Source organism: Xiphophorus maculatus, chromosome 22, assembly GCF_002775205.1.
Source record: "Xiphophorus maculatus strain JP 163 A chromosome 22, X_maculatus-5.0-male, whole genome shotgun sequence".
Taxonomy (NCBI): domain Eukaryota; kingdom Metazoa; phylum Chordata; class Actinopteri; order Cyprinodontiformes; family Poeciliidae; genus Xiphophorus; species Xiphophorus maculatus.
In genome coordinates, this window is record NC_036464.1 from 8770744 (window position 1) to 8831691 (window position 60948).

Sequence of the window (60948 nt, forward strand, 5' to 3'; positions counted from 1 at the left end):
TGTGTTTATGCTTATCTTGCTGCCATATTTACTCCTTATGCTTTCTGTGCTTCCCAGGTTAAACCTGCTGCTAGCTTCCACATCATCCCGGATCAAACCAACAAACTGGTCCTTCACCACGGATATCTTCGGATTTCAATTCTTTCAATGCTTGCCCACTACAGCTCTGTAAGCCTCAACTTTCATCTTTCATCCTACACACTCTGTTCAAGTAACCATCTGAATTTCTCAGGCCATCAGTTACTCACAGAAAAGCTTCCTGGAATCGCTCTTCCTCAACATCAGCTGTCCATCTCAGAACCACAAGCCTGAAACTTAGTCATTGTAAATAAGCTTCATCACCTCTTTTCATTCTGCGTCCAGTATCTGATTCTGCATGTGGGTTAGGAAATTATCAGAAAACATGACAATACTTCCATGAAAAAAAATTTGAAACCTCTTTCTTCTGTATGACAATAAATACAACCAAACTTTTCTGTTTTAGGTCAGTTAGAATTACCAAAATATTTCCACGTGATCAATCCCATCTATATCCACTTGTCTTTGCACCATGACTGGTGACTTCTAGCTAATTGGGCAAAAGGCATGACAAAATAATCAACATATTTCTTTAGATATTATTTTATTACAAATCTTCTGACTTTTGGTCAGAAGATAGTGAAACTAAAGTGAAACTGTTTGGTCATAATGGCCATTGTCACATTTGGAGCAAAAAGGGGGACACATGTAATTCTTAGAATCTAATATTAACTCTAATGTATGGTGGTGGCCGAATTATGTTGGGAAGGTGTTTTACTGCAGGAGGGACTGGTGCAATTTACAAAAAAGATTATGTGAAAATGTTGAAGCAAATTCTTAAGACCAAAGGAATCACCAGTCTAATTAAAGTTTGGACACAAAAGAGACAAGACATATCATCAAATTTGTAACAAAGTGGCTTACAAATGAGAAAGTCAGTGATTTGACTTTGTGGCCATCATAAAGTGGTGATCTCTGTGGCAAATTCAGCCATCTAGATGGCCTACAAACCTAACTCAGTTACAGTAGTTCTGTCAAGAGGAATCTGTCAAAATTCCACCAAACTAGATTTGTTTTCTTTATTGGTTTTTACTAAGAACCATCTGCATATTTAAGGTTGTTCCATTCTAAAGTCACATATAAAAAGTATTCTTTAAATCCTATATAGAACAGTAGCAACCAGGATATTAAAATGAGGTCAGTTGGGCCTGATGAAGAAATTACATGATTTAATGGCACCCCGGGGGAAGTTTAAATATAGCTCAGCAGCACAACTTGCTTTCATGGCATAGCAAGAGTTCATTCATGCACAACTGCCCACATCGCTGATGAACCAGCAACTTAGATGCTGTAAAAAATGGTCATTCACATAATATAAATATGCAATATTTGCTCTTTTATTTTTTTTTAATAGGCAGTGTTGGTGAGAAGAGTTAAGTGGATTGTGTGTGTCTGACTTTTATGTCCTCTGCACTGCCACAAGATGGCAGGACAACCTCCTGTCTGTCAAAAGCTACTTATCAAATGGGTGAGGCATTCTGTTGTCAGCAAAGAATGTTTGCTTTTTTTATACAACCTCCAGATAGATTTTCTTTATAAATAATATGCAAAGGCTGTAGCACAGGGAGTTTGAGTCTATTAAAACATTTAAAGTCATCAAATATGGAATATTAATTGTTTTACATGATACTCTGAGAAATGGAAACTCCACACTGGAATAATCTCTACCTGTTGAACTCCACCAGCTCTCTTACTGAGCTTTCAAGATAGATTAACACACTATAAATCATATAATAATCTTAAATATAGAGAACATAAAAAGCAACAGCAAACTGATTTAGTTTAATATGCATTTTCTCTGCCTAGATCAATCAACTGAAAATAACAGCACTCGTAGCTGTCAGACAAAATACTTAAACTTATGTTTCAGTCATGTAACATTGAAATTGTAAGTTAAAGTTACTTCTGTTGCTTTAATGAACCTTAGGATTAAAGAAAACATCCATAATGAAGAGTGCTGTCCAGATTGTTGCAGTTAATGAAGGCTGACAGATGTAGGCTACATCTGGTCCCATGAGAGGGAAGCAATTGTGTAACGAAGGAAAGCAAGAACCAGCTGCTCCTGCTGCTGCTGTGGGGTCTGCTCAAGACTCCAAACTAAGCTAACAATGGCTAAAAGCTGCAGATATCACTAATATCTTGTTGACACAGATTGTAACACTTAATCCATACCAACTGATCTATTTATATAGATGAGCTGCCTCAGTAAAGTTGCACTACCTAACATGTCAGTTAGCTTTACTAGTATTTGCTAAATTAGAAATGAGTCTTAAATGACCACAGCAGCTTCTTCCACATGTCAGTGTCTCCTAAAGAACTCACACCAAACTTTAACTGTAATTTCTTAAGGCTTTCTGTCAACAATGACTTTATTCTTCCCATTGTTTTATAAAGACCAGGTTTCTAAAATGCAAACTATTAGTTTTATATCAGCAGTGTCTCCCACTTCTAAAGTAACCATGGGCCTCTTGGATGCTTCTCTGACTGATGCTGTCCTTATCAGTTCAGGTGGACAGGTGTAGGAGACTCAGCAAACATGTAGTCCTCTGATGGACAGGCATATTGTTTGCAATATTATTTGACTTCTGAAGTGCATTTTATTTTATTTAAGGGCATATAGGAGTAACAGGAGCCAAATTAAAATTTATGCCACACAAGTAAGGGCATACTTGAATTAATCATTTCTCTTTAGTGATTTATAACATAACAAAATATGCAAACATACTTTTCCAAGGCAATGCATACAATCCCAGAGCAGTAATATTTTCAAACAGAACATAATACAGTGACTATAAATGATATTCTGATTCTATTAGCTTTCAAATGGTTAGGGACAGAAGAGGTGGGATAAAGGAGGAAGTTATGTTTATCAAATAGTAAATAGCTGTGAATAAATGAGCTTTTAACCAACACAACAGTGATAAACAATTTGTGTTGAAATTACATGGAGATGGGAGATATTAGACAGAGACACAGAGCGGCCCAAAGAAAAGTTAGCAGAGCCTGTGTGGCAGATACTGCCATCAGAGCATTTCTATTCATGCAGCATGAAGTTCAGACATGCAGCTGCATTCCAAACAAGTTCCTCTGAGCGCTATCTTCACGTCTGTCTGCTTCTGAGAATCTGACTTGCTCTTCAGAAGCAATAAGCCAGCTGAAAAGCTTGGAAAAAAAATGCGCCAGCCTGTTTAGTCATGCACATGCTTCAGTTTACTTTGGAAAGCCACAAGGTACACCACAGGAGCGGTTAGCACCATTTTACTAATGAACACCGCTCTCTTTATCCTAAAGGAAAAATACTCAAAGTGCGGATGGACTATCACCAAGCAAACAGATAAGACTTTAGAAGGCTATTTTTTATGTACTTTATAAGAGTAAACAGTAGGTTTGATTTATGACACACAAGTATATGATTCACCACAAAGCCTTCCTGCCGTGGAAACCAATAGCAACACTTGTTACAGCTGTAAAACTAGAACGTTTTGCTCAGCAAAAACATTAACAGCCAGTTTAAGGGTGTAAAATGTTGTCATTAGGCTGAGCTGGACTTTGACACAGAAACAGTTGGTGTTCGGAGTGCTATTCGGCACTGTAAACATAACTACCAGCACTATTGCAGCATCTGTCCCTCTAACCTCTAAACTTCCCATTATATTCTGATAACGTCGTTGTGCTGCTTTATATCAGATCAAATGTGAACAGTCTGATTTCTTTTTTTTTTTGCCTGAAGTGTCGACATCAGTCATTGCTTTGTTATAAGTAAGCAAAGCACATTGCAATAAGGTTGTTATACTCAATGACCAAACCCAAACATAAAACAGGAAACAACACATACACAGTCTTACAAATTACTCAAACAGAACCTGGTTTGGGGCCACTCTTCCTGCCGAACATCATCACCAACAACAGCTTTCAACACACATTTGGTGGAGAGGGGGCAACATTTAATCAGCTGAGCTTAAAAGAGAATCTTGTATATTGGTTGCAATTGTTTGCCGAGATTAATTTACAAACAAACCTAACTTAAAAACAAAAGAACAATTAAGTTTGAAGCATGACATTATAGCTATGTTAACACAATAATCAACCAATGCAGATTAGTCTTTGCACTTTTACAATGCAAACTCACTAGTTTGCTTCTTAAAATCACAATTTTAAGGAGCATTTTAATAACTCTACATGTTTTCTTTTTTTAGATTTATTGTTCGTGTTAAAATTCAAGTATTTATGGGAGGCCACTGATAATTCAGGAGTCTTAGGAAAGAGCTTAGTTTGCTTGTGCCTTCAGTCAGTTCTGAAAGTGTTTGTCATGTTTCTTTTACCACCAACTTCATATCATTTAGTTGTCTTTTACTACAGCAACAGCAGCATTTCACGTGTGGAGTACAATTTCACAAGCAAGACTACTTTGAACGCCTGAAGTGAAACTATAACAAGCAAAAATATTTAGCACCAAAGTCAGTTACATACACTTGTGAATCAGATCTGAAGGCATCTTACTGTTTCACATTCCTGTACAGATATAGTTTCATTCAGAAAAGTATTGGGATGCATTTCACAAGTTATTCTGTGTTCTTTTAAACATTTTTTATTGTAGGTACATTAAAAGCCAAAGTATTCATACGTCACATTTTGTCACACTACAAGAAACCTCAACCTTATGCAATAGATGAACACAAACTAATACATAATTGTGAAGAGGAAGAAAAAGGAAGTATGGTTTTATTGTTTTTCGTTATATACTTTTTAAGTGAGTGACATTCATTCATTCAATTGGCATTTATCCCTATCTAAAATCCAGTGCAAGGAGTTGCCTTTAAAAGACACCTACTTAGTAAAAAGAGTCCGACTGTGTATAATTTATCCGTTCTGTGAAAGCCTCAGAGGTTTGTTAAGTGGACATTAGTGAATAATCATGAGGATCGTTGAAGCACAACAGACAGGTCAAGGATGACGTTGTGAAGAAGCTTAAAGCAGTTAAAACAAGCTTTGATCATCTCACAGAGCTCTGTTCAATTCATTTGGAAATGGAAATAGGATCAATGCTATGAGAAATCAGAGAAGCAGCCATGGTAACTCTGGAGGAGCTGCTGACATTCTCCATGCATTTTTTTCCTCTCTTTCTTTCCTTCTTTTTTTCAGTTTTTAATTATATACCACTTATTACTTCTGTTGTTAGTAATGTTTGTGGCATTACCAGATAAAATGCAAAACAAGTTTAAAGGGTATGAATACTTTTACAATGGAATGCATAATTTAAGTATATGTATATTAGTACATATAATAAAAATACTATAACATACAAGAGCTTTTCTTTTAAAGTATTACATTCATGATACCCAAAACAGTAGGTTTAATTATAGTAAAAACATTTTATTTCCATTTTGTCAACGTTTTATTATTGAGTGAAATACTTAAAAAAAAAATCTGTATTCCATAATTTAAAAATAAATGAGGGTGATGTAAGTGCCACCCCTGTTTAGGTTTTAATAACCAGAAGTTCCCTTTTTCGCTATATCGAAAGAGAAAACATTGATAAAGCAAGGGTGACACTTTCTGCAGAAGCTTTCAGACAACAGCAAAAAAAAAAAAAAAAAAAAAAAAAAAAAAAGAGGCTGAACCGAAACAACTGAAGGAGGAAGTCACCTTTGGCAGTTTAGTAATCAGCACGTTGGTTTGTCATTCAACGTAACAGACCCATTCCGCTGCTAAACATGGCAAGAACGTCTGACGCAGACTTAAAGCCTCCTTTGAGCCAGAACGGACTGAAATGTGACGATCTGAAGAAAACCAGCTGTCACAGCAAAAGAGAGGTTTGTCTGTTTATGCTTCACTGATGAGAGTTGCTTATTATGGGGTAACTTTTTCTCCTTACCTTGCGGGTCCGCCTTCTTAGGTGCGGCACGGTGTTCAGCACCTGATCGTATACTGGTTAGTTAGCTACCGGCGGTTATGGTTGGGCTTCTTACCTGAGATAAACTTTGTGACGTAGCCCACAGTGTGCCATTCTTTATGTCAGTTCTACTTAAAAAGAAAAAAACAATTAAACTTTACGTGAAGAAAAAACGTATAATTAATTCGTCATTTGTACCATTATATCTGTTCAACATAACTATTTATAAATAAGCTACATATGCAGCCTATATTACGCTGTTAGGTCTCTGTCTTGTGAAACAGCTATGAATTTGATATGGGATTTTTCAAGATTTTATTTCCGTATTACTTTTGTTTATTATCAAGATATTTACATACACTGTTTAAAATAACACATATTTTTTTTCTGTTTCTGTCTAACAATAAGTCAATTCAATTCTAAAATACTTTTTGAATCATATTGAACGGTGATGCTGTGGGCCTGAAGGATCTCCAGTAGCAGTCAGTCTTGCAACAAATCTGAGGAAGCATCTGACTATTGCTGTATGAGAATCTCATTACTTTCATGACATGCTAACAGACAAATATAGAAGCAACAGCATGTTCCACAGTAGCGTGTCCTGGATGGCACTGCTAATCCACCTCATTTGTTTTTCCCTGTCCTCTTTAAATTTCTGTCAGTCCATGCAGTTAGAAAGCCAGGCAGAGAGACAATGTACTGTAGTTCAAGATATGATCCTTGCATATTATGATCAATGTTTTCACTGGCAAATATTGTTATTAAATGAGTCTATTAGATGTTTCAACCACTGCTATCTGTAGGATATTTTAGAAATAGTTTAGTTTTTAGTAATGAGCAGAACAACTAGATGGATGCTTGATTTTGTTGTTTAACAAAGTAACCAACATGACATTAAGGTTGATATTATCTCTATAAGATGTTGTTTTAATTAAGAATTTAAACTAAGCATTGTAAACTGAAACACTGTATTGAAAAATATACTTTTCAGAAGCCTCTCACGCTTTAGGCTTCCACTACCCACTGAGATGGGGCTGATTATTCATAGCATTTTTGTTTGCAGTAAAAGCAATGACAACCAACCTTGTTTTCCCTTGTTATTCACCATATAGCTAGATTTTCTTATCTGTTCCACATTTCTATAGCTATATATTTTTGATATAACATGGCTGTCTCAGTCCATTGAAACCAAAGGCTTTTTTAAAAAAAATATACAAAAGAAGTAAAGACAAAAGACTCCACCCTGAAATGATTCCTCTTTTCCCTTACATTCATTGTGTTTTTACAGAGGGTGCAGTTCTTATACTTCCTCAAAAAGTCCTCTTTACTTTCTTTTTGTATCTTCCTCTAAATATGAAAGTTTTCAGTGCTTGAATTGAGACTCAGGAGAGACGTTAGACTACAACAGTTGATGGGTAACTAATAAGTGAGTGCAAAACTTCATAGTGCTCTAGCTGATGTCATTGTCAAGAGTTGTATATCAAAACAAATAAGATTACGTACAACTTGGTTCAAAACAGCAGTACAACATTACTTAGCAGACCAATCCCTCTTCTTTTAATAAAAGCGTAGAATAAGTTTTGCAACAATTCAAAGACATACATGAGTATAAACTATCCAAAAGAAACCCCTGCAAAGTCAAGCTAGTTGTGATATGGCAATTTTTTCACACTACAGATCATACTACAGAACAGTTTGAACATATGAAAATACTTGAAGAGGTAATTTTGCCTTAATTATTTCAAAGACCAAATTCCTTCAAAGTGGGTGTTTTATGCAGTCATCAGTTCCCTTTTCTTACTATAGATTTATATTTTGACCATTAAAAACAACAAATATTTTCTACCTTGAAGCAAATATTCACCTGTCTTCTGTTTCCAAAATAAAAGCAGTAATTGTTTGAGCAAATTAAGCACTGAATCTCTGGTTCAAAAACCAGCCCATTTATCTTGTTGAAAAGAATGAAAGAAAAATATCTTGGGGTTGTTTATTGTAATGTTGGCATTATAAATTCTTGATACTACAGCCCACGAAAGCAGAAAGAAAGCTGCATTTGAGAGAACATTGCAACTAGTTTCACAATAATCAATCAAGGGATTGGCTCACAGACTTGATGATACACACCTAATAAAGGCCTTGTATCTCTCTTACTCACAGTATTATTTTTTGTTATTGTTATTTCAAGCTGTTGTGTAACATTTTGACAGACATTTACAGCAACTATTAGTGGTTTTGTAACTGCACAAATTTTGTGACTATAAACAGCACCTTCCAAAGTGGCGGAAAACAAACACATTGAGATATAATTGTTTCTAACAAAGTCCCAGGTGGCACTGTTGGAAACAGATACCCCTAGAAATAAAATACCTTTGTTAATCAACATGATGTGACACATAGACCCTATGGCACTGGCTCAAAGTTAATGGAGATGCGTGTTCATCTTTGTAAGTCAGCAAATGGCTAGAGCTACAACCAAACTTTATCGTCCATGAAGTCAGGGCAATATTTTTTAAGATTTGATCAAGTGGATGTGACAAAAAGGAGCTGTGCATGTCCTTCCATGGGTGCTTGTCATTAGGGAGCCTGGACTTTGGAATGTAATTCTTTTGGTACGTTAGAGATCATTTACAACAAACCAGAGAGTATTTCAGAAACACATAACTAGCAGCTTATCTCCAGGCAGAAGAAATACTCTTTATAGCACCTCTAATATAGATTTAGGGAACAGCTTGAATATAAGTGCTGTTATGGAGACTTTTCGTAACCTATTATCTCTAAGATGGAGCACCTTAGGGGAGTTTTTCCACCAAACCTGTTCCAGTCATAAACCAATGCCGGTGCTGGCATGCCATCAGATGAATTTTTTGACTTCTTTTTCCTTTCTTATATTCTTTTTATTTTTTCCACCCTGACTTTTGAAACACAGGTGCCTGCCAAATATGAGATTGAAGAGTAATAGAGCAAACTGCTGGGACGATGGGAAGGAATGGGGCATCAAGGGGGAGACTTTAGGAAATTAATCTTTTTCTAGAGCAAATTTGTTTCTTCTGTATTTCTTCACACATTTTTAGTTAAATATGTCACGATTATTTATAAAAACTGCGTCAGATTTTTTGGGTGCCCTCCTGGCCACTTTTGTGCCATATGCACAATGTGTTATGCATGTGGGAGGAGCAATGGTACTGCTCAGAACCTACTGTTAGCTAGGCCAGGGCGAAGAACTGCCCTCATCAGGGATTCGAATAAAATGTGGCTACATTTTATTTTATTCTAATATCCTTGAGTTATTTCTGCATTTAACCTTCGTAGTGAAAAGTTCAACGGAATGAAACACAAATGTCAGCATGAGTAAGGGTTGAGATTAGTATTAACTGGCTATCACTTATCTTTTTATTGCTTAGTTTGAGGTCACCCGTCAGTAAATTGAAGTAGGTCATTGCAACACATAGAACCGCCCTTCAAAGCCATTGTTTTCCACTAAATCTATAAAATTGATTTTTAATTCAGTTCTGAATCACTGCAGGTTTTATACCACCATGCGACATTAATAAATACCACTTTTAAAAAAAAATACATTTGTCTTTACAGAACTGCCTATGGATGCTGAGCAGACATTACTTGGCGTTATAAAGATATCAGCTTGCAAGGATACTGGGAAAACATTGTATTTGATGTTGTTAAACTATCCCTTTTCTGTGTTTCTTTACACATACTTGTAATGTAATGGAGATGAAAGCATTTATTTACTGACAGAGATTCATTCAATGCCGTAAAGTCATGATTCTAAGTTTACTCTCTGGCCTTTAAAAAAATGTATGTATGTTTGTGTGTATGTTTTTGGTTGTTTTTGTTACCTCTTTTAGATCCCAAGCATGATACCAAGGTCATCTTAGGTACTCGTTCCCATTTTGAAGTGTGACCAATAGAAAAATATCCCTGCAGTGTAGTTATTTTTGCAGAAACTTTACCTTAGCCATGATTAGTTTTTGCTTTGTGCATTTTAGGAGCTTGTAAAAAGCATGTAGGGCATGTAAGTCAAGAAACTGCAAAGTGGCCTGATGAGATGAGCACAACAGCAACCTGAGGCTGTATAAATTATCTGGCTTTCATTGGCATTCTGTCCTGTATTTGCATTCCTGCAAAGGGACCAAGGGTGTAGCTCCCTTCGCTGTACAAATAATCTGATTGTATGTCGATGAGTAGATAATAAAGGTTAGTCACGTGAATAGTTTCTTACAGTATGACACTAGTCAATAGTTTCAGGTTTTTCCTGAAAAGTCACTCATAGGGGAGAGTTTTCTAAAACTACTCATGTTGAACTAAATCATCTTAGTTCTCTGTCACATGAAATATTAGAATACATTTCTGACTGTGGGCACACAAAGATCCCCAAAGCTGAGTCTTGCAAAATTAGTCTCATAATTACAGGTTTTAGTGTCTGTTTCATCCAGGTTAATTGAAATACTAACCACAATTATTTTTTACATTAAGCTGAACTGCATTTGTTACCATAAATGTTACTACATTTTGTTATGTTCCCGTCTGGAATGCAAGCGCTCATGTTGCTCTCTCGTTAAATAGAAAAATGTCCCACAGACCGGCGTCAGCTCCAGGCAGTTCAGCCATGACACGTTTGAACAGCCACCCATGTATGTGGCGGTGATGACATACCTGGGTTATGGGATTGTCACCCTGTTTGGTTACCTCAGAGACTTCCTCAGAGCTGTGGGCCTGGAGAAGTGCCATGTTGCTCAGGAAAGAGAGGAACAGAAGGTAGGTACAACATAAAAAACATGCAGTCGGCACACTCCTAGGCATTTTGTATGATTAGACACATACCACACACCCAAGCTTGCAGACACCATCAATACGTTTTGTTTTCCCCAATTATTTCCATTTTTCCTTAAGCAGTGCCTCTTCTTTCTTCCCTTGTGTTTCTCCTCACTTCTGTATAACGTTGCCATGGGTGAAATGGAACACCAAAGAGAATATGTGTTGAAGATCTAATTAAATCTCACAGGATTCAAGCTCTTTGTTACTTTATTTCAGATTTCATGCTATGTCTCTTCAGTGAAGGTTAAATTAGAAAATACTTCAAGATGTTTTGTGATTTATGGGTTGGCAGGCACAATAAAGTGTTATCTTAATAGAGTAGTCAGCCAAAAAGTCATGATTTTACTTTATTAAGGATGTTGAGGATATTCTCGAATAATCTTGATGAAAAATCTTACCTTTGTTAGTGGATTAAGGTGAGTAATTATTCAAATTTAATAACATTACATTATAAAGGCTCTGATTATCATATAAGTACCAGAACTTCTAAAAAGCAAATTGTTAAAACTTACAATTTGCCTTGAAAAAAAAAAATAACCTGGTACTGACTCACTGTGAAGTTAATTAATTTGTTTTTATTGCCAGGATTTCACTCCCCTTTACCAAGATTTTGAAAATTTTTACACTCGAAACCTATACATGCGAGTACGGGACAACTGGAACCGTCCCATATGCAGTCTCCCAGGCCCTATCTTTGACTTGATAGAAAGGGTGTCTGATGACTACAACTGGACATTCAGGTATTGTAACCCAACCATTTCTAATTATAACTTTTATCACCTCAGCTGTGTTGCATGTGGAGTAGAACAGCTGCAGAAAAGAGCACACAACTCTAAAATGCACATATTGAGGTTTCTAGGAGACTGAGGAAATTTGGGTTCTTCAGGCTTTGAAATTTATTCATCATACTGTCAAAGCTTGTAATATAATTTTTGTATATAATTTTTAAAGTGCTGCAGTAAAATGAATGCTTCGCAGTGCACTGCATCTGTACAGAAATCCCCCACAAGGAACCTTCTCTTACTGCTGGTAAAAACATGGATCCCACTTCCCCCTCTAAACAAGGCTGAAGCTGATGGTGCAAAAATCTCTCACATTTATAGGGAAAGCCTGCATAGTGTGAGGAAACATAATGAGACAAATGTAACACCTTTCTTGGAGTAACTGCAATATTATGGCCATGCAAGCAGCAGGTGAAGAAGACATCAGTAGGATGTATATTAAACTTAGATTACGACAGAGAACAAAAATTTGAAAGCAATGCTACTTGCAGTGTGACGCCTTTCTTAAAAACCAGTGTGAGTGCTATGGATTTTCAGAAGTATTAATGCGCGATCAACCTTTGCTTTCATTGATTAGAATTGTTTTTTTTCCAGTTTCTGGTTAAGTTTTCACTGATAACTCATTGCCTTTTTGAATTGTTCTATAAATTATGCCAAAATCCAGTGAATTTACAAAATTCTCAAATATCCTGGAAACTTTATCTAGTGAGATGAAAGGATAACTTATTAAATATGGGGCAATCTCTGCAGATGTTTACATCAACACTGAATGACTTAGGCAGTAGGTGAACAATATGTTCCTGCATACAATGCTCTGTATGCAGGATTATGTTGTGAATAGAAACATTGTGATTCATACCCAGATGAGTTCAGAGTGTGCATCTCCAAACCAACAAGACTTGCTGGAAGAATCTACAGATAATTTCCTAGGCCTAACCTAAGGGATATCCTGTTTTCTGAAATCACCTGCCACAAAGTACTTCTAGGACTCTTGCACAACATGTGTTTTATATTTTTTTGACTACATATAACCACTATCATGTCAGGTGTTCTCTCTTTGCTTGTCAGTGTATAGTCTTTAAGTTAAGTGTGCATCCATGTCTTTATTATTTAGTAAGTTCTCCTAAATTGACTTACATGTAGATTTTTGCTCCAAATGTGTCACACCAAGGATATCAGCAAATATACCATATGCAGATATGGTTTTGAGTTTCTGGACCACAATTGATATTCCTTGGCACTGCGCAGAAGGGTCAGGGAATGTGTTATGAAAAAGAAAATGAGCAGAGCCACAGGGAAGGAAAGTGATATTATGAATCTGTGAAGAGGTACGCGTGGATTACATGTTTAAAGAGGTTTAATGTGACTTTAAGAAGAAGATATGGGGAAGCCTGCTCGACTTTTGTGGAGAAGTGTGGTGAATTGGTAAAATGGTATGAAGCAGAGTGGAAAAAGTAGGTCGGCTGATAAACTCCTTCTGTTCTTTGAAAGAAGAACTTTAACTACTTTTAAACTGGACAGGTGAACTTGGGCTTTGTTTCCTATCACTTTCTCATTGTATTCACATGCATAAGAGATCCAGTTTTATCTGCACACTTGTTCTCCAAAATGCATCATAATAATATATAAATTCACTGCCTTTTAGTTTAAAGTATAATTGTTTGTATTCCATTTCTTGCTACTGGCTATGTTTAGTTATTGTGCAGTTTATTTTGAGATTATTTATGTTTGTGTGTGTGCGTGCATGGGGTGGGGGGGGGGGGGGTGCGTGTGCATACCAGAAAAACAATGACACACTAACTGAGACAAACATAAATCTTCACAGGTTTACTGGGAAGACAATACATAACGTCATCAACATGGGCTCATACAACTACCTCGGTTTCGCAGAGAACAACGAAGATTTCCTGAAAACTGTGGCAGATAAGTTGCGGCACTACGGGGCTGGTGTCTGCAGCACAAGACAGGAAATTGGTAAGTTTGCGGTCAATGTTTGACAGAAAAAAGAAATTGTTTTCCACGTGTCGCTTAGAGCTCAGTTTCACAAAGCTTTTCATTCTATTTGAAGTAATGTCCACTGTACAAATCATAGTAGGAAAGGTGTTTATTTTATGTGATGGGGGAATTGACTTTTGTGCATTTTCTGTTGTAAATGCCTGTCATATTGCTTCATGTATTGTTTTCTAATATTTTTGATGATTATGGCTTACTGCTAATGACAACCCAAATATTACTTTTTTCTGAAAGTTTGGATGTGGCATAAAATTATTAGTAATACAGAAATGTTATATTTGGAAAAGGTGTGCTAGAATGTGCACTCCTGGACCAGAGACAATGTCAGAATCTTTTCACCTGGACTAAAGTGAAAAATGACATGACTGCTCCTAAGGGGACTTTCATTAACTCTCAAGTCAGCACAGCAGTCTGCCAGGAAATTTCTAGAGCACTTCATGCTGCTGCTCTGTCCCCTTTTCAGATGAAAGTAAATTTTACCATTCATTTGGGAATCAAGACCCCAGAGTATTGAGGAAGAATAGAGAGGCAAAAAAAATCCAAGTTGCTTGAGCTACTTGATGCACAACATATCAAATCACAGTTATTGCAATATCTATGCATACAATACGGCAATCACAAAGGATTGCCAGATGCATTGATAGAACAATAAAGTTCATGTGTCATGCATGCAAACCCTACATGCTAATAACATATCTGGCCTCCTAGATAGAGTTTCATTGGCTGAGATACTAAAACTCATGAAGAGTGGTGGGGACATTGTGATGAAGGGAATGAAAGAAAAGTGTCAGGAAAATGTGGGTTAATTATCAATATTACCGTTTCTAACGTCAGCAGTTATGTCACAATGAGCTGTTTTCCTGACAATGCTGACTGTGTTTATCAGATTTAAAACCAGTAGAGCCATTTGTCGGGATATATTAGAGCACTTCATGCTTCCTTCTGCTGACCAGCTGAATGAAGACATTTATTTCATTTTCCAGCATGACCCAACACCTTCCCATACTTGATGTACCACATCTTGTTTTAGCTTAGTCAGTTTTTTTCTGTCCCATCTGGCCGTGTAGCATTCATAATTGAACCCACAGAAGTGCAAGATTTACTTTCATAAGTGGAGCATTGTAGTTTTCACTATAATGCATCACTAGTTATATTTAAATGAAATACCTCAATTAGACATTGCTTTTGGCTTATTAAAAGTAAAAGATGGCCAATAACAACAAATAACAAATGCATATATAACAACAACGTCACTGAAAAGTATGCTGTACTAATTAATACAGTATGTATGTAGTGGTAACCGTAGCCCAATGTGAAATGTATCTGTAAACACCTGAATCCAAACACCTGTCAGTGTGTGTGCGCGCTTATTTAGACCCAATGGCAGAAATTGCTCTTACAAGCAACATAGTTCGAGTCATAAAAGTTTATTTTACAGCATAAAGTAATGGTCTGAGCGGAAGTCCAGAAGGTGTCCTAGGAAGAGCAGCGGCCGTATTTGAAAAGGTCCGTCAGGTTTAGCCGAAGGTGTGTAATGAAATTTCCAAGGAACACTAAAGGAAGTTATTGTTTGTTCTGTGGTGCATGGTGGGCTTGTGGTAAATCTGTCCCAGCAGAGACATGAGGGATTGTATCGCTGAAAAAGGGGAAGCCCAGCATAAAAGTGATGCAAGAGGGGAGTAGAATTGCCAATCAGTGCTGACAGAATAAGCATTTGTTCTCTTGTGCTTAATGAGCTTGATTTACAAATGAGCTATCAGAGACCACCATGAACAGCTAAACAGCTAAGTAAGAAGAGGAGGAACTGTCACAATGCTGAGCTTAACATCCACTTCCTCAATTAGCCTATAAACCTACTTAATCTAAGCCAAGAAGATCTTCAGAGACACCAGACACAACTATTCAGATGACAAGGCCGCTATCAAAGCAACCTGAGTCTCTTTAATTCCTCATCAGAGGCACAAGCTCCATGCCACACCGCACTGATGCAGTAATTCCTACAAATTAACTGGTACGAATGTTTAAAAATCAAAAGGAGGCCCAACCAAGTATGGAGTACATATGCTTTAGATACTTTTCAGTGGGCTGATATTTTTATGTTAAATAGTCGAAATTAACAGAAATAAATGCTTGACTGTATCACGCTGTGTGCCATTGATATACCCCATATGAGTTTCACTTTTTAAAATGGAATACTAAAATTATCTTTTTGTTAATATTTTAATTTACTTAGAAGCACCTGTATATTTCCCCTGAGTTATACTGTCAGTATGTTTAATTATCTGTCAGTAACTGTATTGTTGTATGAATTATTCAGCTTTTGTTCAATTATGTGGAGTGATAATCAGCAGAGATACATTTTGGTCCACAGAGGAGCCATGGAAGACATGCTATTGTGGATGAGCTATCAGAATTAAAAACCCTCAGGACTTTAAACAGGATGCAAATGCGATATACATACACGGACATGTTATAATAACAAGGATCAGAAAGTGGGATCTAATGAATTTTAAATGGTGTCTTATCTTTTGATCTTGAACCCATCTTCTGATCAGATGCAAGTGGCAGCCTGAAGCTCATTTTAGACATATCTATCTTGCAGCTTGGAACTCTAATGACTAGCAATCAGCTGAGTGTTTCTGTCAAAACATTCGATGAGTGAACATCATGGATCTCATTGGTGAAGTTTTCTTCAGAAAAGCACCTTTTCCTCTCTCTTTATTGATGTTTTTAGAGTATGAAACCTCTGCTGCCAGGTAGTCATGCATCGGCTGAGAGCGGGCTTACAAAGTGGGGCGGGCACACAAGAGTCTGTGTATGTGGGAGTGTGGTTCGTGATATCAGCAGTCTGACAGTGAAAAACAACAAGCAATGTTTGTCAGTTCACCACTCCCCTATCCCCTCAACCCCCAAACAATCCATTATTCATTTCCTTGATTTATTTATATGTTTATTTCTCTTTCCAAATTGGACTGTTTTAGTCTGGGTTTCTAATGGGCACTTCAGCTGTCTTGAGTGAGCGGGTTATGCAAAAACAAGCATTTGTCTCATGAGACCATATATGAAGTAAATATTTAAAAACCCTGGTGTCTCTTTAAGAGCTGTCATGATGCCATCACAGCCATAGCAATTTGTAACCGGCTGAAAAACCTAGGTCTTTTAGAGGCTAGTAGTACACAGTTTAAAAAAACAAACTTAAAAGGATATATATTTTAAAATGACCACCATTCACTCTGATGATCTAATTTCCATTTAACATTTAGATTCAACATGTTTGTTTTAAATGATCTCCTGTCTTCAGATTAATTGCAGTTTAACTTGAAGTCTTGATCAACCTGTAATTATTGGCACAAAATGTGATATTCATTTAAGCAAATTTTAATGAAATAACAGAACATTCTAATGTGTGCTTGAGGGGTGTACAGGGAGTATCTCTAAAGAGTAAAGTTGGACACAAAGTGCAATAAAGGCAAACCAAACATTCATAAGCTGACATTACTGGGTTGGTTCTCTTTTTCTTGCAATCATTGACTTACTGTTTGTCAAATATTCTCACCTAGCAACCATTTAAATTAATCACTTATTACTAATAAGGGAATTATTAGGTCTCAAACACATATATTTTTGGCACAATTGGTACAAATGTTTAAAAAAACCAATTAAAATTAATTTATCTTTTAGTACAGTGGCATAATCTCACACAGAAATTTGTTTTAACTATTGCACATTTATAGCTTCACAGTCAAATAAAATTGCAATATCAATGTGTACCCCAAAATACATTCATTCAATGTAGAGAAATTCTGGCTATACACTTAATAGTTATGTGCCTTTTGAAGTACATTCAACTTAAGCATTTTGTATTTATCTATTTTGAAATTGTGTCAATTTCTAAAACAAATTAGGTATATTTGAAAAAGCTGCGTATTCTGCTCAGCCATCTGAAAGATTATAGAAGAAGTGCTCTCTTATTGGCACTTGAATAATTTAGATTATCAACGTTTGAGTCATCTGTGATTTTGTAAACATACTGTATTATTTCTTAACGTGGAATTTTTAACCCCCATTAAATAATTTTAGTTAAATTAAAAGTTGTATTTTTCTCCTTTTTTAGTTAGAGACCATGTTTAGATGTTTAGATTTTTTACTCTTAATGTGCCAATAGATGAGGCAAGCATTGTATTTGTGAAATATATGCAAAGTGTACCTATGCAATAGAGCATCGTATCATTGAATACACTGTTGAAATAATTTATATTTAAATAATTAGCTCTTTTTAGGCTTGTAAATGCTTTAGAGAAAGCTTGGGTCCTATGTAAGTAATGAAGAAAACAGACAGGAAGGATTTATATTTATAGTTCCAATATTTAGTGTTTTCACTAAATATTATGATGATCTTGCTAACACAGGCAAAGGAAGACTTAAAAACGATGTAGGCGTTATCTCATTTCATCTAACCAAAGCAGGATGAGCTACATCAAATCACTCTCTTTTACCTGAAGAGTATCTAGATCTAAAGGCAGCTTCTGAAGGTTAAAATATCAATAAGAAGGCTGGGCGCACCTATGAAGACACTGCCAGGGGAAATGTTCCTTAAAGAGCGCAAATGCCAGTGCAGTCTGATTAAAAACGCTACACGTGCCAGCAGGGCCTGTGTGCTCAAGCAGTTGAGGAAATGTAAGAATCGATCTAGCTAACTCATCATCCTGATAGAAAGCACTGAACGGGAGTCACTATAAAGTCAGAGCTGGTTCACTTCATTACAGTTTTATGCCCATCACTCAGATTTCCATTTTCCTGGCCTGCTTAAAACATCTGTCTGCTTAAGTATTTAATGCCCGCCCTCTGTTGTAATGACCCATATTGACTTTGACTGTAATGATTAGTATGCAATGTATATGCAATGAAGGCTCCGTTTTCATATGACAGGTCACGTCGGAAAATTTTGTGTTATTACTATTCATCAGATTTTATATTCCCTCTGCAGAAAGTCAGCTGTGTTATTACTTGTTAATGCAAATGTAACAACACATGCTGAGTGTAATAGAATGGATTTCATGTTTTAGAGATTTATATTATGCATGCAGAATATACGGTGCTTTGCAGAAGCATTTACATTCCTTAGATTTATTCATGTTTTAGCACATAAATACTACAAGCTTGAATGTACTTTATTGGAGTTTCCATGCAGACCAATACAAAGGGCTTCATAATTATGGAGTGGGGAAAAAAAGGATGAAGTTCTTGCTGTAGATTTAGATTTTTATACTTGTTGTTCTGCTAGAATTCAAACCTCCAACACAGTTTTGGGTCGTCTGCAGCCTCTAGCAGGTTTTCCTCCTGTTAGGCCCTGTATTTAGCACCATCCATCTTCCGAAAGGTTATATTCTGGTCTCATCTGGTCAGAGATTACACTTTCACATGTCTACTGTTATATCTACATGGCTAGGGGCAAACTGCAGATGCGTCTGACTTTCTTCTTCTCTCCTCTCTTTCATAAAGGCCAGGTTTGTGGAGTCTGCAACTAAAATTGGTCTTGTCAGCAGATTCTCCCACCTGATCTCTAAACCCCCGCAGCTCCTCCAGAGTTACCTTAGGCTACTTGACTGCTTCTCTATCAGGTCATCCGTCTCCAACTCAAGTCCTCAAGAGCTACTATTCTGCAACTTTTAAGAGCATCTCTGCTTCAGCACACCTGAATGAAATAAATGGCTCGTTATCAGCTCTCTGCAGAGCTGAAGGAGGTGCTGACAAGGGAGTTCGGTCATTTGATTCAGGAGTGGAGAAGAGAAATAGTAGCAGGATAGTAGTTCTCAAGGACTGGAGCTGCAGACCCTTGGTTTTGGTGAATGACCATGTCATGGTAGCTTTGCAGTTTTGCCATTTCCACAGCATCGATAAAAGTTCTTTTTTACATGTTCAAAAACTTGGGATATTGTTTTATAACCGGCTGCTGTGTTCCTTGGTCTTCATGATGCTGTTTCTTGACTGATGTTGTCTAACAAACCTATGAGGCCTTCGCATACCAGATGGTTTTATACGGAGAGGAAATAATACACATTTCTATTTATGAATTAAGTAACATTTGCAGGCAGTGGCAATGGGTTTTATTTGTGGTTATCAGTAAAGGGGCCTGAATCCATACGCACACCACAATTTTTAGATTTTTCATTTTCCTTCAACTGCTTAATTATTCACTACTTTGTGTTGGTCTGTCACATAAAATCTGATTAAAATCCATTCAGGTTTGTGGTTGTAAAGTGGACAAATAAAAAAAAGTTCAAGGGATATGAAAGTCCAGTTTATAAAGAGTGCTGCATCTTGACACTGAAACTTTAATTGTTCTTTTTAACAGATGGCCACGAAGGCAGACACCAAAACAAAAAAAATCTTATTTTGTTCACAAAATGAAAGAAACACAATGTCAGATGGCACATTAGCACAAAAATGAATTCTGGTCCCCACCTGCCATATTGGTTTATCACCAACTGTTTCAGCCTCAGATTGTGCAACAGAATCTTTTTAGACCTTGTGGGACCTGCTCTGTTATTACCTTGGATGAAAAAAAAGATCAGGGGAACTAAATTCCAAGTTTGTCACATCATAGATCTATAATAATTGAATTTAATCTCTAGAGGGTGAGTGCTGATCCAGAGGTTTGTGTCTTATGCTTTCTATGTCTGTCAGAATGTTAGATTGGATGACCAGAAAAAAGATCAACAAGAACCTAAAGGAATAAATCACTCTCCAATGATAGCAACATCCACAAACAGGGTTTCTTGTAGCCATGATCTTTTCCTTTTGGTCACTACCCAGAGGTCGTGACCATAATTAATTGTAGCAGTGCAAACACCATGCCAATCTACCTCTCAATCACGAATGTAGCAACAAATGACAAACAGAAAAATGTGGGAAAGGTTGACTGATCCCAACTGAGACCGCAGTTGCAATATTTAACAATAATCTGAATATTGCATAATGTTCTGAGATGCAGACCTCATCCAAGGTGAAAGACTGTTTTTTTGTGATTTCCATCTTGCAGGTAACCTGAAGATTCATGAGGAGCTGGAACAACTTGTGGCCGATTTCATTGGGGTCGAGTCCTCCATGATTTTCGGGATGGGCTTTGCAACAAACTCAATGAACATCCCAGCACTTGTGGGAAAGGTACGCGATTCTCCACACGTTTCCCCACTCGCTGAATGAAGGAAATCCGATAAACAGCAATAAAGGTGCAATTTGCAAAGCACAGTAGATATTAATATAATTAGTTGAGCTTTTGTTTCCTTCTTGCTTATGCTCTAAATTATTAAAAGAAAACCTAAGTCAACCGCTAAATATTCCTGACCATCTCACTTAATTAAAGTTTTAATTAAACCTTGCAGTAGCCAGAATAAGAAGGTTTTGGGCATACATGACTGCTTCCAGGCAAGCAGACAAGCAAGGGCAGTTTTTATGAGCACTACTTAAGGGTCTGACTACCCATAATCTGGCCTCTTGGCACACCCGCCTGCTTCAAGTGGAGCTGACAGAAACCAGCGGCAACTTGAAGCAGGAGTAGCTGCGATTCAACTGGACAGGAAGAAAAGTAGGGTTGACGGTTTAAGTGATGAGAACAGGCTCGTTTTATGCAGCTGAAGAGGTCCAGCAGCCCCTTTAGGCTGCAGCGCTGATGCTAACCCGGTAACGTCTGGGGGTCAGCCCTCACTGCCAGCTCCGTCCTACAGGGACAAGGTGAGCTCGAACAGGCCTCTCTGAGCAGGCGGAGCCACATTAGAGTGACAGCTGTTGGTGGACCAGCTTGACCCCAGGCCATGCTGAGCGTATCTGTCACCGTGCTGGTGTCAACATGACCACCCCCCAGACCCCCCTTTACAAGATTATTCCGATTAATGCAGTCAATTGCTCTGAGCTTCAGTGCTATATATGCTAATGCTCTGGAGAGAATTTCATGGGACAACTGAATTCATTTGCATGCTGATTTTTATAGCATATGAAGCATCACACTGTCCAAGTAAAAATTATAACAGATGAGCTGGTAAAAATTTTATCAAACATCAAAAGGAGGGGACATTTGTAGACGATTTCTATCCTTTCTGTGTCAGGACATAAAAAGATTGTGATTAAGACATAAATGGGGGAAGGAGAAGAGGAATGAGTTGACGGGTAATTGGCCATGTGAATCCTTTTTATTTGAAAAAGCACATTTGCATAACGGGATTGCTTTTTTATGCTAAAACACATAAAAACCAAGAAATCTCCTAAGGAACAGATGCATTACGTTGTTCACATGGTTGCAATTTTCACCCATAAATAGTTGGCGGTTAACTGCTGTTTGTTTTATGCAACTAAATGAGCAACTCATCCTGCTCTTATCAATAATCAGTCATTAAAATCAGGTTTACAATGAAATTTTTTAAGATATGTTATTCCAGTTAAATTTTCATATTGTGAAAAGTTAACTGGAAGTGAAAAGTCTTTTTTTGTGTGTAAGTTGTAGCTTTTTGCTGATTTCCAGGGTTGTTTGATAGTAAGCGATGAGCTCAACCACACGTCTCTAATTTTGGGAGCCAGACTGTCAGGAGCTACAATCCGGGTGTTCAAACACAACAGTAAGTTCATCGGCTTTCTCTTTTTACATTTTTCACAATTCATAAGAGGTGAGATCCAAATTGCAATTTAAGACTCGTACCTTGTGTGTTTATCACTGAGAGCAAACTTACTTTGATTTGAACCATTTCTACGTCAGAATAAAGCTTGAGCTTCTCCTTGCAGCGCTGCAAACTGCGTCTTGGTTATTTTCTGCTGTTCCCTAATTTCTTTTTCACAGGATTTGCAGATTTAGAGAATAGTATTATATTTGCATTTCATATTAGTATGTTTGGAGCTATGAAGAGGTTTTACCAACCAGCACAAATATCACCATTTATATGCATTGAGCTCCAAAACTGAACTGTTGAACACTTAAACCTTTCTATATACAGTGATCTTAAAATCACAAAGGTCACTATATATTATTGTTGTTAATATTTTAAGGAACAACACAAAGTGGTACATTATTTTGAAGTGGAGGAAAAAATATGCATGGTTTTCAAACTTTCTAGCAAATTAAAGTCTAAAGAGTGTGATTTATATTAATATGTACCACCAACTGAGTCAATACTCTGCAGACTCCAGAGTAGATACTGAAAGTTTTGCCCTTTCAGTCTCTAGGCCATTCTAATACATGAATATACTTGGGGGGGTTTTAGGATGGATAGAAGCTCAATCCTTCCTCCTATTAAGTTTGAGCAGCACCTCTGTCCCTGCTAAAGAAAAACATCCTCATGTTGGATGCAAATGAAATTTTAATGATTTGGTCTCAACCAGGAAACTTAATTCCAGACGTTTGCTGTTTCCCCTACATTGCACATAGCACCTGGAAGCGTTCTGTCCATCATCAGTCCCATCTCTGCCTGTCTCAACTTCCCTCACAGTCTCCATAGCCATCCCACTTTCCCTCTTTCTAAGATCAAACCTGGATCTAACTAACCGCTTGTTACTGTATGTGCATGGTGATATCTTGGTAGGGTTCCAGCTGTTCTATGCTTTTTCCATTTTCACATTATAGATTCAACAATGCTCCATTAGATGTCCAAAGCTTTGGAAATTCTGCTTTAAAGTTCTGCCCAACTTTCCCCCTGACCTGTCAGCTGTGTTCCTTTGTCTTCATGATGTTTGTTCACTTGAGTTGTCTAATGAACCTCTGAGGCTTTCACAGACCACCTGCATTTATACCAAGATTAACGTGCACACGGGTGGACTCTTGAATTACTAATTAGGTGACCTCTGAGGGCAAGCTCGTTAGGAGTAAAATGAGCGGAATACAAAATACACCACACACTTTTGATGTTTTCACCATGCATCATTTTTCTTCCACTTTGCACTGAGCTGCTACTTTGTGTTTGTCTGTCAGATAAAATATACTGCTCAAAAAAATAAAGGGAACACTTAAACAACACAATATAACTCCAAGTACATCAAACTTCTGTGAAATCAAACTGTCCACTTAGGAAGCAACACTGATTGACAATCAATTTCACCTGCTGTTGTGCAAATGGAACTTTGTACAGAACAAAGTATTCAATGAGAATATTTCTTTCATTCAGATCTAGGATGTGTTATTTGAGTGTTCCCTTTATTTTTTTTTGAGCAGTGTACATTGAACATTTTTGGTTAACCATGACTAAATGCATAAAGATTCATGGGGTTTGAATATTTGGCAAGACATTGTATCTGTTTAGTTATGATGTTTTACGTAAAGTTTGTTTTCCTAGAAAAAATAGACTGTATACTGGAATCCCATCTATCTCAGGAACACCACCAACAGAACACCTCAAATGGGCTATTGGTTTAGCAGCAAATGCATCCTGACAGGTGCAAGCTCAGTCAGTTATAGTTCCACCTATCAGACCCCCCGAGGCCTGTCTAAAGGCAAAGCAGCCTCAGGCACCTGAACAGTAGACCGCTTCTTGCCAAAAAACCTTCAGCAGCAGACACTCAAGCCCTGATTTAGCTGAATTTCTTCTAAAATGGCTATAAAGTCATAAAACTATAGCCATGGTTTTACAATGTCAGTTATTGGTGCAAGTCCTGGCAATGTGCAATTGCATGTTCACAGCAGCTGAAATGTTTATGATTTGCATTTTAGCAGAGCAGGATTTACAACAATAGAGAAAAACTGGTTTGCACAGTCCAAGTTTGCATATCAGAAGGCATGATGACATTTCTCCATTTTTTTTGTTGTTGTTATTTTTCTTAATGATTTGCTGCATGTATTTATCTTTGCTTATTGAAAATAAGCTTTAGATTCATTTGGCTTAATGCAGCTTAAACCAAAAGTGATTACTGTAAAATATTATTGCAGCAATTTACAGATATTTGCTTGTTTGTTTACATGTTCTGTAAAGAAGAAGATAAGCATCTAGTCACACAACGTCACATATCAGGTCATAGCTTATCCTAAATCAGAGTGATGCTGTAAAATAATCTCTTGTCTGGTCTCCTCTACGTGGATTTTGAGTTGCGCCGGATGCATTCTGTCCTGTTGAGCTTCAGGAGGGGATATTAGCAGCAGCAGAGCATCTGCTGTCTCCTAAATGAACCTGTCCACGTGGAGGCAGTAATATCGATCATCTAGACAGACTGTTGGCTGTGGCAGGGGCTTTTTTTCTGCAGATCATGGCTGGACTGAAGTTAGATTTTAAATATAAAAATTCAGGAGAATTACAACTGGTCGATACTGCCATCTGGTGGATTGTCACTGGAGATTGTTAAAACATCCCCATATGGAAAGAGGAAATTTTGGGAAATCACTCCCATGATGAGCAAAAATTTCTGTCACGATTCATATTAATTCAAAGAAATATTTGTCCTAGTATACTTTTATATGTGTGTAATTATGACAGATATTTCACATCTGGAAGAGTGTCGGTAGTTGTATTAGTTGATAGGAATGTTTCGGTGTGTACCCCGAGTCTTGCTCCATGGAAATAGACACCAGCCCCACTGTGACCCTGCATGGATGATAGATGGATAGTATGTTGAATGTGTTTCTGTCATACAGTAATGCTCTTTGTATTCTTAAAACTACTTTAGAAGTGGTCTTTACAGCAATGTACAATTGTATTATTGCTTTACTTAAATTTATTGGTACATGTCTTGCAAGAGTATTACCCCACAACTAATCTACAGTTTACAACCACAAACCTGAATGTAAATTTATAAAGATTTTATGTGATAGAAAAACATAAAGCGGCACATCGTGTTGCACTAGAAGGAATCATGCATGGTTTTAAATGGCTTCTACGTGGATGGAACACGCAGAAGCTTCTAAAAAACAACCTTTAACCACAATTACAGCTATGACCTTTTAACTTGTTTAACAGTGGGAGTGGTGCCACAGGATGTGCAGTGTTAGTTTTCTGTCACAACGTGAGTTTTTAGAGTTTCCGAGTAAAAAGTTCAGTTTTGATCTCATCAAAGCTGATGAGTATTCACACCGCCTCCGGAAGGGTGTGAATACTTTTGCTATGCACTGTATGAACCGTCCTAATACTTTACACTTTATTGGGCAGATTTTGTAATATTATTATTATTTTTTTCTTTTTATTTACCTTGTCTTAATTGTTCTTTGCCTGCGTGTGTGTGTGTGCTTTAGACATGCACAGTCTGGAGAAGCTTCTAAGAGAGGCTGTTTGCTCAGGGCAGCCTCGGACCCACAGACCCTGGAAGAAGATCCTCATTATGGTGGAGGGCATCTACAGGTCAGCTCCGACTAAACCGCCTTCAGGTTCTTCCATAGGATATTGTTGTGGTGTATTATTTCAATATATTATAACTAAAAGACATTTCTTGAGTTCGATGGTTTCTAATTTTAATCTTTTTAAGCGAGAGTTTTGCTCTCCCAGGATTTGGTAAAGATCTTTATTTGTAACCTGAGGTGAGCCTGTGCTTAGATGCCCCTGAATGCTCTCTTTCTCTGTTGCCTCCCTTCCTGCTGTTTGAATAATTGATTGTGCTGTGTGCTGGCAGGTGGATGGGAGTGTGTGTGTCGCTGGGTAGGGTGTGATTACCGGGAAAAAGGGAAAAGGTATTGTGTGTCTCTCCTGGCGGTGAGCTATCCCAAGTCTTAGTGACCCTCTCTATCTGCTCATTACCTCTAATTCAAGGCCAAATGGAGCCACTGAGATTGACTTGGCTGAGTCCCCAGCTCCAGCTGTTTATTACTGGCAGTATTTTCTCATTTTTACCTCATGTTGCCCTTATCTGTCAGCATCCTTCACATTTTTTGCTAACAAAGTGGAAAACCTAAAACAAGGAAGCAGTCCATCCCAAAAAAACTCGATTTATTTTCACTTTATTATGCTGCCTTGATCAATGTGTACAGTGTGAGTCACACGAGAGCAAAATGCTGTCCTTCGTACAGCTCTGAAAGAACTAGAGCTCCATCTTTCACCTCCCTGGAACATCAAAAGGCCTGGATAAGGAGACTTTAGCTCTATCCCTGTCTCGCCTTTGATGTCCACAACGCTCCTGGTTCAGCTCTGTCTTCTATCATTTGGGCTGCAGGCTCAGCCAAAGAAAGTATGGCAGGTCAAGGATTTTTACAATTCTCCAGCTATATAATTACTTATTCTGTCTATTTGTAGCTTTAAAAGGTTTCCATCAGAGGGGAGGAAGAAGTGGGGGAAAAGATGATAGGAGAAAGTAAAAATGCCAGGAGAAAGATTCTTGAGAAACTGTAGAAAGTCAAACTATATACACGTCTGCTCAAATGTTTCCATCCACTCATCATGGGCATGAGCATCTTATTAAGCTGAATATTTTAAGGAATTATTTGAGCCGTTCTTTTTCCCAGATGCCGTGATTATACAATTCACAACATTTATTCTAATCCTCAACTGGTCAGATTATACTAACATTCTTAATTATATATACACCCCCTTCAAATACTTAAATAAAGGTCCCTTAGAAAGAAATTACAGCTGCCAACAATAAGCTTCTGGTTCAGTTCTGGCTGAATATTTTACGATTCTTCTCTTTATAAATGGTGTAGTTCATTTAAATTGTTTTTTTTTTGGTGCATGGTTCGAACCTGGAATTTAAGCGTAGTCCACCATAAACTGAAATTGAGACTATTCCAAGAACTTCCAGGACAAAACGAGTTATGATGGCTGTTGAAGATCATTGACCTCTTGAAAGACCGACTTTTGTCCAAGTCGAGGATGGCCAATCCCATATTTGGTAGAATTTATTGAGATAACAGTAATAAAAGTATTTACCCATTTTGGAGCAGGAGACTTTTTCTCGCCCAGCACCTTCTCAGTGGACAGTGATGTGCTGATAAATCACAAAACTGATTTTACTATGGATAGTGACACTGGTGTTCCAGTTGCTTCCAAGTTATATTTGGCTTGAGTTCTGGTCATTTCTGGGTTGTTCTTGGAACATCTGAACCATTTTCCTGTCATCTGAGGATGACATTTTGGGTCAGACTGATACTCAGAGACACATACTGTAGATGTTCCATCAAGACGAAGATCACTAACACACTTCCATACTAGGTTTGAACTAATCAGCTTTCTCATGTGACATTTCATCAAAAATCAGAGCTGGTGCTATGGATATCAACAATTTTACCACTTCTGACAAAAACAGTAGCCAAATAATCATCCAAAAACATAAGCAGAACCTTGATGATGGGAGATTTCACCAAATACTTTTGAGGGTTTATGTGTGAAATATCTCTACTTTCTGAGGCTGAGAGTTTTTTTTTTTATGGGGCTGTTGTGACCTTTTTGCTGTGGCCTGCTGGGGCAACAGGCTGAGGGCAGCAGATGCCAACAGGCTCTACTCACTGGTCCATAAGATCAGTGATGTGGTGGGAGTGGAGTTGGACGCTCTGATGGCAGTGACACAAAGTAGGATGCTGTCAAAGCTGCGTGCCATTTTGGGCCATTTTGGACCCACTCCACAACACACTGATGAAACACAGGAGCACATTTAGTGGAAGACTGATTCCACCAAAATTTGCTACAGAGCGCCACAGGAAGTCATTCCTACCTGTGGTACGGAGAACTCTACAGCTCCTCCGTAACTGTTTGACACTTTCTATGGGGAATCTGTGCAAATTTGTAACACTTACGTGTGTTTTTAAAATAATCTCTGCATAATTAAAATATGTGAATTATAATGCTGACTTATGTATATTATTATAATGTATGTTATATCGGTTTTGCTCTTATTTTTTATATTATATTCTTTTCATGCTCCTGTAATGGGTGCAGTTGCAAAACATGAATTGCCACTGGGGTTCATATTCTGATTCTGATGTATTTATGTGTGGATTACAGAAAATCCACAATAAATTCAAACGTGCGCAAGTCTTTGTTTTTGAAAGTCATTGGAGTTATTTGTTGTATGATAGATATAGGTCTTTATTCCTGTCCCAATCAGCAATTGATTGTACAGCAAGTCACATCAAGAGCAACAGAAACAACGCACCAACAATTATTATTCAGCTAGACGGCACTAAATGCCCCTGCTTTAACCAGTTTGAGCTAAAAATAAAAATGTGTTGATCAAAAGAATATAGGTGCTGCTATGACTACAAAAATGAACAATAAATAAACCAGTCAATACATAATATTTTAAAAAAATCTAAAAAGTAATTTAAAACTTCACACAGAAAAATAAATGGTCTGAATGCATACTTGCATACCCCCAGTTACTTGAGTGTATGCAAACATCTCATCTGAACTCTAATATAAGACTTCAGAGTCCAGTTGGATTTTTTTCACAGAACACTAATTATTTGGTTTCTAAAGTTTACACCTGGTTGAATTCCTGTTTTCTCTTTCTGTGAATCTCTCCTATCAGCATGGAGGGCTCAGTTGTGCGACTGCCTGAAATCATCGCCCTGAAGAAGAAGTATAAAGCCTATTTGTACCTGGATGAAGCCCACAGTATTGGCGCGGTGGGGCCTTCGGGGAGGGGAGTCACCGAGCTGTTTAATGTGAACCCTGCTGATGTGGACGTGATGATGGGGACTTTCACGAAGAGCTTCGGGGCAGCTGGAGGCTACATCGCAGGAAGAAAGGTTACTGTTGAGCTCTGTTCCACCTTCCTCTGCTCATTTCATCCATCCTCACCATTTCAGCTGTTTATGGTCCACCTATGAAAAAGAGAGAGCTTGGAAACAGTGCAGTAAACATGCTATTATTCACACAAGCAGAAATTAGACTGGTTGCTAATCCATTTGGATGCAAATAGGGTCAGGATAGATTTTACGATGTAGATGAGATTAATCACACTGAAACAATTCCAATAGCCATTGGTTCTCATTACGGAGAATCAGATAGCTTAGCCCACACTTTCTTGAATTTATTTAACACCACTAATCTGGCTTCAAAGCCTGATAAAGTAAGTCATGTAAATTATTTAGAATTTTTAAGAATTATTTGCAGCAGGTATTCAAAACAGATGGGAGTGAATAATACAAACTCCATAACAACGACTTTTTTGTAGGCCTCATGTGTTCAACAAATGTTCAATAAGCTGCAACTCAGAGCCTTTTTAATCCGCTTTTACTCTATTAAAAAGTACACTTTAGTACATAACCACAGTGGTTTCGAGGCTGTTGATTAGAAAGCAAGGAAACAGGCTTGTTGTTGGAATTAAGCTCTTAAAAATGGACACTTCCTTTCCCTGCCTTATGTTAGCTCAGTCCTGCTCTGCCTTAATAAGAAGGTAAAGCTGGCAGAGGGCCAGCCCCTTCTTGTGGCACGCATCGGAACTGCGCTCCAGATTTAACAGGATGATTTTTAACAAGCATGATGATGTTTGAAGTATGAACGTACTGCCTGGTTTGACAGCTGGCTGTTGTAAACTCTTGAAAGGGAAAAAGGCAGGAAAAGAGAGAGAAAGCATATTTGTTGTTGTGGTGAAGTGCCCCAAATCCTGTGTTAAGTGGATACGGGTTGACCAAGAAAAGGCTCTGCACATGTGTTCTGGAAAACAGTCATCTTTTAGCTGTTTTATGAGAGAACCAAAAATAAATACACCCCAAGCTCCTTATAATTCACTTCAACAGTGTGTTTAGAAAGCATTGTTCAATTACCCTTTTGGCAAAACCTGATCCATACTCAGAAAGGATAAGTCGCTAAATACACAGGGCTTTTATGTCACATTAAATGTTTTAGAATAGAAAATTAATTTTAATATTAGACAGATATAACACTGCATGTAATTTTCATGGGAAAAGCGATCCAAACCAATCCTGCAACTCAGTTCTTTTAGGAAAGAACTCCCTTTCCATTCAAATTCTCATTTAGCAAATACTGCAGGGCTGAGAGTTATTTAGGTAGAGCTGCATGATGATGCAGTTGGTAGCACTGCTCCCTGGGTTTGAATCCCATGTTCTCCTTGTGCGTTCTCCTACAGTCCAAAAAAATAAATGTGAGAGCAATTGATTCTCTAAATTGTCCTTAGGTTGGAGTGTATGTGTGTATATTTGTCCTTTTTATCTCCATGTTGCCCCGTGATAAACTGGTGACCATTCCAGGGTTTATCCTGACCCTCATTCAATCACTGCTAAAGATGAATCATTTTGTGAAAAGTGTATTTATTCAGGTCAGATAGACATATTTTACCAGATACTCTTGTGAGCCTAAATTAATTGTAAAGTGTGCTGAGAAAAACTCTTTAAAAAAAATCTGTTATCTACAGTTTACAGAGCAATTCAGAAATTAATATATTTCCTAAAAACATCAGATTTAAAAGCACACATTCTTGTGTGCACACTAGAATTGAATTAAATTCTAGAATTCTAGCAAACTAGAATTGTATTTATTTAATCCAGGTTGCTGTATGTAATTTGTAAAATGTGATGTGGGATTAATCGTGTGCATATCATATGTTAATATTTATTTTGTATGAATGTTTTTGTATTTTATCAATTGTACCCCAGAAAGATTAGTAACCACTTTGGTTACTAATAAATTACACTAATAAATAAACAAAACAAACAAGCAGGCACCCAGAACCCTGCAAGGACAAGCAAGTATAGAAAATTAATGGATGTAATTCATGAAGGTCTATAATAACTAATATTAATACTGAGCAATCATTGATTCCTTTTAGATGTGATTTTCTTCCATAATCTTTAGTAAACTGAGCTGGTAAATACTGAAATATTAAATTTCCTACAAATATTAACCACAAATATTAAAATAAATTGTCTTTTTTTATTAAGATGGAGTTCAAAACATCTTAGAAAGGTGCAATTCCTTCTTCAATTTATTTTATTAATATGTGATAGAGTTAGCATGACTTTGATAACTAGTGAGGCTGGTTCAGTTATGGACATTAAAGTGGTTTAAAGTGGCTGAAAAGTCGCTGCACGTGCACAAGGAGCTCTGGCAATGTTCCCACTCTGTGGTTTTTTGAATAAGTATGCCACACCATTACTGTGACCGCTGTATGGCTTCGGAAACACCCTGAGTTGTCACTGGTTGCCCCCAGGCATGAGATGGATTTCAGACATGTTCTCCTAACTGGCTTATCTTGGTTGCGCTAAAATCCTCTGGGACCACAAAGCTGTGAAAATCTCCTGCCTTAAACAAAAACAGATGTCAGGTTGTTCCAGAGCTCCTATCTTTCGTTTGAACATTTCCACTGAAATCCCCCTTCCCTCCATGTGTGTGAGGAAACCTCAGCCACCACCGCCGCTGCCGCCCAGTGGGGACAGATGGTGGTGAGTGGAAATGGTGGCCAGACATCATCTCCGGCTGTGTGTCATCACTTCGCAGCCGCTGAGCAGGGGCCCGTCACGGCTGCAGGCCCGCACCCAACCTCTTCTCGCTCCAGGGGCCTCAACCAAATCAGTTCCCTGAAATTCTGCTTCTTCCCCTGTCAGCCACTGGCAGAATTAATCTCCTGCTGACATTTCAGAATAATGAGCCTGACAATCCTCATTCAGGCTCATTTTGTCATCGGTTCCTTCTCAGTTTAGGAGCTGGAGAGGGGGAAAGGTTCCAGAGCCGTGTTAGAGTAGGTGCCAAGTTCCTCCTAGTGACAAAGGAAGGATCTGATGTATTTTAATTACTTTTCAGAAGTTGAGTAGATTTGAGCTCTCTCTAGTGGCTAAAAGGTAGAACTACAAGTAATCTGACTCCACAACTGAAAGTTTATGTATGTACTGTATTTGGGACTAAAATACACACTTTTCCTAGTGCTAAAATGTGATTGCTTGTGTGCCATTGCAGGAACTGGTGGAGTACCTGCGCAGTCATTCTCACAGTGCAGTATACGCCTCAGCCATGTCCCCTGCAATAACAGAGCAGGTCATGCGTGCCATGAAGTGCATCATGGGAAAAGATGGAACCACAGAAGGTAAGAATATGAGAGTATTAGACCTTTCTTTACTAGTGAATCAAACCCAAAAATTTAGCTCCGTCCATATTCCCTTTATCTCTGGTCAGCCTTCCTGTCTCTTCTGAAAAACAGCATCCCCACTAGATGATGCTGCTATCACCGTGTTTTACCATGTCAGTTAGGTGTGTTTAGGGTTTTGTGGTGTTAGACTTCTACATCCTAGCTCTTTCCCTTTCATATGAAAACTACAATACTTGTTTGGCTTCCCTTCAAATGCAACTTTGTTATTGTCACAATGCCATGAGGGCGAAAAATATGGTGTGCACAATTAATAGTTGCCCTGTCAGCAGGTTATCACACTTAAACAAGTTTTCAGTTGTACTTTACTGTTTCTTTTTCAAATGGCTTTAACCGTACTCCATGAGATACTCAAAGCTTGGGAATATTGTTTTGTAATCTAGCCATGTTTTAAACGTCTCCTCAGCTTTCTGTCTGCTGTGTTCCCTCTTCTTAATTATATTGTTTATTATCTAATGTTCTCAAACAAACCTCTAAGACCTTCACAGAGCAGCTGTATTTAAGAATAGTGACCACACATGCATGACACACTTTAAAGGTTTTCATCTAAAAACATTTTAAAGCCACACTTTTCCTTCCATTTGTCAATTCTCCATTATTTTGTCGGTCTGTGGTTGACAATCCTAATAAAAAACAGTGAAGTTTTTTGGCTGTAACATGGAGGATGAGTCATGTTTTTTTTGTAAGAAACTGTAAATGTTAACCTTTCATCAATATTGCTTGATATTTATTCAGCAATTCTTAGAAGGAAAGAAGAGTCTAGATTGTGTAATTTAGTTGTGAATTTGCATATTACCGAAAGAAAAGTATATTAGTAAAAGTTTAGCTTTTTGGGGGCCCTCATAGCTGTCCACAAAGATCTCACTTCTTCTTCTTCTTCTTCTTCTTCTTCTTCTTCTTCTTCTTCTTCTTCTTCTCATTTGCAATTATGCGTTTTTCTGTGCAACAAACAGCAAGCCAGATCAGGAGGTCACTATCAGCGTTTGCATTAGGAGTTGGACCTGCAGGAAAACACTAACAGCTGCTTTGTCAGAAAATGTGGAAGCAATTACACGGGTCTGCCATGGCAGGGAATGAGGGATCAAGCAGTCTATGAGCATTTTCATTTAAGTGTTGTGATGAATTCTGAAAAGTTGCTGCCTCAATTGAAATAGACACAAGAATAGGGAAGAGACTAGTTAAAGTAAGTACCTTCTGTGTAGATGTTCTCCTGAAGAGACATTAAAAGGAAGAAATACTGACAGTAATGGTAAATGAGTGACATTTAAAGGGCCCTAAGCATATGTCTTGTAGGGAAAACAGGCAGTCGTGACGTAAACTGTGTGGGACATTAAAACAAAAATGATAGAGTGCTGTAATGGGTTAATCGCTTTAGCAACAAAAGCCGAGTAAGCTGTGGTTGAGGTATACTGTGGGTTCATACAAAGATGAGCAACTTTTATCTGGCTCTGAATCAGACATGCCTTGCCTCTGACGTAGCTGTTGTGGAGAAATCAGTCTTGACCTGTCTTATTGAGGGGAGGGAGGGAGCTCAGCGCTGCAGCTACAGCGTCCAACACAACCCCGACTCCAAACCAGTTCAGCAGGGGGGCAGTGGCTTATTTGGGGGGAGGCTAAATGAATCTACGTATCAATAATACCATTACTCAAGTAAAAGAAAAAGGTACAGTGCAGTAATCAGTACTACACACTTTTGAACATAGATAACATCAGTAGCCTATAGGATACTTGTTAACCAGCTTAACATGCTGTATTGGTATTAGCTAGTCATCTTTTAGCTAACATTACCTGCATCCAACAGCATTATTCAACTCAATTGGTAAGTTTGGGGGGAACACTGTGCAAAGTTCTTTGTGTTTTGCTGGTTTGCTTCTGTGAGTGTAACACAAAAAACTCTGCACAGAAGGTTTCAGTTATTGCCGCACAGGTGTAAACCCAGCGTGAGCATCTTAGCATTCATGTTGCTTTTAAAGGCGGCCTCGGAAAAACACGTCACGACTTGTTAACAATGGATAACGACTGAAAAAAGGGACAGAGAGCACATATATAGAAAGTGCAGAAGCCCCTACTGTATCAAATCAACAGGAGTAACAGAAAGTTGGCCACTCTAAGGTAAAAACAAAGAACAGCTTCCAGTCCAGGGGGGCATATCTGATTCTGTGGGTGGGAAATGCCCGCCCATGCCGCCGGGCCTGGTCCACCATACAATGAAACACCTCCAATAGTTCTTCCTACTCCTTCTTCTTCATCTTTTCCTTTCCTGTTAGGCTTTGCTTTAGTCACATGTTCTTATATGATTTCTGTGTCTTGCAGCAGGCTTTTGACTTCCCTGGCCTCTATCTTACCAGAGAGGAGCAATTTACAAAATGAGGCCCGTGCTTTTTGGCAGATGTCCGAACGCTATGTTTTCTCTCTCTCCTCTCCACCCCTCTCTCTTTCTCTCTTGTTTTGCTGAGATAAGGGGATTTAAAGTGCTTCTCTTACATCTCTTTGAAAGAACTGCCAATCTGTTCCCAGGTAATCAGAGGGAAACAGAGCTGGGATCCAAGGCCGGCTCATGCCAAGCCCTGCTACAGCCACAGAGCAGCAGGCTCCCCAGCGATTCACATTGTTCAGGAACACAGGGAGGGGGTCAGCAGAGCAGACCGCCTCTGCTTCCTTTGATGTGATTTCTAATATAGTCATCTTGAAATCCTGTGCATGTGATACTTACGCATTGTTTATATTCAGTCTCAGTCATGGCTAAGCTCCACTGGCAGTCAATAATTTTGTGCGAAATCCATCATAACTAATTTGTGAGCCCTCATTCTGGCAACAAGCGTGTGTGTAAACCCTGCTGTCAGGCAGACAAAACTGAACCATCTGCTGCTGCTGCAGCCCAGTTGTGATCATGGCAAATTTATGGGGAAGGGTAGAGGGTTCACAAACAGTCTAAAATAGTGTGTAACTCAATTTCAGTGTTTTCCAGGTCTGGATAAATATGGAGAAAAAAAAAGTGCTGAAAAAAATATTCATATTTTCAGACTTTCTTCCCAATCCTACCAACTGTGTCGTTCCTTACACCTTTCTTTTCCTTTTCTCTGATACTTCATCATGTCTTCACCCCCTCCAACCCCCAAGTTCCTCCTTCTTCCCTCTTCCTTGTCTTATTCCTTGTGTCACTTCTTCCCCTCAGGTCATTCCTTTCTTTCATTTCTTTTTTATGTATTTCATTTATATCTTTTTTTTTTACCATCAATCCTCAGTCCTATCCTTCCTTACTGTCCTTTGTTGAAGCTTCCTTCATTCATCTCTTGTTTCTTTCCTTCCTTTTCAGTTTTGTATTGTTTTTTCCTGCCTTGTTTCCTTCTGTCCTCATGTCCCACTTCCTCTATGTTTCTTGCTTCTTTGTGTCCAACCTGATTTTCGTGTTTGTTTCTTCCTTCCTTGTGTTTTTCCTTGGAGCTGCTGCCACTGCAAGGAAGACACACTTAACGCTGTTCCCCACTGGGGAAACTGGAAGTGTTCAGGGAAAAAATCAGTGAGTTGTTGCATTACTCATGTACATCTGGTGATGTCCTTGTTTTAATTGGAGGCATCAGACGGATCCGCCAGTTGGCAGAAAACACCAGATACTTCAGGGCCAAGCTGAAGGATATGGGCTTCATCATCTATGGCGATGATGACTCCCCTGTGGTTCCAGTGCTGCTCTACATGCCAGGCAAAGTGGTGTAAGTACCCCTAAACTCTCACCTATACACGTAGCATAATCTGGTTATTCACAAAGTTCAACATTTAATCTAAAGCTAAGATTAAACTTGAAAACTGTCCGCTACTTCAATAATTACCTAACACCTTTTGATGTATAGACAGTTCTTTGTGATCTTCATATTAAGTACATTTCAGCAACGATTTGTGATTCATTGTGCAGCTCTAGCATGCCATGAATGTGAAACTGCTCTTTGCAAAACTGAAATGGCAGACACATTTCTTCTATGTGATGCATCTCTACATACCAGTATATTATGAGACTGGTATTATTGATATTAATACCTAATCGGTTACCACATTTCTTTTATTGCTACCTAGGGCATTTGCTCGTGAAATGCTGAAGAGGAAAATAGGAGTTGTAGTGGTTGGCTTTCCCGCTACCCCGATCACAGAGGCCCGAGCTCGTTTCTGTTTGTCTGCTTCGCACACCAGAGAGATATTGGACGAGGTAAACACACAGAGAAATCCACCAACAGTGGCTGTTTCATTTTAAACTGTGAATAAAGGTTTAGAAAAGGTTCTGAAACCTTGTTTTCTTCAGGTGCTGCAACAAATGAACGAAGTAGGAGACCTTCTCTGTCTGAAGTTTTCACGGAGGAAACGCTCCGCTTTTCCTGACGCCTGCAAAGGCGGACAGCTGATGTGACGTATCGCACCTTGACTTCACAGTGTCGAAACTAAGTGTCTCTCCCGGTGCAGACTCATTAACACATATCTTAGGGTAACACCCATAATTTATGCACAGAAGAGGGGACAAATGTTTGGCAGCTGCTTTTTAGATGTTGTTGCAAGCCACTGATTCAACAGAAGAGCAGTTTTTGCTCCTTTGAATTAAATTTATTTGTTAACACGTTTGTTTTTGAGCACTTGCAGAAAATCACTGCAGAAGCACGGCAGGGACCAGTTTAGCCTAAAGGAATGTGGAAAATATTCTGTGTTAGCATTTGTCCACGTAAAAGGCTCTCAGATCAGTTTATTTTGAGAATTAAGAGCGTTTTAAAACATATTTAAACAACTGTGTCAATATGTCTTTAAATTAATGTTTGGAACTTTTTCTCTTAATGTATTTTTTATTAAATATATTTTGTTCCTTATACATTATTGTCAATTTTAAAAATGCTGTCACTGATAATTATTCAAGAATAAATTATTTTACTTACTATTTATTTTGTATTATTTTAAGCAACACAATGCTTTTTTAAAAAGGGATCATAGCTGATGCTAGTATATTCACTATGATCCATGTCTTCAACAGTGAGATGTCAAAAAATTATGAAAAGAAAATAAGCAAGTAAGCTTAAAGTTGTTGTAAAGATGTTAAGTTTGAAACATCAAACATGGGTATTAGCACATAACACAACAGCTAACCAAGAAGAAAATAGTGAACACAAAGTGTGCAGCTTTAATTTAAGTTCAGAAGGTGAAGATTTATATGAATTTATCTTGTGAGAAAGAGAACATTGGTTGAAATGTTTGTTTGTAGATTAAAAACCTGACTAATGGGATCCCTACCCATTTTCTAAGGTAGGTAGTACCTTATCCCTAAAAGTACTTTGTGTCACTTTTGTGACAAAATTGTAATTTTAAAATCTTAACAGGTGTTGCAGTTTCTGCACCAGTTCTGACCAGCATTATTTCTCTGACATACCTGTTGTTTTGAGCACTCCCTACTAACACCGGAATATTTTGTATAAGCAAACTATGCAACGATTGTGTATAACACAATAGTAGTGGATAGAAGCAGCTGAAAGTCTGCTTTCCACAGAGCTGTCCGTATTTTCATTTATGAGCTTTTGCTTCACTACAGCTTTGAAGTTGTAGAAACATTTTTTTTGCACACGTCTCATCATTTAAAGTGTGTCTACAGTTAGTTTTCTCTCAGTAGTATGTCTTGTGGCTGTAAAAAGTAACTTCAGGGCTACACATGTAGTGGATTCAGAGAAGTTAAGAAACTTCAGCAGCTGCAGTCAAATGCCCCCTCATTCCTTGGTCTCACTTCCCTTTAGAAACTAAGATAAAAACATGTTGCTGTCGCTGTTAATTTTCATTGCTACAAATGAAAAAAGAACATTTGAAGAGAGTGTTTATTAATTGAAATTAATATTGCAGTTTCAGACAACATGCCATAGTGTATTTCTGATTTAGATGGGCATAATTTCAAATGTTCTGTTTATGTCTGAACCAGGTGTTAATTGCAATTTATAGGTGTTTTATACTTTCAGAGTTTGAAGGTTTTCTGGCTCTAAAAGTGAATATTAGGCCATATATTGTTACTGTTTGGCTGCTACGTTATTTTCCCTGCCGATTTCTTTATTTTTGAAAAGAAAAAGTGGCCATTGAAAGCTTGGTGAATCATAAAGTTGATTGATTACCCACCTGACATGTGTGTTGAAGCCTTGAGCCTCTATGCAGTAGCTTTTAAAACATCCTAATCCATGATTATTTTCAGTACTCACAACCATACTGAAATGTTGTTTTAAAAAGTCTCAGCATGACACAACTTTCATTTCCACTCTAAATGATAGTCCTGCTGCAAATAATATATCAGGTTGCAATTACCTCTTTGACATATAGTTGAATCCCAGCGAATAAAAAAGGTGCTGCAGCATGTTTTGTGGTGAGACTGCATATATTCGCCGAATCCAAACAGTTTAATTGTCGGTGTTTTAAAGACCACTGTGCTCATGCACACGCAGGCTGCTCAACAGTTGCGAAGGTAAGCATGCAGAGTATGCGGCACCTGGGCCAACAGAAACCTAACCTACCAATTAGTGCTGAACCCTGAATTCTCGTGGCATGGGGTAATCATTTGATTAAGACAGGAAGGATTATAAATGGATGATATATGTGTGTTTTCACAATGTGTCAGGCTGGGTCTAGTTTGAGCTTGTTTTTCTTCAGAACGAGACACTGTGCTCTTATCTCCATAAACAACATAATAATGTTTTACAATTTCGCATAAAGATACGATGCGGAGCTCTCAGGATAGCATTGTAGAACTACTTTAAACATGGAAGGAATTAAAAAAAAAAAAGACAAACAGGGAGGAAAGAAACTCTGCTCTTTGCTTGATCGCTTTGTTCTGTAAGTCAATACTTCACATATGGCTCCTGCAGCCAGAAACAATAAGGAACAGCTTCTTTAATCATCAAATCTGTGACGCCAGGGTAATGCACCGTTCCATCGAGATCTGGGGGAGAAGCTGAAAGGTGGCCTGATACGAAGCATTAGGATGCACTAATGTCTTCCGGATGGGTGCCATTAAGCTTCTCAAAGTTTTGTATTCGAAGAGGAAATATAAGAATTTAAGCTCAAAGGGAATATTATATTTGTGGATTTTTGTTTCAGGCGCTTTTCTGACAGCTTAAAATGTTTGCACGTTGCACATATAACCTTGAACTTGAAATAAAAAAGGGTAGCATTACATAATACACCCTGTACTTTCCCTGGACTTAGAGGTTTCCATTCCAGAACTTATAGAAAATGTTTAGGGAACATACTTGATACATTTCAAAACTTACTTTCAGAACTTGAAACTTTCATAAGACTTATTACTGTCCTGGAACCTACCACATACTTTTCTCAAACTTGGAGGTTATTTGTCATGTATGTTTATTCAGTTTACTGATAACTTTACCAGAAATGACCAGGTATTTTCTTGGATCATATAGGGTACTTCCTAGAACTTTAGTAATCAATGAGTTCCAGGAATTTTATTTTAAAATACATTGTAAGTTCGAGAAAAGCATCTGGTTGGCTCTGTGAAAGTAATCAGTAACATCCATGAAAGCATTGATGAGTGCCTGAAAGAAACATCTAAGTTCTGGGAAAATAACCACTAAGTAACAGGAACGTACCTGACAAGTTAAAAAAAAAAAGAGACCTTTAAGTTTTTGGAAAATACCTTGTAAATTCCAGGTATTAATCGTATAATAAAATTTCCAAGACACTAAAAGTTTTAAAAAGTAATCTCCAAGTTTAAGGAAAGTCACTGTAAAGTTTTGTGAAAGTATAAGCTGTAACATGTAGTACTATCGGAGACTCTCAGCTCAAATTATTAATCATTAGAAGAAAATTTGGACTTTTTATGTGATAACACAGCTACCTAAAACACTATTTTACATTACATCACTGGCTTTGCTTTCCCTTTTTTTATTATTTCAACAAGATTTAAATTTGTTACATTTAAATTTACTTTTTACCTCTGAGGAATGAGCTCCAAGCAGGTACTCAAACAAAGTGACAGGTAATGCCAAGGCAACAAGTTTCAGCATCAGCAGAAGAGTGGCACATGGTTTGTCCTGACATTAAAACATCAGCGAAGCCACACTACGGGTGTCAAGGCCTGCCTGCACCAGCCTCTTTTGAACTTCACATCCTAATTCACTGCACTTATTGCAATGGCATGTAGCTGCTGTTCTGAAGGGGGATCCTCTGCTACGCCTTTGATGTCCACCACTGTGTCCAAGGCAGGCGAACCTGCTCTCTGTTTTCCATTTAGTCTGATATTTTTCTACTTTGGGAGAGGAGTTTTGAAGTGAAGCAGACAAAAGGACACATTTGCATGTTTTGGACATCTGTTCTCTGCTTTGAGAAAGAAAGACTGAAGGTTGTATTAAGGATCTAAATCTGGAAACTCTAAACTAAGATATGGATTTAATGGCATGATCAAACACAATAAAGTGATGCGATAAAAGATTCATGCTTTTATTTTATATTATTGTTTTGGGTTGGGGTTTTTTTTCAAAATAAGGAGCTATTTCTCAGTATTATTATGGTTTGTTGATCTTGTTCTCTATTTAATAGTTCAAACCATGACAGATAATAAAGAGTAAGTTATTTTAATCTTGAAAATGTATGTGTATTTATTCACATATTAACATGTTTACAGCGTCCCCATTCATTCTGGAAAAGTGTTTCAAATAAATATGGAAAAAGAAAATGGAGAATGGAAAAATAATTATATTACTGTACTTCATTACCTATCCCACTGTATAACAATTGCATCAGTACATCCATTCAATCATCCTCACTGCATCTGATATTCCATCCATATACGTACTTGTCCACTCATCCATCTGTCTATCTATTCAACAACTTACTTTTTTATTACATCTACCCATCCATCTAATAATCTTGTCCTTCATCCACTGTTTAAACTTCCTTCTATTATTTATTTGTGTTTATCTGTCTGTCCATTCGTCATCTTATTCGTCTACTTATTTTATCAATTCATGCATCCATGTTTCAGTTGAACCATCCTCATATTTGTCCATTCGTGCTTATTTATCTGTCGTTCTATTCATCCAGTTTTTGTGTAGGACCGCCCCTGCATGTTTGCTACCAGGAGTTTTGTTCCACCTCTCGTATCTCATGGTGAATAAGTTCAGGGAAACGGTTTAAAGTGCGTCTTCCTCTCCGTGCAGGATCAGTGAATTGAGGCAGCAGCATCCCTGCTAGGTGCATGCTTTAACACGGTGGGCTGTCCATTCAAGGGGTCAGTGACGCTCTCGCACTGGCTAAAATCACATTACGCACCATTTGTCTTGCTTAAGCGAAGTGTCACCACTGTTTTCCGCTGCAGCTGCGCACGCGTTAAGCTGAGGTGTAAACCTCCTGGTGCGAACTTAGATGCGCCTACAGGTCCTTTGATTTGGCCCAATAAATTTCAGCTAAGGTGTATAGGGAATAATATTTCACCTTGCAAATCTACAGAAAGTGGTGTTTAAAAGCGCATTTTGGTAATTTTAATTCTAGGACTGAAAAGCAAATCGGAGTGGGCGAGCGCTCCTCTTGATCTTTCACCAGAATAAGTGGAAATTAAAGCCAGCTGCACCTCAGTTTGATGAGGAGGGTTCAAAGGGATGAAAGAGTTAATCAGAGGGGAGGGCGCGGGCACATGGAGGGAGGTGTGTGTGTGTGTGGGGGGGGTGCCTTGGTATAAAACCAGCTCCAGATCGCACAACAACACCAGCGTGCGTCTGCCCTATTTCCTCCCGCAGGTTTCTTCAACTCTGTGAGGTTAATGCTGACCCTGACTTGGAAGATCTCTCGTTTTTCCTCGGTTCTACCTGTGCCGTTAGCCCAAAGGTATTCTCGCTGGACTATGCCGCGCAGAATGCGGACTGTGCAGAAAGTTGCGCAAAGCGGATGAAGTGGGGAAGTGAGGAAAACCTGTGGCATGAGGTTGAAAATGCGGCGAGGAAACGCAGCTGCGAGTTTTCTGAGTTTGGAGATCTGACAAGAGCGGAAAGTACTAATGCTCCATGCTGGATCAACACCACAGCTACTCACTACAGGCTGGAGTAGTCTCTGAACTCAGCCAAGTGTTTACTCATTCAGCCTAAATAAGATTATATGATTAGAAAGCCAAGGAGAATTGGTTTAGAAAAAAACCTGGATCCAATTCCATCTCCAGTTCCTCGCATTCTCTGACTGCTTGTCCACCTTTTCGATCGGTTTCCTCCCCGGTTTTTTTTTTCCCTTTTCTTTTTCTTTTGCACCTCTGATTCCCGAAGTGGCTCCGAAGTGGTGTTGCGGCTCCTCGTCCCCGGCGGATCCGGAGATTGGAGTCTCTGCACCGGTGGGAGTCGGAGGCGGAGCTGGTGCTCCGGCCACACCGCGGGCTCCAAAGAGCGGCCGCGTCAAGAGGATGGTGCGGCTGGCGGCAGAGCTCCTGCTGCTGCTGGGACTTCTCCTCCTTACCTTACACATCACGGTGCTGCGGAGCAACCCGCTGCCTCAAGGAAATGCTACTGTGAGCCTGGATCAGGATACAACACTTACGGAGGTGAGTAAGGAAATCTGCTGCCACGAAGTAGAAACTTAATGGTGTTAAGTTTAATGGTGTTAGGTAGGTGGGTAGGGTAGGTGTTGTCCAGGTAACAGAGCCGACTACAAGTCTACAGGGGGCTTTGACCAGGACTTGATTTGGGGGTCCAGTGGTTTCTCACCACAAAGCCACTTGCAACTCTTGAACTGCCCATGCTTGATCTTTATTTCTGCAGGCTCACTATGCCAGTTTTCAGTGGAGCACATCCTCTAAATGCAGGACCATGAAAAGTTTTTTTTGCGTTTCTGCATTCTGGTCATAAAAGTTTTAGATTGTCAGCCATTAGTATCAGACAAGGGTTCAGTTTTCAAATGATGAAACCAGTTGTTATGCCACCCTTGATTGCAACATATGTTATGAGGCCTTTGTGACACCTGGCAGTGAGTCTTTGACATCACTAGAGGAACAGATCTGATTCAGCCACTTTGGATGGTTTCAGTGCCATCCTACAACCTCTTAATTAACTGACTTTAACGAGCCCACTCCAAAATCTGTTTCTTCTATTAGTTTTTTTTCCCCTGGACTTGCTAGTGTGGTTTGGACAATTGTCCAGCTGCATAACCTGCTTTTTTGCTGGAGTTTTCAGGTCAAAAACTGATTATCAGAACGAATGCAACGAGATTCCTTGGGATTCATTGCAAGCAATATTAATAACTATTAATATTGTTGCAATATTGCAACAATATTTATATTGCAGCAGCTGTCAGGATCATCCAGATCTTGACAGCTGCAAAGTAGCCCCACACCATCACACTTCCACTACTGTGTTTTGTTGACAGTATGATGTTTTTTACATGTTGTTTTGGGTTCTTGATTTATTTCTGGAGGGATTTTGGTATTGTGCCTTTACTTCAGGGAAGGTTCATCACACTTCCATGTTTTTTGTATTGGAGAATATTGACTCCCTCTGGTATTCACTGGAATCCCAAATCCTTCAAAAATGTTTTTGTAAGCTTTTCCAGACTGATCAAATCAATGCTTTTTATTCTTACCTGTACTTGAATTCTTTTGATCAGGCTGTGACATCTGTTTTTTATTTTATTTTTTTAGATCTGCTAGTCTACTTCCTGTTGTTGGACAGGTTCTGTTTAGGTGATTTCTTGATTGTACAAGTCTGGTAGTAAAACTGCTATGGAGCGGCTAATAAAATTAAACTCTGTGTTCCAAAAAATATAGTTAGTCACAATAAATTAATTGTCAAATAATGATTTGATTGTTTGACCGCTACATTTTAGGGCCAAGTTAGTTTGCATAGCTTAAATAAATAAATCCTTAACTTAAATAATTACTCATAAAACTACATGTTTAACTCTGGAAAACTACATGTTTAACTCTGGAAAAATTTCTGTGACTAAAAAAACTAATATCTGAAGATGTAGTTCAGAAAACGCATATCAAAGATAATCGGAGTTTATGATCAATTATGACTTATTAAACTTCAAAGACTTCTCTTAATGTTTACAACTGATACATTTGTCAAATAGTTTCAATAAATAAGAAAAACTGTTATTCATCACTCTAAAACTGTCTGAGGCAATTTAATGGTAGTCGTTATTTCTAAAGACATCAGAAGTTTTGAGTTCTCATTTGAGTCCTAATCTAAGTGCTCTTTGGGGCCCTCTGGTGGCTTTTATTATTATTATTATTATTATTATTATTATTATTATTATTATTATTATTATTATTATTATTATTATTATTATTATTATATTATTACTTATAAACCTTGATTCCACCGGGAAAATCCCAATGAGATCAAAATCTTTGTTTCAAGAGAATCCTTGCCAAACAAGAGAGTGCGGGCCTGGTGACTTTGACCAGCTGCTTAGTTTGCTTATGCTTCTGGCTGGCTCTGTGAGGTTAATTAAAGCCTTCACTTACTGAGGAAGACTCTTGGAGTCTCTGGGGATTGGTGCATTCTTCCAAAAGGGAACCCCCAGGAATGATGGTGTGCCAGGAGAGGGGTAGAAAATGATCCGGGGTCAGAGATCAGCACCCTTGCCCCACAACAGACACACCTCCTATTGTCTGGGAGTTAAATGCTAGCTGCAGGCACTTCTGTCATCAAGGGCTCCTCACTGTCATCCAAACCCTTACTTGATAAGGCAGAGGATCAGGCCTGAGCCCCTGATGGTGCCCCATTTCCTGTTAAGATTCCCTGATGTGTGTTTGGACAGCACTTTGTCATAAACCAAACCTCCACCTTGTTTGGATTTCAGGCAAGGAAAATTGTGTTTGTTGTTGTGTTTGCTATTTATACAAAAACCAAATAAGGTGCCATGCTGCAAAATATCGGAACATAGGGAAAGGAAAAGTCATTACAAGCAGGAATGGTTAAATGATTAACAAGAACATTTCATGAGATGGATTTATTAAAATTGAAATAAATAGAAAATGATGTTGCTTCCCTGATATGTACCCCTGAAATATATTTAGAACGAAGATCATTCAGTGCTGCAGGAAAATAATGCTAAAACCTAAAAACAACTTTACAACACTCTACCTGGATATAAAAGCATGCAAAATATTTTCTGTGTCCTGTATTGACAGGAAACCTCCTGTTCTGGCAATGTTTATGAGATGGTAGTGGGACCATTTAGTCATGGTTTTTATGTGGATGTTAAAATTTCCATTTGAGTCAAACAGCTAAGTTACTAGCAAGAGGTGTTGTGTTTATTTTTTGCTTTTTTGCCTCACTGATTCTGAGTGCTGATCTCTAGCATTTTTGGGACTAAAACAATGGTCTTTAACTTTTCTGTATTATCAATCAATCAAATCAATCAAATTTTATTTGTATAGCACATTTCAGCAGCAAGGCATTTCAAAGTGCTTTACATCATTACAAACACAGAAACACAACGCAACATAGAATCAACAATCAAAACACGACATTAAATCAAGGTCCATCAATAAATTTGTAATTGATTACATTTCAAATACAATTCTAAACAGGTGGGTTTTTAGTTGAGATTTAAGTATTATTAAACTATAGCAGAGGTGTCCGAACCTTCTGCTACAGGAGCCAACACTGTCAATTTCAAAGCAGCCGTGGGCCACAAAATTACTTTCTTAATATGTATTAAAAACACAAAAGAACTTAACTAAATAGAACATAATTTAGCAAATCAATGAAAGGGGTGAATATTTGATTTTAAAATTAAAACTTTCTACATGTGTGGTGTTAGTATGAAGAACAGGATATGTCACTTGTTTTGCAGAAACTGGTGCATCCGCCTTTGCTTTTGAGCAAAAACCACTGGATATTTGTGGCTCCATTTACTATAAAGATGCATTAACTTAAAATGTGGGTAAGAAATGAGGAGCAGTTATTTTAGGAAAACTGCATTTTACCTCCTTTTTAAAATGTGAAATATCACCTTTTTTTTTTTTTTTACGTGTCTGCGTCAACCACTTGTGCTGTTCAACCAGTACTGTGCCATTCTCGAATTGTGGTGGAGAGGCTGAGCAAAATCATTTCAAGGGCCACAAATGCCCTCTGGCTATACTTTGGATGCCTCTGAGCTAGAGGAACTTCTGGAACATTCACTCACTTAGGTTATTCCACATATTACCGATATTAGGAGGTGTTGCAGTACTCCATATTCTGAGCAAGTAGGAGCCTAGATATTAAATGAAAGTGGCCTGAGAATAGAACATTGAGGAACCCCACATGTGATCTTTGTTAACTCAGGTTCATTATTGTCAAATGACACAAAACAATCCTGGCCTTTCCTGGTGTGCCAAGAAGACAATAATGAAATCAGCACTGAAATCCAGGATTACTGAATCAGAAGTTCAACATAAACTTTTGCACAATAAATCAATCGGGTTAATTTTTCCTTGGTGTGATAACATCGGTTGTTATCACACATCTGATCAAACTGATGTTTTTGACTCCCCTGTGATCCAGGTCAAAACATGCCATAACAAAATTCAGAAGGGAGACATTTGTCAGCATGACACCACTTGAAACATGTTTAATGGCTTAGCAGCCCATTTTAACAGCAACATCAAGCAGACATACTTCAACAAAGCCATAAATCCACACCAAGGACTTATGAGGGGTTTGGGATCAACAGGCTTCTTTAGAAAGTGTCAAAGGTATAGTACAGGAATTTTAAAGTGAGGGTGTGTTAAAGGCTCATAGGCAGCTCCCATTCTACTTGTAACAGATAATGCTCTTTGTGTTTTATTTAGTAAAAATCTATATTAGTAGCCAATAATTATTGTCAAAGTATTTCCAGTTATATTAACTGTTAGAAAAGTAAAGAGCAGCTAAAATCAAAATATCAGTATTTTCTCTGGAGTCAAATGGGGTGGCCAGAAATTATCCAGGGGGAGACGATGCCCCCTCCTGATCACCCCTTAGAGGTGTCACTGGCTACTTTGATCTGAAATCCTTTACATGTTCTTTTCTTCATGCATGTTTCACACAGGATGATTTTTGGTGGCACCCCATCTCCTAACTACAATTCCCATGTAGTCATAAAATCCAATGTAAATGTGACAAGAGTTTATAAAATGGTGTTGCTTTAAAACCGCTGTGATCCTCTTGAGTTTGGAATATTTTTAAGACAGCAGAGGTAAGCTCTGGTTTGGCATAAAAATGTCCCACAAAATAGCCCAGGGGAATTTTTAACATGAACTTTGTTCGCTTAAGCGAATAAAGAAATCGAATTGATTTTTTAGATTTTTCATGTCCATGATCCATACGCAGCATCAAGAACTTTTAAGTAAGTTCTTGACCAGGTGTTAAGATCTTACTTGATCTGTGGCTCCAGAGCCATAAGTGGCTCTTTGGACCTTCCACAATCGCTCTTTATAACTTTGGATATAAACTTTTAAAGAACCAAGCAGTTTGTTTTAATGCACAAATGCAGGTTTTAGCAGCTTTCATAGTTTTTTATGCATGTAATTACAGTAATAAAGTCATTCTAAAAGCACAATAGTATATTTTTCTTGTGCTTTTTAAAAAGAAAGAATCATCCTCTATTCAAAGGGCATATGTGTTTTATTTAGCAGGACGGTGGGAAAAATGACTCTTTGGGTTGTAAAAGTTGCAGATCTTTGATTAAGTCAAATTATTTTATCTTAATACTATCTCACCTGCTTTTCCCATCCATTAAATTATTATATGATCAACTGGGTCAAACGCATAACTACAATCCAGAAAATTTGGATTGTAGTTATGCAACTAACTATAAGTTAGTAGTTGTAGCTACTAACTTGTAGTAGCTACAACTACAACTTGTAGTTTTTGTACCCTAGATATTATGTATTTTTAAATGTTCACTTAATTTAGACTTTTACACTTTCTGTACCATGTGATGTATGTTTTCAGTGTGATAACATCCGTTCTGCTTTATGGTAAACTGATCTGTTCAAACTGCTGTTTTCAGTGCTTCCTCTATGATTCAGGTGAGGGCGTGCCTCAACAGGAAAACACTTGTCAGCATGACACCACTTGAGACAGGTCTAATGGCTTAACTGCCCATTTTAACATGAGCTCATGCAAACGTACAGTCACAGTGCTCGAGGCGCTGCATGGTCCCCATTTGCAGACACTGAGTCCTCAATGCAGCTGCCCTGGGATCAGTTGCTGGTTTGCATGTCTTCCCCTTCCCTCTTGTTAAAGCTTTGGATTTTGACCAAAGCTTACAAACAATACTGTTTGTAAGTCTTAAACATCCTTCAATTGCCAAAGTATTTAAAATGTTCATCCCATGTAGCAGATAAATATGTATCCTCCTTGGAAGAGTTTCTGTTGAAATAAAAATAAAAACATGTGTCGGGTATTTTTTTTTTTTTTCATTTTTACAGCTAATAACTAAGGTGCACATTTTCAAGTCTGTGTTTTCCTGGATGTTAGGCCATACAAAGCTGAGGAAGTATTCCAGGAATTTATTGAATATTTGTCGTCCGGCCAAATGTTGAATTGGATGAGCAGGAAGAGGAGCAGCGGGGAGTTTATTCTGAGAAATCAAAGGAGGGATTCTGAACTCTTCATCCCAAGTTCATCACCCCACATTTCAATTATCCTAGAGATTTCTTTAACAATGAAAAATGAAACAAATCTCGAATGTTTTTTTTTGTTTGTTTTTTTGCGCATAAAGTCCAGATAAGTGTGCATAAAGTCTAGATAAGTTTCACTGATTCCTAATGAAAAGAAGTGATGTCATTCTGCAGCCAGGCTTGTCACAGCTCAGGTGTCAACTTAACAAAAGTTCAGCAAAAAAAATTTACTTTAGCTTATTTATGTCCTCTCTTGTCAAAGGTTACTTTAAACTATGTACCTTTTCAGTTTCATTTGCATCCACTTTTTAGATGTGTGAGATGGGAAGGAAGATTTCTATTTTTTTTTCTCCACCACTGCTGGAAACCATGTGGTAGTACCATGTAGACTACCTTAATTTCCTGCCAGGTCCCCGGGGGGGAGAACTGAGTGGCTCCCAATTGAAAATAGTCATGGCCCTTTAAAGAGCTCCTCACAATATGAAGCCAAAAAAAGGGAGGAAGCGGGAAAGAAGGCGATGAAGAAGAAGAGATGAGGGAAGAAAGGAGGTGGCTTGTGTGTACAACAAGTGTTCATTCATGCCTTTTGGGAGTTGGGGTTTGGGGGCACTGAGACATCCTGGGAAGCCCCAGATGAGTGGACGGCTGGTGTGTCACTTTTGATCTCCAAATGAAAGGATGCTCCTCAACATGTGAGTGATAGGAACTATAAAGCAGCCTGCTGTCAAAGCAGTTTGATATTTAACATTTAAATGGGTTTCTCCTGCGCTTTTTTTTTACAGATAAGGTTGTGTTTGAGAGCAAAACGATGAAAGGATTTGTTTTTTCGTTAACATGTGTTTCAAATCCCTCTGAAAACAATATAGGACAGGTGAATAATCTGCTAAAAAAAAAAACTTTAATTTCTTAGACTCATGTTTACTAAAACAGCCCTGGTATTTGTCATACTACCAGATATTAATAATCTGCTCTGTTAAAATAAATATCCATTCATTATGCTGTTAAATATTGATAGTGGCCCCTGCTGAAACAAACTACACAGATGAGACACCTGCTTTTGTGTTACGCCGCTGTATGTTTGCATTTACGTTGTGATTAAACCTGTGAATGCTCCGTCTCGGTTGCTCCCTCAGCGGAGTTCAGTTACAGCCAACGAGTGAAATCTGAAGACTGGGAACATGAAAGGCAGGGTTATCACATGGGCATCTCAAAGTCCAAGTACTTTTGTTTGAAGCAGCGAGAGCTCTGTAATGTTCACGTAAAGAGCAGATTGCTGAACCATAAATTGGTCTCCCAAAATCGTTTTATTTTTTTATTTTCTTTTACAGAGCTCATAGCCATAAGTGTCTGGTTTTGGAAACAACACTGCTAGGGTTTTAACTGGATTCAGTTTTATGATTTCTTTTCCCACAAATATTATAATTTTGTACATGAATCCTCATCATCCAGAAAAAAGCTAAATTCTTTACTAAGAGGTTACAGAAAAATCTGTGTTTCTTTCTCTAAATTAATCATTTTAAGGACACGCAGCAGGAATTCTTTAACGTTTTGTCACATTTAAGTTAATCTAAAAAAAGCAATGCAGCTGCTTCCTCCAACAGAAGTTAAATGTACATTTATAATCCCGGCTCCCTTGCTGTGCAGCTTCATTTACAGTGTCCGTTTTGCCCCAGAGTGCACCTTTACTCCACACAAACAGCTCCAGTGGGGGCTTTTATGCCCTCCACAATGTGGCTGGGCTGACACTTTGTCTGTGACAGGCCACCGCAACCGTGCAGCACCGCTTCCATATTCTCAGGCCTCGGTCTGGCCACAAAAACACTGGGAAGAAAAGGAAAAAAAAAAACAAGAAACATGATTGATGCCTTGCTTTGATCTTATTTTCTGCCACCCCAGAATGGATGATTGCAGACTACTTATGGCTGTCTGTCCAATTTAGGAATAATTGATCCTTCTGTGCATACCTGATCGAGGACATATGCCTCAGCTGTCATTATGGGATGGATTTACAACACCCTGTCAAAAGACCAAATGTTTTTCTGTCTTCAAGAAGGCAGATGAAATTATTTTTGCAATGTTTGCTTAGGTTTTTCTGTGTAGCAGAGCAGGAAAACCATCACTCTTACACAGCTCTTTTTTTAGGCAGCAATACAGCAGAACATGCTATCTATGTACACAACATATTACTATGGTAAAGTTGCAGCATATTTAGTCAGGATAGAAAAAGGAAAAATACATAGTAAGGATGTACATAGTACCTAAATGCATGCTCAGAGTAGATTTTATTTTGATTGAAGCAGACAGTTCTGTCTGGGTTCAGAGTCGAACTCACATGAACTCAAAAATTCATCCAATGTTGCTGTGTAAAAGGAAAATGTGGCGGTCTTTGTTCTAAAATGATCCAAATCAAGAATTAAATATATTCTACATGTATTCAAATACATTTCAATTGTATACATATTTTTGTTTCTTTCTTTTCTTTAGCAAAACACCTTAAATGCAAAAAGTAGGTCATTCGCCCAGCTGGCTCCTGAAGACCGGAGGTCTGGTGCCGAGCACCGGCCAGCCCATCAGCCTGCAACGCTCCCCTGGGTGCAGGGCAGCAACGTACACAAGGATGGTCCTGGGGCTTTCCTACTGGATCTGCATAACTTTCCGGACCTCTCCAAAGCTGATATTAATGGACAGAACCCCAACATCCAGGTGAACATGTGTGTCTGTGCAAAGTGTTTGATGCACTTTGATGCTTTTCTTTACCTCAAGGGACACTCTACAATTTTTATAGTGAGGCTTTGTGAAATGGTGATAAGCAGTTAATGTCCTGCCTGCAGTAGATAACTCTCTTGGCGTCTTCATTTAGCAATAAATGCAGAAGCGTTGGTCCCAGAGTTTTAAATCGGTAGCTAGTTTAAGAGGGACCAAGAAAAAATTGGACTTCTACAACTCTTAATCTCAAAAATGTCATAAAACAAAATTAATTTTTAAAACAATTTGCATCTATTGCTTATTTACATAGAAACTGTTCAATATGTACATAGGAAATTGTGAGTAGGTGGTGCAGCACCAATAATCTTTCTATGTCAAACATAACAAGAGTAGAACATCCCTCAATCGGACTTTACCTGACATTTGTGTCTTTTTATATCCAGACTGCTCAGATGAGACATTAAAACTATTAAAGTCAAAAACCTCATGGTGATGTATGGGAGTGCAGATTTTTTTTAACCCTTTCAGCTATCACGATTGCATTGGATGGGATTTTCCACTAAAGCTGATGATTACAAGGAACCTAAGTAGGAGACAAAGCATCACCAAATCGTGAAATGCATTCTAAGCATGGAACATGACTAGTATTCTAGTCAAAGTATCTATCTCGTAAAAAATTAAAGGGTAAAATCAATAAATTTCACTTTAACTGCTACAAACAGACCAATTCACTTTGTTCCCAAAGGCCAAAGCTAACAGATTGTTTAAGCTGTTGCGAAACCAAAGCCGATTTTCTTCATCTCCAAAATGCTAAAGAACTTGGGAATCCTGTTTTAGGAACCTTAAAACCATGGCTACGTTGACACCAGGTTGCTATTAACACGTAATCTGTAAATTATTTACTCTGTGGTAGATGTGGTGCACCACCAATGACCATTCCAATTTAAAGTGAGGTTGTGTAAAGGTCAATATAACAGTATTTACTCAAACCACTTTTATATTTTTAGAATTTACTTTATCCTGGTGAAGACTTCTAAACTGTCATCATGTTTGCATTGGGCAGGTATTTACACAGAGGATTGATTGTTTACACAGGGAAGTGAGCTAGGATGTGGTGCGCCACTAATGATCTTCCTGTGTGAAACAAACACTAACAATCATGTACAGATCTTCAGATCAGAGAAAGTATCTAAACAAAAGTAAAACAAAAAATATTGTAGCAGTCCATCACCACTGGTGGTGTACATTTCCTGTGCAAATAATCACTGGATTAATGCAAACAATACAACAGCCCACATACCACGTTGGTGTTTTTAAGCAGGGGTGTACAGCAAATCAGTAACCCCCCTTGATTTGCTGGGGGTTACCGCAAATCAGTACCAGGGGAAATGAATCGTGCTCATGGGCTAGCTGCTTTGCAAATGGCAGCCAGTCCAGCATGCAAAGTAATGTAGGCATCTGAGCTTTTAAATATTTTTTTTACTTGCTCTATGAAAAAAATTAATGAATATGTTGATTTTCCATAAATAATTTGAAGCTGCGTTCCACCGGGAAAAAAAATCTGTGAATGCTGAACTGCAAATATAGGTGATAAACCTGATACATCTCATCGTGTATCAGGTCATCTCATGAGCTCTGTGTTGCAGGTGTTGCTTTAAGACAGCATTAGTCCTTTTTAGTCTTGAGCCCTCTTGGCTTCAGCTACCAAGTCCAGCTAATTTGGATTTATGATATGAATTAAGGTAACAAGAAGATTATCTACTGCAGGTTAGATGTTAACTCCTTATAACCTTTGAATTTAAAATTACCCCTTTAAACTTTGGCGATGCAACAATGAAGGAAAAGAGATAACAGGAAGGAGAACAGTCTGGTGCACATCGTTGCACCTTTTTTCTTCCTCTTTCTCCATACATCTTCTCTACCCTTGCCCCTTTTCACACTTCCTGGATCCCAGTAAAGCGTAGGAGAGACTCCACGTCAATCATGCTGACAGCTGAAAGGCAGAGACTAACCAACAGAGCGTCACTGCTGCACTAACCCATGTGCAGGAAGATGGACGGTAGCCTTATGTAAATGTGTGGCAGGCCCTTGGTCATAAATCCCTCAGTGAAGCAGATGGTTGAATAACGGCTGCCATGTTTAAATCATTCTCCTGTCTAATCCACCAAAGGGGGCTCTTTGCATTTCTGAGGGCATCATTGCTAAATATGAGCATGAACAAAGTGTATTAACATCTCAAGATGTGGGAAGAGAGAAAGCAACCAATTGAGCAAGGGCGTGAGGCTGTGGGAGCAAGGCAGGAGGAGGTGGGGGTGTCTTTGATCCTGGGATTCATCTGGCTTTCATGGTCTGGAGGAGGCCGAGTAGCCCTTTGAACTCTGTGTTTAGGTGGAGAGAGCCAGAGAGGTGGGAGGGCAGGGGTGGTGTCCCCCCCTCTTCATATGGGAGGCACATGTGTCAGGACAGAAAGGGGGAGGGAGTGATGTTGTGTGCTGGGGCAACAGAAATGGCCCCCTTATTGCATCCGATGTTATCATTCGTATCTTTAAGAGGAATATATATCAATTTTAAACAAAAAAACATAAAAATCTTAAATATTACGCATAAATTAGTTGGCCTTTCTGGTTGTTTTTAGCATCATTCTGAATCTCCCTTTACTGAAACCAAAAGAACCATTTAATTCATGGCCACTAAAACAAGAAAACACCCTCATATGTGAGAATAATAGCACCTTCTTGAAGTATGTCACTGTATGGCTGGAGACATAAAACAAATTGTTTGCATAAGAACAGCTTTGACTGGAATATGTAAGATGAATGCTTAATGGTGACAGTAAAAAGATTTGACAAGTGCTTTAGCCCAAATCATCAGTGAAAGAAAAGGTGTCTGAATCTGTAGAAGTAAACACATGGAGGGATAACATATAAATGTCTCCTGGAAATGCCTTTTGCCTTATGGTTATGAAACAACTGAAATTGTAGTTGGGACACAATATTCCTCCAGGAAGATAATTGGGACCTGTGCTTGTTTTCCTTCTCAGTGTCTGAGCCAAATGAATGAGAGAACATTTGACAGCAGATGCTCTCTCACTGTTTTGACTTCACTTGCAACCACTGCAGGTGTAGCATTAACTTCAATTGATGTTTTAGGGACAAACAACTTGTTTTAAGAAAATCACGAGTAGGTTGTGTGACAAATAGTGTCCTTGGAAATGTTTTGACAGCTATATACAGTACATCGTCATCACTTATCAACTTTTGGCTATCTTGTGCTCACTTGTTTTTTATCTAATCTTCCAAGTTCCTGGCATGGCAATGAATATAACTATCATGAGCTATCATTTATCTCTACAGGTGACCATTGAAGTGGTGGATGGACTAGAAGGCCATGAACCTGAGAGAGAACTTCACAAGGAAAGCAAGCCCAACTGGGCCTCCCCCAACTGGAGAAACTGGTGGCCTCACACCTCTTCTTCGTCCTCTCATCAAACGGAAGAGCACGATCGCTCCTATGGGAGAAAAACAGAGGACAGCAACTTTCTCAGGCCACCATCAGACTGGGACAGGAGAGGAAGCAAAGCTCAAACTGAATACGGTGAGACAGACGGCAGGGTGTGGGTATTTGTTTCTGTTTGCATAATACGTCACCGGCTCCAATGGGGCTCTTATTTGAGCACTGCTTCCCAGATGGCTGCAGTCTGATGTGGAATCTGTAATTTGCAGATTTACTGATTTAAGCTGTCAGAATAATAAGGGCAGTCATGCTAGGCAAGCCCTGATTGAAGCCCTAACGCATTTTTATGGGACAGATTCCGCTGCGGTGCAAAGCTAGCTGCGTCGTTGCATCAAAGTTCAGTCACAGTCAAGGAGCAGGAAGCACCATTAGGGCCTCTTAGGGACTCGAACCACGCTCTCCAAAAGCAAACCCCACAGATAAATCTGCCGTGAAAGAATTTATGCTCACTGTCATACAGTGCGGCCCGTGTTGAAGCATGCCCAAACCAACGCAGTCAAAGAGGAATTTCTGTCGTTTTATTCACTTGCACTGGGGTGTTTGGAGGAAAGATGTTTGATATTTAGTAAACCATAACCCCTGTTAAATGCCTCTGGCTTATCGCTGCGGTCATCTCCATCATTCTTCCTGTATTTCACACCACAGTAATGGACGTGAAATATTTTATCTGCATTACTGTCATAGTCTTAAAGTTAATGATCCACCGATGGAACAATTATTTAACTGATGTGTGGCCTGAAAACTTTATTTTTCTTTCTGAATTCAGATTTTTGTCTTAACTGAATATGGCTAATGTGGTTTATATTACTGAAAAACGCACATGCTGAAGGGCAGATGGAGGATATATAGGGTGGTTTGAACGCCAGCCAGAAATACTTGCATCCCAAAATGGCCACATTAATGCTTCTCTCTGATTGAATATGGCTTTTCAAACGTGGATCAATGTGTGTGGCAGAGTGACAGTGATGGTGGGACGAGGTGACCCTCATGTAACTGCTTCTCTGTTTGCATTTGCTGTTATTTCACTTTGAATTTTGAAATTAAGGAGTTAAACATACAGCAGCTATCAGATGTTCAATGTGCTCTAAAATTTGTCAACAAACTTTTGTTAGAAAGCTTTTGTGCATTTTCTCATACTACACCCACACATACAAATATATTTTATTGGGATTTTATATGAAAAACATACAGGAAATCTAAAACGTTTTGCATATGTTTGGATGGAAATTCTCAAAAATTGTACTATCCATTTGAATAATTGAATAGGATCTGATTTAAACATATTTAGCTGGCTGTATCGTTACTATCCTTTGCCTGCAGAAACTGTAAAACTTCCCCATGTTTTAAAGCTCCTAGCAGGTTTTCTTTGAGGACTGCTCTGATTTTTATCGTCATTTATCTTCCCATGAACTCTGACCAATTTAACTGTCCCTGGTGAGAAAAAGCATTCCCAGGTTTTATTATTCCCAAGTGTTGGTTTTCCACCGCACATAGCATTTGGCATGCAGATTAAAAAAAGTTTTGTTTGGTCTCATTTGCCAAGAGAACCTTCTTCTACGCATTTGCTGATTTTATGTGGCAAACTGTAAATTACACTACTTCTGACTTTCCTTCAACAATGATTTCTTCTTGCTACTCTTGTATAAGGGTCGGTTTTGTGGAGTACATGTCTAGTGGACTGATTTTTTTTGTACAAGTTACCATTGCCCTCCTGCTTCTGCCTACACCAGAATAAGTTCAGGTAGCCATGTCTTGATAAGTTTGCATTTTTCTTCCAATTGACAAGAGCTTTTTGAGATGACTAAAGTATGGAATATTGTTTTTATGACCTAACCCAGCTTTAGGTTTCTCCACATTATCTCTGACCTCTGTGCTATGCTTCTTGGTCTTCACGATGCTGTCTGTTTAGTAATGTAGTGATGAAGGCAGGCTTTACACTAGATTTTATTAAATAATATTGAGGTTAAGAAGGAAGCAGAAAAATGCATGCCGCATGTAGTACTGTCCTCTTGCTACTTTGTGTAAAATACATTGAAGTTTGCTTTTATAACTTTACAAATTGTGAAAAATACATACATGAACATTTTTGAAGTGCACTGTAACTCTAGGATTTTGTCTCCATTTGAGCTAAAAATCTCACCGTCTCCTTCGTCTTTCCTTTCTCTGATCCAAGACTACATGGATGGTGAAGGAGACTGGAGCAGCTGGTCAGCATGCAGTGTCACCTGTGGAAACGGCAACCAGAAGAGAACCAGGTCCTGTGGTTATGCCTGTACGGCCACAGAGTCCCGGACTTGCGACATGCCCAACTGTCCAGGTAATCTCCTGTTTGTTTTTATCCTTGTGAGGAGCAAAACAAAACCCATTTATTCATAGTCACTCATTCTTCATTCCATCCTTGTCCTTTAAGGTTTTGAAGACGCCTTCAAGACAGCAGCTACTGAAGTGAGCCTGCTAGCTGGGAAAAATGAATTCAATGCCACAGAGCTCTTTGGTGTTGGTAAGATTTTGTCCATTTACTTTTCTTCTCCACCCCATCCTACTTATAGATGTGACTGCTTTATCGCAGAGAATGTTGATCTACACATTTAGTATGCTTCCTTTTAGTGCCATTACTGTGAAAGTGCTGCAGGGCATGAAGGTCTCAGCTTTCATCTTCCCACCTTTTATCCCAATGTTCCTAAAGTCTTCAGTAAAACCACACACTTATAGAAAAAAAGCTACTCCTGCTCACACTTCTGAATTTCAACTTTAATGTTGGCCACCAAACATTATTTCTTCCAGACACAGACAGCTGTGAGCGATGGATGAACTGCAAGAGTGAGTTCTTGAAGAAGTACATGACGAAAGTGGCTAACGACCTTCCCAGCTGCCCCTGCTCTTACCCAACTGAGGTGGCGTACAGCACGGCGGACGTGCATGACCCCCTCACACAGCGCGATTTCCGCTGGAAAGACGCCAGCGGGCCAAAGGAGAAGCTGGAGATCTACAAGCCTACAGCCCGTTACTGCATCCGCTCCATGCTGACCCTGGAGTCGACCACGCTGGCCGCGCAGCACTGTTGCTACGACGACAGCATGAAACTCATCACCCGCGGCAAAGGGGCCGGCACGCCCAATCTCATCAGCACAGAGTTTTCCGCAGACCTGCACTACAAGGTGGACATCCTACCCTGGATCATCTGCAAAGGAGACTGGAGCCGCTACAACCAGGCCAGGCCGCCAAACAATGGCCAGAAGTGTCCAGAAAATCCTCAGGATGAGGATTATTACAAACAGTTTGAAGAAGCAAGGGAGTTCTAGCCTGTGCAGCTCAAACTAGACTCAGAGACTCATGCATCCTCACAAGAAGCACATTTGTCATAAACTTGTCGTCCATTTTTCTGCTTTCTTGACAAGTTCCGTTTTTAAAAGATACTCCTTTATAATGTTGCTGCAAATTGTTACTCAGAGTTGGTCACAAAAAGGGAGAAATTTCTTCATTTTTTAAAAAGGGAAAGTTACTATTATAGAAACGTCAGGTTAGACCGTGTCCAAGTTTGTCTCTGTAGATGTTGCAGTGATAGAGTAATGAGACGCCCTCTCCCAGGAATGTGTTGGTCAGAAGGGGCCAAAGAACAGAGCGGCTCAGTTTTAATAATTTTCTGTGCAGGTTTTATCCATGTAAGCTTGTGGGTATGAATATTTAGCATGCACATTTCTGTTTCGTTCATTTACCACTGTAATATTCTGTCTGTGAGGCAGTTCATTGTAAAAAGCCTGCATTAGTTTTGTAAAGTATTTATTAAAGTGTAGCTGTGATTGTGGTGGGTGTCTGTGATTTTAGATTGTCTTTCACATAAAGTTTTTTTTTCTCTTGATAGAGCATTCACGCTCCATGAACATTTTTACACTTCTTCTACTCTTACAAGCCCAAACTTCAAACAATTTAATTGGGATGTAATATTAAGGGCAAAAAACAGCTTCAGTGCAGATTAAATATAGGTTGTCTGCAATCACAGATTCTTATTTGGATTTAGGTCTGGACTTTGACTAGTACATTCCAACAAATGAATATGCGTTGCTCCAACCCAATAGTGAACAAAGTCAGTCCTCAATGACTAGTATCCTGCATGCTTATCCTGCTGGAATGTGAACTTTTATTTTACAACCTCTAACAGGTTTTCTTGCCGTTTTCCATGTTTTTGCTCCATTCAGCTTTCCATTAATTCTGACTCTGCTTTCACTCCTCCTGGAGAAAAGAGGATCACAACATGATTTTGTGCAGTGTTTAGTTACACACAAGTGGACTCTGTTAAGTGACTTCTGAATACAACTAGTGGCCTTTATTCATTAGCAGCTGACCAGGAAGAAAAGGAGTCTGAGAGGGGGAAGACATGACGTAAATGTATCGACTGAATCGAATCGGGGTCGTGTGCCGGCTCTACCACTAAGACATGTGGAGCCCCAGGGGATTTTATTAAGCGGTATTAGAATAGAAGGGCCTAAATGTGGACACTTTCTAGGTGTTTATGTGTTAAAAAAAACTATTGGATCCTTTTCCTGACATTTCCCCCTAATTATTCACTAATTTGTGTTGTTCTGCCACATAAAATCCCAATAAAACATGCTGAGGTTTGTGGCTCCAATGTGACAAAATGTGAAAAAGTTCAAGCGGTTTGAATACATTGAGACACTGACAAAAACTAAACCAGAGCTTTGTCTCTAGTTCATACCTCACCATCACCCAAAGCATACGATGTAACTAGCAGAGCGTGAAGAACGAGAGAAATAAACATTCAGAGAAACAATTGAATAAGAAATGTCTAAAAAAAGCGAATGTGTGAAGTGTACTGTCATTTTCCAACATCTTCAAGGATCATCAGCTGCTCCTAGATTTCCCTCCTGCTGTCAAACAAACAAAAAAAAATCATCTCCAGGAACAGAAAAAAAAACATCTCATCTAATCAATTACACTCCTCCACAGAGTTAAGCCAGTGCACAAGACTTCCATTAGTTCCATCCAGAGTGGCTGTCAGGCCAGGCCTTTTGATGGGGCTGTGATATTTCTTCAGAGGGCAAGGAGAGTAAGGTTCCTTTGAATGCGACTCAGATTCTTTCTTTGGCATGTATCCTCACATTCCTGAGTAATTTCTCAGTGTACACACACTCTCACACACACACATTCACCCCTGCTTGTCCGTAGCGGGGGGTGAGGGGGACCTCTGACCGTTCCCTCTCCGCTGAGTGCTGCAGTCATTGTCACACAGAGAAAGCCATTCATGGTGCCCTCATTCCTGCAGTCTCGTGTGCTGCACAGCTGGCCGGGTGCAGGGGCTTGTCTTTATAAACCAGCAGGCCCCAGCACGTTTCACAACCCCGAGGCGCTCTCTTTGCAACCACCTAGTTGTTTCTCTGTTCATGGAAAACTCCACGGGCATCGTCCGACACATTAATCCGCGTCTCTGCTTTTTCTCAACGTGTTCACTGAAAAATTGAACAAGAAGTTTGCTTAATCTCATGTCAGTCCCCCGAGTTAAAGCATGGTTTATTGCAGAGATTAAA

General features: G+C 38.6%; 2 protein-coding genes across 2 annotated transcripts; both read left to right on the forward strand.

The window, feature by feature from the left end:
* Window positions 1-5717: 5717 nt before the first annotated feature.
* sptlc3 (serine palmitoyltransferase long chain base subunit 3) lies at window positions 5718-37408 on the forward strand. The gene is made up of 12 exons (XM_005795212.2): window positions 5718-5891; window positions 10553-10744; window positions 11390-11544; window positions 13412-13560; window positions 20642-20766; window positions 22118-22211; window positions 25799-25904; window positions 29020-29239; window positions 32406-32532; window positions 36167-36302; window positions 36661-36790; window positions 36884-37408. The coding sequence occupies exons 1-12, from the start codon at window positions 5793-5795 to the stop codon at window positions 36986-36988; spliced, it is 1638 nt and encodes a 545-aa protein (XP_005795269.1). The 5' UTR covers window positions 5718-5792; the 3' UTR covers window positions 36989-37408.
* A 4896-nt stretch (window positions 37409-42304) lies between these two features.
* Window positions 42305-59210, forward strand: ism1 (isthmin 1). The gene is made up of 6 exons (XM_005795118.2): window positions 42305-43132; window positions 51671-51889; window positions 55246-55486; window positions 57579-57722; window positions 57816-57905; window positions 58190-59210. The coding sequence occupies exons 1-6, from the start codon at window positions 42995-42997 to the stop codon at window positions 58705-58707; spliced, it is 1350 nt and encodes a 449-aa protein (XP_005795175.1). The 5' UTR covers window positions 42305-42994; the 3' UTR covers window positions 58708-59210.
* Window positions 59211-60948: the final 1738 nt, after the last annotated feature.

What these genes read in the sequence shown, in the direction of transcription:
- sptlc3 (XM_005795212.2), top strand. Translation starts at nt 5,793, where the DNA reads ATGGCAAGAACGTCTGACGCAGACTTAAAGCCTCCTTTGAGCCAGAAC. An exon ending in CAGCACAAGACAGGAAATTG is followed by an intron (nt 13,561 to 20,641) that starts GTAAGTTTGCGG and finishes TCCATCTTGCAG; the next exon opens with GTAACCTGAAGATTCATGAG. An exon ending in CCAGAGAGATATTGGACGAG is followed by an intron (nt 36,791 to 36,883) that starts GTAAACACACAG and finishes TGTTTTCTTCAG; the next exon opens with GTGCTGCAACAAATGAACGA.
- ism1 (XM_005795118.2), top strand. Translation starts at nt 42,995, where the DNA reads ATGGTGCGGCTGGCGGCAGAGCTCCTGCTGCTGCTGGGACTTCTCCTC. An exon ending in GACAGAACCCCAACATCCAG is followed by an intron (nt 51,890 to 55,245) that starts GTGAACATGTGT and finishes TTATCTCTACAG; the next exon opens with GTGACCATTGAAGTGGTGGA. An exon ending in CGACATGCCCAACTGTCCAG is followed by an intron (nt 57,723 to 57,815) that starts GTAATCTCCTGT and finishes TTGTCCTTTAAG; the next exon opens with GTTTTGAAGACGCCTTCAAG.